Below are 72089 nucleotides of genomic sequence, written 5' to 3' on the forward strand. Positions count from 1 at the left end.
AATTTTATTAAGTTTCCAAGGAAAAGGAGTCTACAATGCTGTTGCAGCCTCTCCCTGACAGGAAAAAGATAGGGAGAAAGATTTGATGTGAATTTTATGAAGTGAGTATGGTCTTGATACATATCAGTAGTGCCTAGTGGTTAAGCAAATAGATTCCAGCTACACTTTAAACCAGTCACTAAACTTTTGAGTCAGTCAGCTTCCACCAAAATCCAGTTTTCCTTTCCCTAGACTATAGTTGTGGCCACAATATGATTCCTACTTAATAATTTTATCAGCCCCCTTTTAGCTAGTCTAGTTCTCAACCATGGAATGTGACTAGAAGTGATATTTCCCATTTCAGGGCCATTTTAAGCAGATGTACCCCCCTTGTGGAAGGCAGAAGAATGTCCCCTCAAAGATCCTAATCCCTGGAATCTGTAATGTTACATGGTAAAGGGAAATTAAATTGCTAATCGTTGGACCTTAAGATAATCTTTGATAACCTAAACAGCAGACAGGCCCTTTGTAATCACTGGGTCCTTAATATTGGAAGAGGGGGACAGAAGAGTCAGTGTAAGTGATGTGATGTGAGGAAAACTCAACTAGCCATTGCTGGCTTTAAAGATAGAAGGGAGTCATGAGCCAAGAATTGAGGGTAAACTCTCTTGGAAGTTGGAAAAGGCAAGGAAACAGATTCTCCCCTAAACCCTCCAAAAGGAAGGGAGCCCTGCCACCACCCTGATTTTAGCCCAATGAGATCCATTTCAGACCTTGGCCCCAGAATTGTAAGAGTTTAAATTTGTGTTGGTTTAAGCCACTAAGTTTGTGGCAATTTATTACAGCAGCTGTAGGAAGTTAAAACTTTCTACCACTCTCTTTGTCCTTTTGCCAGCATGATGAAGTTGCTAATGAAACCATAGGTGATGGTTGAACCACAAGATGGAAGGATCCTGGGCCTCTGAATCACCAGGTAAAATGAAGTCATCTGCTGATTGAAAATACACACTTTTGACTCTTACATGAGAAATAAACCTCTGTTGTATTTGAATGATGATATCTGTTACAACTGTTTTGTCTCATCCCAATGAGCACAACTCTCTGTGCCTCAGTTTTCTTATTTTAGAAAAAAGTGAGGATAACTCAAATTGTTACTGTGAAGATTAAATAAGTTACTATATCTAAAGTATTTAGAATGACTCCTGACACACAGTGTGGTATAAATGTTATCATTAAGATCGTATGTGATCATATGCGTACACACATGTACACACAAAATGTATCTGTTTTGACCATCAGTGCAAAAATATTCTAAATAAAAGAGTGGCTAATTGGTGGATAAATTCAGCAATACACTGAAAGAATAATAGTATGGCCCAAGAGTGGTTTATTCAAAATACAAAAGTTCAATATTAGGAAGTGTGTTAACATCATTCACAGTGAGCAGTGAATGGAAACTGGCTTCTTTCTGGCTCATAAGTTAGGAATCATTTTTATATCTCTTCTTTTTGGGGAGAGGTGAGAATTCTTCTAATAGTCCAACAACACTGAAAAACTGTAGATTGCAGAAAGTAGCTCAGATGTTAAAACTCAGATGTTTGTTTATTGTTGTTGTTGTTTATTTTCTATTAGAGTTTGGGGTAGGTGTTGAATTAAAACTGCCTAATTCTGATTATGGATGATTTTTCTAGTATCAGAGCCTAATGCTTACATACTAATATTAATAGTGCAAGACTAGTGCAAAATGTAGTATGTAAATAAACATACTTCTTTTTACACATAGCATTAAATTAATTATAAATAGAAATGTTGTCTCCATTAATTTTTATTTAGTAGCATTATAACAGGTGCTTTGAAATTTACATGTGCCACAAAATAGAGGAGCTATTGATTCCTCCATTCTAAAAAGATTTTTTAATAATTTGATGTTGCAACAAAGTGAAATATCTCATATTTGTGAAAGAATTAGCTCAGTCTAGAATTTCTACCTTTGGTGTGTTACAGGATAAAATGCTCTTTGGGGAGAGAGACTGTATCCTTGTTGTATATTCCTTGCTGACATTGCTTTCGTTGACATGCTCTCCTGAGTTTTAGGCCTGGGAGGAGACTTTGGTTTGCTGAAATATTCTGCAACTGGTATTTTCATTTCATTTCTTCTCATAAACAATGGAGGGTTGTGCTCAGCCTCTGAAATAGAAAAAGTCTTAGTAAGACCATAGTTGAGACATCAAATATAGTAGCTCCTGCCATGTTTTAGCAGCAAATGACATACAGATAAGTCTATGAAGTTTAGGTGAATCAGATGCACCAAAAATTTGTAAAATAATTTATTCTCATCTTTCTATCTGCTCATCTCTAATGAGTTATTTATTCTATAACATGCAGGATATACTCTTTTAGTCTTAGAATGAAGTATAATTTTGGAAGGAATGATTTAGAACTGGTGGTGGACAAAGGTGGTGGGTCATTCAGAGAAAGGAGAAGGACCTATGGTCCTGATACATAAAAAAGAAAGTAGACAAGAGGTTAAAACAGTTGTACTCATAAGACCTTGCCAAGCCCTGCATGGTTACACCCAAGCAGAAATAAGGATTTGGGGTGATGCGGATACAACACTGGAGACAAAGGGGTATGGTTTGGGGATTTTTATACAAATATCTAGGCTGGATAAAATATATCTGAGGCCTATGGGTAAGACATAAACTTGAGTAATAGAAGCAATCACTGTCATGATTTTGTGGCCTGAGGGTGAAGCGTTTGTTAGGAGACGTCAGATACAATAGACCATGCTTGGGGTGTCAGAGTAAGGGAGTATTTTCTAACTCCTTAACTGTACTTATTTCAGAGCTAGAGATAGGCAGATAGAGGCTCTTTCAGGTTTGGTTAACCCCAGCGGAAACTGCTGGGGTCTAGAGTGACCTCAAGGACCTCTGACTGATTGCTGTATCTATCATTCCTGGTATAAGGGGAACCTGCAGAAATGGTAAGAGAGACTTCCGTTCGAGGCTTGTAGGCATACTTCATAGTTGTTGCACTGTAGCCATTGTTGCTGTGTTTGTTTTAAAGTAAGGAGCTGCCAAACCCACGGGTGTTTCAGTTGGACTATTCTGGACCAAACTAGGACTTGCCACAATTCTTGATGTTTCTTGGTCCAAATTGCAGCTGGGGCTGGACTTCTGATGGGGACACAAACTGCCATTTACTCTGTTGTATCTCAGCTGTGTCACGAGCATCTGCTTATAGATGATTATCAAAATTTTACTGGTTTTTTTTCTGGTTGACTTTGTTGCAAGTGAAAATCATTTAGCTTAATGACAGTTAAGTTGCAAAGAACCAAAACTCTGAAATCACTGTCCTTCTGTTAAGTCCATGGAGGGCTTCCCCTGTCACTGGATTGGCATGACCAAAGCTAGGGCTCCTGCTGTCCTGCTGTCTTGCCCTCAAAGGGAGGAATGAGACGCTTCGCCTTTCAGAACAAAGTCAGGTACTGGGCAGGTTTATCTCTGTGAGAAACTCGGCAGATGCTGTCCCTTAAGGGTAGCTGGAAATTAGTGTAATACATATACCGCCTTTAAAACCATAGATCCTTAACCTCTGTATCTCTGACAGTTAGATACTTACTGATTTCCTTATACCAACTCAGTAATTATCACAAACTGTACTTAACCTTTTGGTATTTCCTTATTTCCTTCAGATCCTTGGCTTGCCACTCTAAATCAATTGGAGAAAGAGAAAATGAAATTCACAGATACAAACAAGTATTTTCTATAGACTGCACTCATCAATAAGCTAAGTGTGTATATATACATATATATATATATATATATATATATATATATATGTATCTTAAACAAGTATCCCAATTCTTTTTTATTTTTTGATGCAGACAGTATTAAATGTACTTTTCAGTGAAAAATTCTTCTGACTTTGAGTAAATATTGGAACAGTACCTCAAATGTTACTCACTAAGGTAGAGAAACTGACCCTATCTCCCAGTTTCCAATTTTATGGAAACTTCAAGGGAGAGACAGATTGCAATGTAAAATTCTCCCCTGTCTTAATGCTTTTTACAGTGACATGTTATGTGTTTGTGAATATTTATTTTTTCTGTTTTTAAGATTTACCCAACTTTTAATTTTAAAGCAACAAGATTTTCTCTCCCAGCTTAAATAACATCTTACCACATTCTTTGACCATGATGTTATACATAAATATGTATTTTCTTCTGTCATTGAAATTACAAGGCTTAAGAAAAATTTCTACTGAAATAATTTCCAATTTCCTTAATAGTTGTTTTTTCCTCTGGCAGCCCCCAGGCATATGTCAGAGAAAATTAAGTGAAGCAGTATATTTTAATCTTGGATTGTTCTAGACAAAAAATGTGATACCCTTGTGATAAGCATTTAACAATATACAATAGCAGTGCAACTTTGGTTTCCTTTATTGCTTCTGTTTTTAAATAACTAAAAACCACTATAGTTGCTTAGATTTCTGGGTGACTACGCTTGCTTTGCCCTGAGTAGAAAGGGAAGTTTTCTCAAAAAGATAGGTTGTTGGGTAAGGAAAACATAGCCTCTGCCAAAACGCTCTGAACAATAGGATTTAGAATGGGTTCTCATATTACATTTATGAAAATGAAAGAAAACAAATACACATTCCTGTCATTTACTGAATAAAGAAGATACTTAAAAATCTCAGCCATTTTCGTGTTTTGAAAGATAACCAGAAAGGAATTCAAAGTTTTTATGAACCCCATGCCCCACAGGTTGGCCCATTAGGCCTCATTACCTGCTCAGTTGATGTCTTTCCGTAGATCTGGGTAGCACTTTTGATCTTGCTGGTGAATTTGGGGGCGATTTGACTTTCTGTGGCCTCCCAGTCTCTGCTGCTGGTTCTGCTGAGGTGCTTCTTCTGAGGTGAGTTAACAAGTTTATCTGAGCCAGCTCAGCATGAATCAAAGCTGAGACCCACTCCTTTTCTGATTTAAAAAAAAAGAAGGGGCCATGAAGGTTATAATTATCACATTAGCAGGAAACACAGGATTAGTTCTTTGACCCAGCTCTCCAGCGTTGAAAGGTGGTCTGTTTCGGGGGTAGGCCCCTATGTGTGAGTCAGAGGTTCACATCAACCTAGTTTTTGTTGACCTGTGATACTGTAGAGTGCTCAGAGTAGTCAGCTCACTGGGGTCCTTGTCCCTGAACGGCAGTGGAACAGAGTTTAAATACTGAGTACAAAACCCAGCCTTACAGGCCACTGCCAAATTTAAAAAAATAATAATAATGATGTCTATATAAAATATTAAGTATAATATCTCATTAAAATAAAAACTAATAGTTAAATAACATTTATAAGCATCTCTACAAAGATATATATACCAAAGTATTACTAAAATGATGTCTGTAATAATTTTATTATTTTTCCTCTTTTTTTTTTTTCTGGTTCATCTGTTTTTCATCCAACAATAAGCACTCAATACTTGTGTAAATTTTTAAAAGTTGCATTCTTAAAAAGTGGGGAAAAAAAGAATAACTAAAAACTCCTGACCCCCAAATACTTCTCAATTGCCTGCCAAGTAATCTTGAATTCTTGAGGTAAGGTGCTATCTCCAAAATGCTCCCCATTTCAAAACATTAGTCTGTCCCTAACACATTGGTATTTCCTAACTTTGATTCGTGCAGCGATTTTCAAAGAGAGGTCCCCAAACCAGCCCTTCCAACGTCACCTGGGAACTTGTTAGAAATGCCAGCTCTCAGGCCCCGTCCACCTCAGAAGCCTGTCTCAGTCTGAGACCAGCTGGATTTGAGGATAGCTGCTCTGTGCTATTTATGGTTATCCTACTTGGGACTGGAATATGTCCTCATGGAAACGCAGGCACCAGGAAGGGCCTAAAGGAGGCTGGGAGATGACTGACTTGGCGGTTTTGGTGAGGAATTGGCAGAGCTGTTAGAGTCTGGAACTTGGAAGGCTGTGCTACTGCCATCCACACCAAAGGAGGGCAACAGGCTGTGTTCAGGGTTCAGAGCAGGCCAGGAGACATGCTCAGGGAGGGCCTGGGCGTGTGGACTCAGGAAGAGACGCGCAAACCAGGTCTGGACACAAGTGTTCCACATCGCCCAAAGAAGTTCAGCATGGAGCATACCAAAGTTTGGGTCACTGCAAGACCAGCTTGCGTACAGCTGGATACATAGGACTCTGATACTGAAACACTAGGGAAGTAATATTGCAACACTATCTTTGCAAATCCAAGATAAAAAGCTTCAGATACTGGTACATTCCTAGTTTCTGACAAAAAAAAAAAAAAGAAAAGAAAAGAAAAAACTGAGCTCAGTGCTTACAAATGCTTAATCTCACCTTTGGAACTTGCATGAAGCAGCCACTGTAGAACTTCTGCCAGAGAATCAGTCTGTAAAATGTTACAGAGCTTTTCCAGAATCTAACAGAGAATATTAGAGTTACACAGTAATCAAGGTTTATAAGGTTTGCTTTACTTTCTCCACAGTCTCATCTTCCCAACTGTCACTGTACACAATGCTCAAGTCAATTGGGGTTTTAGCTCAGGAGCCAGATTTCAATTAGGGAAAAAACATCTTCAATACAAGTACAGTTGACCCTTGAGAAGGCCAGGGTTAGGGGTGCCAACCCTCTAAGAAGTTAAAAATCCAAGTATAACTTATAGTCAGCCCTCTGCATAGGTGGTTGGTCCCTCTGTACTCACAGTTCCACATCCATAGATTCACCAGCCATGGATCGGGCGGTATCGTAGTATTTACTATTGAAAAATGCACGTGTAAGTGGACCTGCACAGTTCAAACTCGTCTTGTTCCAGGGTCAACTGCAATAATTTAGGTTAGGCGATGCCGTTTTCTCTTATTTTGTCTGTTCAGTTCCGACATCTTCTAGAGGAGCAATTCACTTTTTTTTTCTCTTTTGTCTATTTGTATAGTTGTTTACAGTTGGAGGCTAAGTCTTGAACCTAATCTATCATTTTGGAAGCAGAATACCTTGCCTGCAATTCTGTTTCCCCTTCCCAAATGAACTCTGTATTGGATCTAGAGTGATTTTTCCAAAGTACAACTCTGACCATGTGTTCTTGTACTTATAAAGTAATTCAGCCCTTGGGATGAAATCTGAACACCTCAATACAGCTTATAAAGTACTTTACTATCTGGTCTCTGCTTAAGTCTTCAGCCCCATCTTTGGCAGATTTCTCCCGGCACCCTCTGCATCAGCCATATTAATTGCTTTTGTTCCTTGAATAACCAGTGCTCTCACCTCTTTCTTAGCCTTTAGATACGAAGGTCTCTTGCCTGAGAATGACCTCTTCCATACTTTTCTTCACTTTCTAATTGTATCTTAAACATTTTTTTAGATTCCTTGCTCCTTGAAGACTCTCTTAGCTCCAAATCGACTTCTATATGTTCTTACAAAGTTTGTACAGTCCCTCTCACAAGCTATGTAAATGAAGGAACCCACTGTATTCCCAAACTCCAGTATTTTGTCATTTGACACTAAATATTTATAGAATCAATGAATGTGTTTGGCAGACTCTTGGTGTCAATAGTAAAGAGACTATTATTTCTATAAATTGAAGATCTTTGGGAGGAAGGCCAAAACAAAATGCTAACAGACGCAGAATTCTGTTTTTCTTTTCCTTTAAAGTAGTAACTCCTTCTTACACACCTACCCCTACACCAACATTTCTTGATCTCACAACCCATAAAGAGTTACCAGCCTAGATAGTAGGAAATTGGAAAGTATTTTAGATTTTTTTTGTAGGAGGCATGAGAGGATGAAGTACTACCACCAAAATGAGTACTATTTTTAGGACCCATGTATACAAGCCAAAAAATCTTGATATGACCTGTTTTCTCACCTTGTTCCCTCTCCTTTCATTTATTTAACAACTATTTGATGAAATGCCATGTTGTGCAGGCCAGTTAATATTTTTCAAGCAAAGTGATGAATGCTGAGGAATTAGTTGTGAACAAGGCAGATAAGATCCCTTCCTTCAAAAAGTTTACATTTTAGTGGATTTTATATCAATTGATGGCCAGTTTAGTCAATACCTGTAAGGTGGAAGATACTTTTGAGAGGAAAGCTTCTCAACAGAAGCCTACAAGGCCAGTTCTGTGGGATCATGCTGGTCTATTGGTGTGCTCAAGGAAGCAAGACAGCCTTACTAAAACTGCACTCAGCCTGTTACGTAGCTAAGAGTCTATGTGGATAGCTGATTTTCTAAAGTTCTACTTTGATCTTGGTAGCACTTTTCTATTTATTTATTCAACATTCAATAAACACTTATTTAAAAATTACTAATTGTCTAGCACTTATCTAGGCATGAAAGATAAAGCAGTAACCAAGACAGACAAGTATATAAGTTTATAACCCCAAGCAGAAAAATTTTGAGAAAACAGTTGTCTACAGTTAAGAAGGAGAGACGAGTGTTAATTGATGGAATCTCTGCCTTAAAACATGTGAAGGAGATGTACAGATAATGGAAAGAAGTTGGGGGTAAGGCCGTTCAAGCATTAGGAAGGCATAAGAAGACATAAGGCCGAGTTTGTTTGGCAAACACTGAGCTTTCCATTATGTCTAAACCAAAGACTGTGTTTCTGTAAGAATGACAGGATTCCGGGGAGAATCTGCAAGTGAAAAATAGAAGCAGACCTTGGATTTCAGGCTAAGTAGTTTTAAATCAATTCAGTTGTCAGTGGGAACCATTAGAGAGTTTTAAGGATACTAGTGATGTGGTTTTTTGTGTATGCATGCTGTTCCCAAGTTACGGATTTAATAAACCTGCCTCTTACTTTGATTTCCTGATCCAGATAGTTTGGTATGCAGACAGTGCTCTCTTTGACATCAGTCTTGGCACTTATCACCTCTGAAGAACAAGAGCCAGCAGAAGAGCATGCCTTTGGTGGTGACGGTGAGTTTTTTACCTTAATTTCTTCCTAAATCAAAGGTCAAAGGTATAATACAATCAATATGTACTTGCATCCATTTATATTTTCTATGAAAATTGAATGTAAAGTGAATGAGAAAGTTCATAGCTAATTGAGAGACATACATGAAAATAAAAAGAGGTTAGTTTTAATCCTCCATTAAAAATCTAATTATCAAATATTTGCATTTAGAGACATAACAAATAGTGATACATTATTTACTTTTTATGAAACCATTTTAAACTCTTGGTTAAACATTCAGGTAATAATTTTTTAATATTTAATGTGAAACCATTATTTATCTTGCTGCTCCTGATAGCAACCAACTCATGATACATGGGATTTTCTGTTGAGTTGGGGAGATTTCTGTTTTATGGCTGGGAAAAGTCAGCTGAGAAGTTTCATGCTATCTGTGAAGAGACTACATGGTGTGAACTGCAGCTTCCTGACTCTGCTCAATGCCAGCTGAGAGCTGGAGAATTGGAGCAGTAAACTAAATTACTTCCCTTGACTAGCTGGAAAAGGAAATAGGCCATTTTCTTGTTCTGGGAGGTAAATATACTTTTTGCAATTAAAAAAAAAAATCTGTGTCTATTCCAAGAAAGGCTTTTTAATTTTCATAAGTGAGTGATATTTTAAGATACATAAGCTGATGGCTGAATGTGTCAACAACCGGGACTGTGGTGATTAGAACTGATAGAACAAAAAGTTGAAAATAAAGCTATCTTGTACATAGATGCACTCCTCTGTTAAGGTTTATTATGTAGAATTCTTGTTTTGGGGAATAGCTATTATATATATACACACACACAGTCACACATACATATGTGTAAATGGTATATATATACACACGTATTTACTTACATGCATACATATATGTGTGTATATTTACATATATATTCCATATGTAACATAGGAATTAATAGATCAAAAAGTGAAGCGGAAATGAAACACTTGAGGTTATAGGATGTATAGTAGCCAGTTTTGCCCTGAGATCACTGTCTTACCCTAGAGAATGAAAACTTTCCTTTTTACAGCCTTAAAGTTTCTGAAAGACAGGACTCAAGGCTCAGGACCCAAATAAAGGCCAACAAAGGGCTACATCCCTCAAGGTGAAGGTGACCTAGAAGTCCAAAATCCTTGAAGAAATATAGCCTGAGATCAAAGTTTGAACTTGGGTAAGTTGATCTAGGTTGGCAGGGCCTCTGGGTTCCTACAGAAACAAGCACCAGTTATCTGGAAGAAAATCCATTTATCATGAGCTTCAGATTCCTATAAATGATTTTTCATACATAATGTCCAGGAATTAAGTCATGAATCAAACAAAAAATTATAATGTGAATTAGAAAAAAGATTGACTTAATCCTAATAAAAATGTTACATAGCAAAAATTATGAAAGCAGCTAAAGCAATCCTCAGAGGGGGGTTTGTAGCTTTAAATATATATGTTACAAAGATAAAAGAAGTTAGAAAAAGAACAATAAAATACAAAGTGTGAATGGAAAGAGAAAAAAGATAAATAAATCAACAAAATAGAAACATGCAACACAGAGGATCAAAAAAACCCCACAAAAATTAGTTATTTGATATACTAATAAAATTGAAACTGATCAGACACAAGCTAACAAAACTGATACGTAAAAGGGTACATCTTACAGATTCTGTGGATATTATGTATAATATGATCCATAAGTTTTAATATTTAAACAAAATGAATAATTTTTAGAAAAAGAATATATTACCAAAATCATTTCAGGAAGAAATAGACACCTAACAGGCAGGATAACAGAACAGGAGGCTGTGGAACTCATCTCCCCCTACAAACACATCAGAAATACAATCTACATGTGGAACAATCCTCACTGAAAACTAACTGGAAACTGACAGAAAGACTCCTGTCTAATCAAGGCTGTGAGAAAGATCCACGGGGTTAATGGGGGAGGGTATAGCTCAGTGGTAGAGCGCGTGCTTAGCATGCACGAGGTCCTGGGTTCAACCCCTCAGTGCCTCCAAATAAATAAATAAATGAAACAAACCTAATTACCTACCCCCTCCCCCACCAAAAAATAGAAAGCTCCACAGAGAATAGGGTAGGAAGGGAAGAGAAGTGACCTGTGCCGCAGGGAGGGACTCAGAAGTAAAGGGAGAATCCACAGGGTGAGATTCACCCTGAGGAGTAAGTGGTTCAATGCACTTGCTGAGCATCCTGGCCCTCAGGTCCTGCACGGGGAAGATGAGCCCCCTTGGTGGGGTGGAGGACCGCTGGACCTAGCAGGAGGGCTACAGAAAGCCTTGACTCTGCCCTGAACTCTGGACTCTGCTCGTGAGGAGCCCACATATACTGGCTTGTCCCTGAGGCAGCTCAGTGAGGAAGGATTAAAGACTGCCCCAGTGGCTGCCCGGTTCCTGCCACAACCCCAACGTGTGCCGCAGCCTGAGCCAAGTGAACGTTTCAGCCCTGCTTACTTCACCTTCACGGATCCCCACTGGAGCGAGGGCTGCCACAGCTGGGGAGATAGCTTGACTGTGAAACGCAGAGGTGACTCAGATCTGGGGTAGCTTCTGGGTGGGGTGGGGGGGGTGGCCGTTATTGGTGCTACTCAGGCAGTGCATCAGAAGCAGCCTGGAACTCTGATAGCAGCCAGTCCATCACAGCCTGCTCCTGATACATACTGAGAGCCCACACGGGCCCCACCTGCCCTGCACTGTGGCTGCACACAGGGTCAGGGCAGTAGAGGCTGGGAGGAGTGATCGGCTGTGACGGACAAAGAGGACTTGAACTCTGGGCTGCATCTGAGCAGGGTGAGGGCAACAACTACTGTTGCCCACACAGGTGGCACATCAGAGCCAGTTTGGATTCTGTCTGTGGCTAACCTGCCACAGCCCATGCCCCATCATGAGCCTGCAAGTCCCCCTCTTCCTTCAGCACAGCTTCCCTCTGGGGCAAGGGTCCCAGTGCTGGGAGAAGGGGAAGCACACTTAAAGGGAATAGCCACCTCAGACCTGACCCTCAGAGCTGCTGCTCCAGCAGCTTTGGGATCCGACCCCACCACCATTAGGGTGGTGATGGCCGCTGAGCAGAGAGGAGCCCCACCTCACATGTGGCTCAAACCTTAGCCCCTCCATCTCCATCCCCATCTCCTACCAAGGTGACAGCTGCCAGTACCTTCTGAGGAAAGACGTGACTTATATCCACATCAAATCTAGCCCTTCAACAACAAAAAAATCTAGCTCTTCAACCAAAGGCACTGGGCATAAGCAGTCTGTATAGAGGTGTTCCTGCATATGGACACCCCTTCAAGACTGCAGTTGGTAACTGTTTCACCTTAATTTATAGAGACAGAGAAAATTAAATAAAATGAAAGGCAGAAGACCTACTCTCATTGAAAGAGCAAGAGAAAACCCCCGAAAAAATAATGACACAGAGATAGTCTATCAAACAATGAGTTCAAAAAGTTGGTAATAAAAATGCCTTTAGAATCACTAGAGTAGCAGATACCTGATGCCCTGTAGAGGGAACTGGTCTTTCTTGGGCCCAAGGCTCCATTACCTAATTCTGCTGTATACTCAAAGAAGTTAATGAAACTCCCACCAAGATTGTCATAACCTCCTTCACTGCTGGATTGAATTTCACATTTCCCTGGCTAACTTTAAATCATTTAATCTTGTCCCATTTGACTCTGAAACCACTACTATGTATAAAACAGATAAGCAACAAGGATATATTGTACAGCACAGGGATTATAGCCATTATTTCATAATAACTTCCAATAGAGTTTAATTTATAAAAATACTGAATCACTAAGCTGTACCCCTGAAACTAATATAATATTGTAAATCAACTATACTTTAATTTAAAAAAGAAAAATAGAAAACCTGAACAGTTCTATTGATGAAACAGATTTCAAAGCAAAGAATGTTATCAGGGTTGAAGATAGTAAATTTATGATGATAATAGGGTCATTTCATCAAGAGGACAAAGCAAATAGGTATTCTAATAAAAGAGCTTCAAAACATGATTAAAACCTGATAGAAATGAAAAGAGAAATATAGAAATCCACAATTATAGTCAGATTTCAACCCCTTTCTCTCAATAACTGATAGAAAAAGTAGGCAGCAAATTAGTAAGGCTATAGAAGACTTGAATAACAGTATTAACCAACTTGACCTAATTGATATTTAGATTATTCTCCCCAGAAAACCAGAGTGAACATTCTTTTACAGACACATGGAGAATTTAATAAGGTCAGCGATATTCTGGGCCATGTAACAAGTCACAATAAATTTTGAAAGTCTCAGAGTAAACAAAGTATGTTTTCTGACCACAATGGAGTTAAATTGGAAATCAGTCACATAAAGATAGCATTAAAATCCTCAAATATTTGGAAATTATATAACATAATTTTAAGTAACCCATGTGGTCAAAGAAGAAATTTTAAATGAAATTAGGAAATATTTTGAACAGAATGAAAAGGAAAACTCAACATAGTAAAATTTGGGGGATGCAGCCTAAACAGTGTTTATACAAAACTTATGATAAATGCTTATATGAGAAGGGAAAAATGTCTCAAGTCAGTGACCTAAGTTTTCATCTTATATAAAGTCATGAACCAAAGTCAGTGAAATGGACGCAGAAAATCAAAACAATAAAGATCATTGATGAAATGAAAAGCTGATTCTTTAAGAATCAATGAAACTAATAAACCTCTAGCTAGACACATCAGGGAAAAAAACAGGCATAAATTACCAATGTCAGGAATGAGAGACAGAACATCTCTACAGGTCATGTAATCATTTAAAGGATATTTTATGAATGACTTTATATCGGCAAATTCAATGACAGATGAATGGACAAATTTTTTGAAAAACAAACTACCAAACTCACTAAAGAAGAAACAGATAACCTATAGCCTATATCTGTGAAAATAAGAAACTGAATTTGCAGTTAAAAACCTTGATTCAAAGAAAACACCAGATTCAGATGGCTTCACTAAAGAATTCTACTAAACTTTTAAATAAGAAACAATACCAATTGTACATAAAATTTCCCAGAATATTAAAAAGAAGTTCCCAACTTATTTTATGAAGCAAGTATTTTACTGATACCAAAACCAGGAAAGACATTGCAAATAAACTACAAATATTTCTTATGAACATAGACACAAAAATGCTAAACAATGTTTTATGAAATTAAATTAAATATAGAAAAAGAAAACATATGACCAGGTGGAGTTTTTTCCCAGCACTGCAAAATTAGTTTAACCTTTGGAAGTTAACCAATACAATTCACTGTATTAACAGACTAAAAAGGAAAAATAATATGATCACTTCAAACAGATGCAAAAAAGCATATGGCAAAATCCTACCCCCATTTCAGATAAAAATTCTCAGAACACTAGGAGTAGAAAGGAACTTCCTCAGCCATATAAAGAGCATCTGTGAATAACATAACATAACATCATAATGGTGAAAGTCTGAACGCATTCCCCCTATGATTAGGCACAAGGCAAGGATGTCTGCCATCATGACTTTTATTCACCATTGTGCTAGAGGTTAGCCATTGCAGTAAGGCACAATAGAGAGAAACAGCATGTGAATTTGAAACTATAATAGAAAATTTTTTAATTTGGGCTTCATCAAAATTACAAATTTTGGTTCTTCAAAAGACACTATTACAAAAAATAATAATAATAAGCCTCAAGCTGGAAGAAAACATTTGCAAAATGTGTATGTGACAAAAGGATTATATGTAGAATACGTAAATAACCTCTCAACTTAATAATAAAAAGACCAACAACCTAATTTTAATATTTGAACTTACGCTTTTCATAACAAGATATATAGATGGCAAGTAAGAACATGAAAAGATGTCACTGGTCATTGGGGAAATGCAAATTAAAACCACAATGTGATACCAATACATAACCACTAGATTAGCTAAAATTTAAAATGCTGACCAGACTTAAGTTTGGCAAGAGATGCAGAAGAGTAAACTCTCATACATGGCAGGTGGGAATGTAAAATCGTACAGCCATTTTGGAAAACTCTGGCAGTTTCTTAACAACTTAAACAAACACCTATTACAAGACCCAGTCATGCCACTCCAGCATATTCACCCAAGAGAAAAGAAAACATATACCCATACAAACACTTGTACACAAATGTTCATATCAGCTTTGTTCAAAATTGGAAACAAGCTAAATGTCTATCAATAGATGAACATGTAAATAAATTGTGGGATACCAATAAAATTAAATACTATCAGCAATAAAAAAGGAGTGAAGTAATGATACACATAACAACATGGATGAATATTAAAATCATTATGCTGAGCTAAAGGAACCAGGTTTTAAAAAAGAGAGTTCACTATAAGTTTCGTTTACATAAAATCCTAAAAATTGCTTGCTAATCTTTGGTGACAGCAGATAAATGTTTGCGTGTGGGAGGACCAGGGTCATGAGAAAAATTCAGGGAGTAATAGGCATGTTCATTCTCTTGATTTCAGTCGTGGCTTCCCTGGTGTGGATGTACATTTGTCAAAAACGCATCAAACTGTACACTTTAAATATATGCATTTTATAGCATATTAAGTTATACTTAAATAAAGCTGTAAAAAATAATTGTGAAAGGTGCCTTTCCAGGAAGATATGTGAAGAAAAGGAGAGGAAATGACAGAAGTCAAAACTAACTAGGTAGCTGTAAATAGTTGTTTCTTTACCTTCCAAAGTCCTAAGGGATTCTCACTGGAAGTTCTGAAGCACTCTTTGATTTTTCGACAGGGCTCTGAAATGAGAGTGAGGAAAAACATACTTATATCAAACTGAAGAAAAACTTCTTTCACATGACATATACATCATATGCTGAGATAGATGAGAGTTTATCTGAATTTCATTTAAGGTCAACTCGGGCATACATTTATAAATATTAGAAAACTGGCAGGTAGAATTGTCCTATGATAACATGATAAAAGCATATTTATATTACAAAACTATTTCTATGCCCAGGAAGGTGATTAAAAGAAACACTATAAGAGCTTCCTTGATCTGGGTAAACTGATTTTTTTAAGTGCATATTTCAGTTTAAGAGGAGATATGGGCTGAGTTAAAATTACATCCTTTATTTTACTTATTTCATCTGTCTTTCAATCCTACCCATTTCACACAGTCATCATACTAAATCCCCTGAATTACCCTAAACTACCTGAATATTTGCTTAACTTTCCTTTGCATTAATTTAAAGATATAGTCTGTGTAAGCGATGCTGTATTGTTGTTTTTTTACTGAAGCCATAGTTAACACAACAATTTGTTAAAAGATGAAAAGATTTTATATGTATCCCCAGTAGTAACTGAGTTCATTAGTTTTAGCTGAAGAAAGATTTTTTTTTAAATTTGGAAAGCTAGCTCTCTCCAAGTAGTGAGAAGAAAGTTATGAATGCTGAGTCTACTCAGTGTTCATCTGTGGCAAACGGAAACCACTCTAGCTATTTTAAGCAAAAATGTCAATAATGCAGGGAATTAGGTGTTTGTAATATCATTGGAAGGACTGGAGCAATGAACTCTGGTCTTGACCTTCACAAATCACTTCAAGAACAACACCGTGCACCTGTCCCACCAAGAGGGGCACAGCCTTTATCCCAGCTCAGGAGGCATGGCTATGTCAACTGCTGTCACAAAATCCATGAGGCTAAATCTTAGGCCCTGGACCACTGCTGCAGTCAGAAAGCCACCACATCTGCTGACTTGCCTTTTGACATCTGTAAATCCAGAATCTGAACCCTGGGATGTTGCATTAGGAAACCCCTGTCTCCAGTCATGCTTGGTAGCGGACAGCAACCAAAAAGATGCCTTCAGCCCCGCCCACATCTGCAATACAAATCTTACCAGGTGGCACCATCTAATTCTCATCAAGGGACCCCTGCAAATGTAATTTTTAAAGTTTCTAGGTTTTACAGTATAAGAAGGGACAGCAGAAAGAAGGTGAACAGGTGGGCTTTAGTTCTTCATGGCTAGTGGAAAGGAGGGAAGAGGGTGAAGGAAGTGAACAAGTGTGGAGACTTTAGGATGGAATTACATAGTAAGTACTCTATGAATGATCCCTTTTATCATTATTTTTTGGGAAATATATATATACTTTACCACATTATACCAAAATAATTTTCATGTGCCCTGAAACTTAGTAAGAGTTTATAATTATATAAGGCAGGAGAAAGAGAACTAGACACAATTTCTACCAATCAGAATTACTTTTATTGTACTGTGCCTTTTAGATTTTGCCGTACTGTGCTTTTTTCTTACTAGTTTAAGTTGTACAACATAATGATATGTATGTGATCACATGTATATTGCAAAATGATTATCACAGTTTACTTCGCATTCATCACCACACATCGTTGCCCTTTTTTACTTGATGTGAAATTTTAAGATCTACTCTCATAACTTTCAAATATATAATACAGTATTATTAACTACAGTCATCATGCTGTACATTTGGTTAATCCCTTTTAATTTAATTTAATAAATATTAATTAATTGAATTGAATTGTTTGCTAAAGACCAAGCATTGGGCTGGGACCCGAGGAGATACCAAAAGTTGCAAAAATACACAAAGTAGTAACACTGGGCCCTGACCTTAAGGAGGTGACCATCCCATGGGGAAGAGGTAAACATGCAATTCCATCCTTATTACGTTTCCCTGACTCACTTTGTGTCTGCAGTAGTTTCTCCACCACTATTGGCTAATACTCATTTTTGGTACCCGTTAGCTACTTTGTAGAGATTAGAGACTAGAACCATAACAAATTTGTCTTGGGCACAATTAACAATAACAATGATAATTTTAAGTAATATTTATTAACATTATTGAACTACTGGATTGAGATTAGATGAATAAAAAAATTTTATAATGAATAACCTGTTTCACAGTGAGGAAATTTCATGACTGTTTAAAAATGACTGCAGCTATATGAACAAGATTTTTTTTCCCTTCTGATAATTTGCAGGAGGCCTCAGGAAAGATTTCGTGAGTGGAGAGGGACTCACCAGAATGAGGCCGTGGGGGCTCTCTGAGCCTGTTTGGGGCTGGTGAGGCTCCTCTAACGGGGCTGTCCAGGGCTGCGGTGCTGGGTGGGTAACTGCATTTGGCATACTGTATCTCGTCCTTCTCTGAGTGGTTGAACTGGCCGGCACTCCACAATGTTCTGAATGAGTCCTCATCATCATTCACGGTACAGATTGGAATGTTATTCAAACCTAGGTGAATAAGATCAAAAGAACAAACGACCAGGTTAGATTTTGGCAGGTTTACTTTGAATGATCAGCAATTTCTCAACCAGATATTATGAAATGTACATAAGATGTCAGGCTTCAAATTGTTATGAACCAGTGCTAGGTGGACATTCTTTGAAAGTCAGTGTAGCAAATGATGTTTGCAACATACTCTTCCTTACAATGTCCTCCCATCTTGTTAGCTTTGGGAAGCAGGCCCACATCTTTGATCTTGGTCTGGGAGTCCAGCGGAGTAGATGTGCTTCTCTCCCAGACAGACCTTTCGTTTCCCAAGTCTTGACGATGACAAAGAGGGATTACAGTAGCCCTCTTCACGAATACCAGATTTAGACTTCTGAAAGCACCCAGAATGTCCCAGTGTAACAAATCCTAAAAGACGTATACTGGCTCTTCTTTTGTCCTGACAGAAGGCAAAAAGCTGTTGGCGCTAAGGATAGGAGGCAGGATAAGGGAGATTGTGTGGGAAGGAAGGAAGGAAAACGTGGTATAAAGGAACTCCCTTCCTCACGTCAGAGCTTTCTGGGTTCATTCACTCTCCTATAATAGCTGTTTGCTTTTGGCTCAAATACTGAATTACAGACAGGCCCTCTTTTCAGTATCAACGTTGTGTCACGTCGAATCAGACAGCTTAGGAAATGGGCACGTGCAGGGCCCTGCTCTGTTAATCAGTGAATTATGAGAGGTAGTAATAGATGGCTACTTTGTCTCCCAAGAAGTCGCACAGGAAGCGTCTGGAGTGTTTTGCATATTTGCTCATTCTTCCAAATCTCCTCCTAGTACTGTCAGTTCACCCCCTTCTTATCCATCTGCTTAAATGACATCAAAAATGTCTTTGCTGACAACCCTGCCTGCAAAGCATCCCATCAGGCTCTGTCCCCTGTGCTCTTGTACTCTGCCCACAGCATCTGCTTGCACACTGCTGGGCTGAGCAGCGCTAGAATGTCAGCTTCACGAAAGCACGGAGCTGTCTCTTGTTTGCTGCTCTATTCCCAGTGTCTAGAAGAGTCCCTGGCACAAAGTTGGTGCTCTGTGGTTCTTTGTTAAATAGATGAATAACACAGCCAAATATAAATCTTTAATTTAGTCTAATACTTAGAACTTTACTGATAGTAACTGGTACCAAATAGAAATGAGGAAAAAAAATTGAAGACTGCATCACGTCTTATCATTTTATGTTAAGCACCTGGGTGAGTGATTGGCCCATGCACATAGTGAAAAGTTGCCTACCAAATATAATAAATAAAATATCAACCCAGAGACAAACCAATGGAAAAGTCCTATTTTCTCTGCTACTTCCTTTAATTAGTAAAAATGTGTGTTATGTATGTGCGCGTGTGTGTGTGTGTCTGTGTGGGTGGGAGGGCTTTTATTCCCCTTCATTTCTACTTTTGTTTTCAGCTTTGTTTTACTCATCCACATATTTCCTTTTCCAGTGGAAAAATATATTTAACAACATATACATGTAAATATATCATATTGGACATAAGTAATAAAGAATTCATATTCCATCTATACAAGAGTTAGGAAAGAACTCTATAAAAATATGCCAAGGGTCAAATGAAATGGCATTAAAGTGGTTTCAGAGTCAAATGGGACAACATTAAATGATTTAAAGTTAGCCAGGGAAATGGGACATTCAGTCCAGCAGTGAAGGAGGTTAGAGACAATCTTGGCGAGAGTTTCATTAACTTCTTTGAATATGCAGGAACCTTGGGCCCCAGAAAGACCAGCTCCCTCTACAGGGCATCAGGTATCTGTTACTCTAGTGATTCTAAAGGACCCACCTTGTGGGCGAGGGTCAGGTGAAGATGAAAATCTCACATCCTTGCTAATTCTCTGATAGGCAACCTCAGTTTGATGAGAAAGTAACTTTATTACTAATGTTACTAAGTTGGTAAACAGTAAGAAAGTGTTTTAAATGATGTGGTTTCTATGTTTATAAATTTGATTTATTTAATCTACAGTAGTTATCTACAGTTTGGCAAAAATTTGCTTGTTAAGGATGTGAAATATTTCAAAGGAAATTAGATATATTCAATGAGTAGTTGACATTTAAAGCTTTTAAAGGGTATTTATTAACTAAGCTTGTAACGGGGAAAATGACCAAGGACTTCGCTGTGAAGGGATTTGAACATTTACTGCAGAATCATTGGGGAAAAAATGCTGTAAAGGAGAAGCCATGGGGATAGGAAAAAATATAGTACTATATGGTGTGACAGAAACTAAATTTTAAAATGTGAAAGACAGCAAGGTAAGAGAGAAGGAAAGAAGGAGGGAGAGATGAAAGCAGGAAGGAAGGAAGGGAGGGAGAGAGAAAGGGAGGGGAGAAAGAAAGGATTGAGAGAAAAAAATGCATAAAATATGTGCTTCTCCAGGGCTGTTATTTAGCATGGAGATGCTAGCATGACTGTATAGTTTGTTAAAAATTGAAATAACTTTCCCTCCACTTGGTCAGCTGCTGCCCTGAGCTTCCTGAGTGGCCCCTTTGGCACCTCTCCAGGTCCCCTTCCTATCACTCAAGTAAACCAAGGCTTAAGGCTGGCACAGAGGGTGTCTGCAGGCCTCTGCTCTAGCTCCAGTGCTGGTCCCCGTAGTCAGTGCCTGGGCCTCACCAGCGGTTAAATATTTTGAATAATAACCCTGTGTTTATCCACCATAAGCATCAGGTAGCCCAAATATATAGGAGAGAGAGACATCCTAGAACCCTGAGTCACCTTACCTTTGATGTGGCAGACCCTTCTGGGATGAGGGGTGTGCCTGACTAGAAAACAGCTTCCATTTCTCGCTGAAATATGGCTACCTTTGCTCTCAAACTGAGGAGCAGACACCGGGGACTTCAGGCTCATGTTCATGGAGTGCTGGTTCCCCCCTCCACTGTTGCCACAAAAGGCCTTGGAGTCTCCCTTATTAACCTCACTTCCGGGCGTGCTCAGACCCTGAAATCACAGAAGGACAGTAGTGCTGACAAGGGGTTCTAGGCATTTTCTCACACATCTAACACTTCTCCACCTTCTTTGCACGGAGTTGTCACTCATGTCAAAGCAGTGTGAGGCTCTTATTTTAAGACCAAATATTTTGAGAACATTGAAATCAAAATAAGCATGAGGGGGAAAGAAAAAAGTTTTCCCTGGAAAAATCAAAGCATTTGTGAGAAACTTAAAATACATTCTACACTTAATTACATTAAAGTCACTGTTGGCTTACCAACATAAAAATATATAACATGGTTATCAATTTTGATAAAGGAAGTTAAAGTAACAGCTTTAAAATGCAGCACCTACAAACATGCTTTACATTAATTTAACTGTAAATAAGGACCTTTCATACTGTACTAAAAAATTTAAGAAAACCAACATCTTAAATTTGTATCTTCTAAGAGGATGGTAAAACCTGAAGGAGAAGAAAAATCCAGTAGCAAAAGAATGATACTACATCTATAGATGATAAACTGGAGAACCTCTGGCATGTTGTTATTTATAACATTCAGTAACATTTAATGATTTTCTCTCAATCACTCAGCAATCATTTATTAGACACCTACAGTGTCATAGGCCTAAAGGATAAAAGATAAAGTTATGTCCCTTAGGGAATTCTCAATCATGTGGAAAAGAAAATATATGGATTAGGAACATAGGAAAGAGTTTAATTTTCTTGAAGGTGATACACTAGTCTTGAAATTTTAGAAGCTTGTTGTATATATTCTATCTTACACGGAAGTCTTATGTATCATAGTATTAGAAAATACACATTTTATTTCTATAGCAAAGAGTTTTTCTGGTTAGAATAATTTGCAGTGTCAAAATACATCCATATTTCTAGAAATCGATCTCAAGATTTTCTTGAGGCCAATATTTTTAGTTCATTGACTTTTTTAAGAGAATCTGTGTTCAAGTTTTTCTTGGTATACAGTGAGTATATGGCATATAAATTACCAGCTATAAATTAGGTTGCCACAAAACATCTGAGTTTTGTAAATTCTAAAATTATTCTAGGCTGAATAAAATACGTTCAAATATTTTAAATTCAGAAAATACTATTATCTAACAATAAAAAAGTACGTTTTCTTATTGCCCCTTATACATAGTGAGGAGTTAGTTCCAGCTTCTTTGTGTAACTCAAACCTTAGACTTACTCATTCTACTTTCTGAGTAGGGCCTTTTGTAAGTTCAAGTCAGTAAATTCATTTTTTACCTGTGCTGGGGCAAAAGGGTACAGTAGACAATTTAGGAGGTGGAAAGGACACTGAACTGGAATTTTAAAATGGAATTTATGGCCCTAGCTTTGCCATTAATGAGCAAAGTGACCACAGATGGATTGTTTTATTTTCCTAGATTTTTATTTACTCGTCTGAATGAAACCTGATGGAATTGACTTAGATGTAGCTGGGATACTCAGCTATTCTACTCTGTGGTCTTCTCCACACCAATTCTCTTAGGTTAATTCCCTAATTTTTTTAGGGAATTTGAAAATACCTTAAATTCTGGTATAAAAGGTCAAAAAGCAAACAATGCAGAGAATTCTTCTTCCCTCTGTGAAAATCGCAGTGCCTCCAGGAAGTCAGAAACTCATCTTGCTCTTGTATTTTAAAAGGGGCTATAGTGCTTACTCTTGGATTATAGAAAATTTAATAATCTGATGTTACGGCTTTTATGTTACTGTTGGAAGTTCCGATGCTAAAAGAATAAAGCCAATATATAAATATTTTATCCACATCTTTCATTAACAATTCTATCAGATCTAAAATATACTTTATGTACTATTAAGAATCTGATCTAGACTTAAATTTTCAGAAATGAAGTAAATGAATGACTCAGGACAAAGTTGTGCTTTGAATTGTTCCAGCAAGTGATCTAATGACAAAAATAAAATTATCTCTAACCTGCAGAAAAGCAAAACTATGTTTTGCTCTGTTAAAGACACTATTAAAAAAGTGAAGAGACAGGCTACCAACTGGGAGGAAATATTTGCAAAACACATATCTGATAAAACACTTGTATCCAAAATATACAAAGAACAAATTGAAACTCAACAGTAAGAAAACAAACAGCCCAATTAAAAACTGGGCGAAAGATCTGAATGCCTCATCAAAGATGATTATCAGATAACAAATAAGCATGCACATGAAAAGATACTCAACATCATTTGTCATTAGGGAATTGTATATTGAAATAATGCAATACTGCTACACACCTATTAGAAAGGCTAAAATCCAAAACATTGACAACACCACACGCTGGCAAGAATATGGAGCAACAGGACCTCTCATTCCTTGCTGGTGGGAATGCAAAATGGTACAGCCATTGTGGAAGACAGTTTGGCAGTTTCTTACAGAGCTAGATATATTCTTACCGTATGATCCAGCAGTAACACTCCAGGTGCCCACCCAAAAGAGCTGAAAGCTTACGTCCACACAGAAACCTACAAATGAATGTTTATTCATAATTGCCAAAAATTGGAAGTAAAGTATCCTTTAATAGGAATGGATAAATAAACTGTAGTGCATCCATATAATGGAATACTACACAGTGCCAAAAAGAAATGGGCATTCAAACCATGAAAAGACATGGAGGAAACTTAAATACATGTTACTAAGTGAGAGGGGTCACTCTTTCATTTGAAAAGGCTACATACTGTCTAATTCCAAATATATGACATTCTAGAAAAAAGCCAAACTATGGAGATAGTAAAAAAAAAAAAAAAGATCAGCGGTTGCCAAGGGTTCCAGAGGGGAAGTCAGGGAGGAATGAGAGTGAAGCTAACCTATGCTATACTGGTGTATACTGTCATAATAGATTCATGGCATTATGCATTTCATCAAAACCCATCGAACTGTATAATGCAGAGTGAACTCTGATGTAAACTATGGTCTTTAGTTAATAATAATGTACAATATTGGTTTATCAATTGTAACAAGTGTATCACACTAATGCAAAATGTTAATAATAGGTGAAACTGGGCAGAGGGGATATGGAACTCCCTGCACTTTCTGATCAGTTCTACTGTAAGCTCAAAAACCACTCTAAAAAAATAATCTACTCATTTGAAAAATTCTCCCTCTTGCCTATTTTGACTTTGACACGCTTTAATTGACTAATAATTCATTGCCTGATGATATTAATGGATAGCTTTCCAAAGTTTATGCATTGATTCGGAATAATATTTCTCTATTAAGATTTCTCTTTATAATAAGCATTGATTTTGGACTGTAACTTTTTAAGACATAAACTCAGAAGAAATGAAAAGAATCATTCATTCTCATGCAAAAAGGTGGATTTTTTTCTACAAAAGACAGGAGAAATATGAGAAGAACATATTATTAAAATAAGGAATTAATAGAAGTGGAGACCCAGGAAATATGTAACTTACTTATTGATGAATAAATACTATCTTTGTTAAAGAACGAGAAATCTCATTGATTTTGTAATGAAGTGACTAAAAATTTTCCTAAACCAGTATTGGGGAAATCCATCAATGCAAAACTTGTCAAATATATATGATGGATTTTGTAGACTAAATCAGTTATAGTTACTTCTACAAATTTGCCAATGGATTATTTACTAAGGACTGAATATGGTCTTGTGATAAACAGTAGGCCTATTTTAAAAACAAACAAAAATCTAAAACAGCATAAGGAAAACGCAGAATACACACTTATTTCCAGTATTTTAGCTTAATAGGTATTTGCTAAAGAATAGGGAGCAGCAGTTCACAGCCTGTTTTCCCCATCATGATGCACATAACAGACGATGTTCATGTGGAAGACGCATTCCCAGCACATGTTCAGATCTTAAAGACTGAATCCCAAAATTGTGGGGAAGCAAAGTACCAAAAAAAAGTTTCAATCACCGTTAACTACAGTGTGTCGGTAACAGCTGTATAAACGGGTTCTAACTCCAGTCTTTCCGATCAGGTAAGCACATGGCATTACAACAAAATGCCAGTGATAGTGTTAGAGAACTCACAATCTTTGTATTAATTCTTTTTAAAAAACTAAACAGTTGGCAAATATGAACATTGTAGTTATTATTAGTAAATATCCTGGGTCTTGCCTCACTGCCTGTTTGTTGCAAAACCTAGACTGAGACCTGACTTAGAGGATACACCCAAAAGATTTGCTGAATGAAAGTAGCCACATTCTGTTTATAATTCTACTTTAATTGTGATGCTAACACTGTGCTTTCACCCTGAGGAGAAAGAGAAAAACCTGCGTAGAGTTAACTCTGTGGGAAAAGCCAATTAAAATTATCATTCACCTTTCAGAGAATTGTGTAAGTACTTCTGAGAACAGTATTTCCTTTTCTAAATCCTCTTGCATCTATTGATTTATTAGTAAATTGTTGAACTTTATTTAGACCACGTGACAAAAAAATCCTCAAAATCAGCGGTTTTAAAAACATTATTAATCGATCTAGTCCTGGCCACTGTTACTTAGAATATACCATGGAAATCTGTATTAAATATTAATATTCTTAGTCCAAAACAACACATGTGCCAAATGTCTGCCTACAGAAGGAGAACACAGTGTGTGATCAATGAGCCGCTGACAGTCACTATGAATTCCTAGGGATGTAAAGACCATTATTTAGGTGAGGACTGCTGGACCGCTCTGCATTTGCAGAGCCCCTAGCCTAGGGTACGTACCACTCAGGTCTGCCCGTGGCTCCCTCCCTCACTTCATTCATTGCTCTGTCCAAACAAGACTTTCTCCAAAAGACTCCCTTACCCTTCTCCAAGGTAATTTCCACCATCACTCCCAGCCTCGTTCACTGTCCCTCAAACCCCCTTAAGCTGTCTTCTTGTCTTCATAACACATAATGTGTGTCACTCTTCGACATTTTTTTTTACATTTCTGTATTTATTTTCTGCTTCTCTTCAACAGGACATAATAATCAAGCAGGCAGTGATCTAGTCCAGTTTTCCACCTGTGTACTCCCAGTACCTGTCACAGTTTATGCTCTATAAGTATTTATTAAATGAAGGTAAATATTTCCACAAATTAAATGTCTTTATCCCACAAACTCAGCACATTTTATTTGTATGATCTCCTCAAAGATAGGTGGTTTACTTTAGAAGATAATGCCCATTTCCTCAAAACCAATTAATTGGCTTTTACATGAACTTGACTGAGGTCCATTAACTATCATATTTAAAATTTTAGAAAATTACTTTAATGATGAATTTAAAATTATACCTGAGGACAGTTTTAAAAGGTGATCTGGTTGACAGGAACTCAAGGCTGTTGATACCCTACAAGCCTTATAAGGGGTCTGTCATTGATCTCCTTAAATCTTTGCACTGGAGCTGGGAATTTTTAATTGGCACAGACAGTCTACTGTTTAATGCTTCCAAAAGAATGTAACTTGTCTCCCTCCAGTTTCTCCTACTCTGGCTCGAAGGAGCCTGTGTGGCTCCCTGGTTGTTAAGATACACTACACAGCCTAGCAACATGGTAACATTCCTTAGGGAAATCTGTGTTCCAGAACCTCTCCACCTGCCATTCTTCTCAGAGCTTCACTTACCCACAGCTTGACAAAACCACGTGGCCGCCGTGACTTTTCTCAGTTTGGAATGTAAACTAGAGCTGAATCAAATATAAAAGAAAAAGAAGAGAGAGATAAAAAGAGGAATTTCAATCATATTGATAAGCCTCTGCAAAATTTTGTTCAAAGATTACACACACCATGTAGATGTAATCAAATCAGGATGTCCACACTGATGATTCGTTCCACAACCTTGAAAAAAATTGAAATTTTAATTAAAAGTCATAAAGAAACATTAAGTAATACAGTTAAAGAAATAAAATTTTGTGTGAAACGTGAAAATGGACTCTCATACATAGTAATTCCATATGTGCACACACACACATGTGCGTGTACATATATGTTGCTGTCAACCATCAGGATTATATATGCTAGTGCTTCCCAATAATTTTCTTTTCAGACCACACATGACTTAATTTCTGAATTACAGTCTCTCTGTGCTAATTTCTGAAAAACAAATACTAATTTAAAACAATTCAAGGTTAGAATCTAATCTATTTTCTTGACTGGCCTCAAGAATTAAAGGCTCACCATCTCCCCATGTCTATAACTCATTCAAACTTATGAATTTTATAGGAGATTTAAAGGATTTTCTAATGTAATTTTTGCATTTTGGGATTTTCATCCTATACTTTGTATCAGTTAGGAGTTGGCTTTCTACAGCCAATAGAAAGATTATTTCTCCCTCACATGAAAGGATTCAGCAGTCCAGGGTTGGTGTAGAAGTTCCGTAGTGTCATGGACTCAGGCTTGTTCCACATTTTAGGTCCATCTTCCTTGATGTGTGGCTTCTCTTCTGGAGATTAACTCTTACCCAAGATGGTTCCTGAAGTTCCAGCCACCCAAATGGCTACTGGCATCAAATCAATAGTCCAGGCAGAAAACAAGAGGAAAGAGGGTAAGAGCAAACAAGGACACATGCTAGCCACATGCTTCCTGTGTCTACCAGGTCTTTCCATGGGTCCCAGGCAATAATCTGGATGCACCGATCACTTGTAGCTGCACAGAAAATGTAGCTTCTTCACAGAGCACATTTCCACCCCTTTCTAAAATAGGGGCTCAGAAAACATTTATTAGGTTATAAGCAGATGTCTCTACCACGGATCCTGACATTCATACCTGACTCCTATGGAGAGGTGTCTACACTCTGGGGGTTGTACCTCTCCTTGGAGGGACCAGGAGTCTGTCAGAGGGAGCTATGCCCCTTGCTATATACTGTGGTTCTGTTATTTTCCTTTTATGAGGACTTGTGGGGACCTTTCTTGTCTCATTACTAGGGAAAATGATACAACTGGTTGGTCTGGGCAGTTTGCAGTAATTCTGTCAGAACCAAGGGATAGAGATGGCTCTGTGGCACTGCTCAGGGCAGCACACGTACCTTGTTGCCTTGGTAACAAACAGACTCCCAATCCAAGACATTCTATTATTTTCAGCAAACAAGAAAAGATATGGAGAGATTTCTTGGCATAAACACAAGAATCTATGTGTGGTGATTAGTAATTTTTAAAACACTGGCAATCATAAGCAGGAAACTGCACAGGTTGTTCACTGTCCTTAGACGTTTTGAGTCTTGTTATGGACAGGATGGCGTCTCCCAAAATTCGTATGCTGAAGCACTAACCCCCCCCCACGACTGTATTTGGAGATAAGACCTCGGAGGAGGTAGTTAAGGTTAGGTGAGGTCGTAAGAGTGGGGCCTACACTGCTAGGACTGGTGTCCTTATAAGAAGAGGAAGAGACACCAGAGCGCTCTCTGTCTCCATGCACACACAGAAGGAAGGTCGTGTGGGGACACAGAGGCGTCCAGCTCCTAGTCAGGAAGAGAGGCTGTACCAGAAACCAGCCCTGCCAGCAACTGATCTTAGACTTCCAGCCTGCAGAGCTGTGAAAAAATTAATGTCTGTCATTCAAGCCCCCCAGCCTGTGGCGTTACGCTGTGGCAGCCCTGCAGGCGCACTCAGGTGTGAACAGGCAGGACACGCTGTGAGGCCCGCTCTCTCCACGTGCAAGCAGCGTGGCCGTGTCAGAGCTGCGGACAGATCAGGCCTGTTCCATCTGTATCCTCATTTCACATTTACTGTAAAAATGCCACCGGTGTCTGATGAGCATATAAGAAGGTAATGTAAATAATTTATGAAAGGCAAAAGTGCTCATTTAAAACAATGCAAAAAATAAAACTTAATTTCATCTGTCTTACACATGCTCTGTTCTGTCAATTTTAGGAGCACACGATTCAGTCCTGAATTTGCGACAGATCCAGCGACCACAGAAGACAGTACTTCGTGATCTCCAAAGTGCGACAAAAGTACTGATGTAAATGTAGTAGGAAGAATTCTTAACTGGCCCCCTAGTCTCCCTCCCCCTTGTACACACCCTGTATTCTCTCCTTCCCTTGATTGTGGGAGCACCCGTGATTATGGTGGTTGTCACTCCTGTGATTACATGCTATGGCACAGATGAAGAGATTTTTGCAGATATAATTAAAATCTCAGATTAGAATTACTTTGAGTTCATCAAACTGTTCATCAAATCGTTTGGGGTGGGCCTAGCCTAATCAGGCAAGCCCTTTAAAAGAGATTGAAGCCTTCCCTAAGAACAGACAAGCTCCCCTGCTGCCCTTAAAGACGCAGGCATTCGTGAAGCTGCCAACAACCCTGAGAGCTTGAAAGAGGACCCCAAGCCACAGATGAGAGCCGGGCCCCAGCTGGCACCTGGATTGCTGCCTTATGAGACCCTGATCCAGGGACCTAGCTCGAGTTAAACCATACCCACAGCCCTCACCCATGGAAGCTGTGGGGCAACAGCAAAGGTGTTAAGCCAAGATTTATCAAATTCTGAATCCAGTGACTAGTGGACCCTGAGCTTCTGCCAGGCCCAGGGGTCTGGACTCCACTCAGGCAGTAAGAATCACCAGCATAAGTTTTCAGGATCCCAGAATGTATTTGCTAGCACTCAAACTTGCCACTTGCTAACTTACCATCTTTTGGTCTAAAATTAGGATTCAGCTGTGTCTTAACCATGTGCAGTCTACCCATTGTTGACTTACTGGAGTTTTCCTTACTGAAAGGATGTAAGAAAAATAAGGGTTGAGTAATTCTGCTCTTTTTAACTGCTTTTTTCCTCTATTTTTGTTGAAGACATAGCATTAAAACACTAAAAGCTTTGTTATTTGCCCTTAGCTCTTATTTTTAAAAAAATAAGCCTCACGTTACTCCTCTTCCTTTTTAGCTTTGAGACAAAATTCTTGTAAGTCCCCAGACTCTCTTTTATGAACCTTGATTATAGGGCTGAGCTTTCACTGGTTGCTCCAGCAGCAGTGTTTACAGCAGGACGAGTGTAATAGCCAGAACTGGAAACTACCCGAATTCCCAGCAGAAGCAGAACGAATGCATTAGTTGGAGTAGAGTCACACAGCGGAATGCCACAGAGCAGTGAGAAGGACTCACCTGTGACTGCACAGAACGATGGGGATGAAGCTCCCGGACATAACGTGAGTGAGGGAAGTCTGAATCGCAATGAGGATAAATTGTACAGTCCCCCATTCTCATGAAATACAGCAACAGACAAAACCAGTCTACAGCGTCAGGGGGAGCACAATGCTCATGGCTGCGCGGGGAGAGTGAGGGGAGGGACAGAGGGAGGAAGGCTCTGAGGACAGGGAAGATTCTGTGTCCTGAACTGGGTGCTAGTTCCACGTGTGGGTTCAGTTTGTGAAAATCACTGAGCTACACACCACTGATGTGGGCACTCCCCTGTTTGAATATGATGCCTCAATTAGAAGTTTCTTAAAAGGTCGTTTCCTGAGCGCTCCACCCCTCAAACTGACTGAGTCTGAAATTCTGGGGGCTTTGGGCAGATGTGGGCATAGCTCAGTGGTAGAGTGTGTGCTCAGCATGCATGAGGTTCTGAGTTTAATCCCCAGTATGCCCATTAAAAAAAAAAAATTCTGGGAACAGAGCCTGGAAGTCTGCATTTTAAGCAGGATTCTCCAGCCCCTGGAGATTTTAATGCCTAGCATCATCTGAAAGCCATTTGTCTGGGAACCTTGAAAACAAAGGTAGAAATGTAATTTGAATTTTTTTTTAATATAAGTAAATATTTATAAAATTAAAAGCATCTTCTTAATCACTTCATTAGGAACTAGTCTTCCTGGTAATGTAAAAATGTGACCCAACACAAACTCCCATCTTTTGGCACACGTTTTACTTTGTTTTTGTTTATTTTAGCTTTCAGGGGCAAAGATGGTAACCTTAAACTTCTGTCTGATTTTATGGCCAAAAAGATTCATACCTCATGTGTTGCACACAGAACAAAGTCAAGAAAGAATTGCATCATTCAGGAGAGAGGTGTGTATTAATATAATACTCTCCATTTAAAAAAAAAAGAAGAGGAAGGGGCTTCAATTTGAACTGCAACTGACGTAACAATATACATCAGTGTTGTTCCCTTAGGCTTAGGTGCCTCTACGCCTACATTTCTAACCTATAGGGAGTCTATTAAAGTATCACAATAGTTTTTGTTTTGTTTCCACTTTGAATTCTGAATAAAGTATTCTGCTATTTCCTCTAGATTTATGTATTCCTAATACACAATGTGCGAACGAGGGGATCCCGGCCTAGTAAGTCTTCAGGTGGATGTGTCTGTATTTCCACATGCACCATGAAACTATATAAGCAATACTCTTCTAACCACTCACTTCCTTAGTGCCTTGAGATGTTCCCTTTGTGTTTCTCCTATCACCTAGGAAAAAAAAAGGGGGGTACTTAAATCTAGAATGCAGAGAAGTGTTCATTTCCAGGCAAATTTTCCTGAACCATAGCTCCAAAAATTTTTAATCTGCATTAAAACTTAACGACACCCATTTTGAAAATTCCCATAGCTGATGTGATGCACAGGAAAGCCTTCAAAACTCTGAGTGACAAGTGCTTGGCGAAGGGAAGCCTCAGAAATGGGAGTCAGTCCCCATTTTAGTTCTTAGAAGGTAGGAACTATTGTTTTTGCAATTACTGTAGCAGTCTTATCGGCCAAAAAAAGGTAGTGTAAAAATAAGATATGACAGATCTCTTTCTACCTTGGAATTCTGCTTTCTGTGATGTTGGCTGCACTGACATGGGCAGGTCCGTGTGCAGTGAAGACAGACAGGCACATGCTGGATACATACCTAACTGCGAAAACTGAAGGGTTATGCAGTACTCATGTCCCGCAGCCGCAGGCCACCTCATCTCTGAACTGAGGCGACTCACAGGAGTAACGTGGTCAGGGGAAGCCAGAATTTCCCTTTGGTTCTGCTCGGGTACACAAAGAGTGGTCAGTTGTATGTGCCGGGGAGTGAGGCTATAAGTGTATGTCTATGTATATATATGGCCCATAGAAATATAAACACAACCTTTTATAAATGCTGTGAAAAAATGAAAAGGAAAAATCACCAAGAATAGTAAATGTTGGGTTTTATAATTTTATAAGCATCTAAAAGTTATTTTAATCTAGAAAGTACTTGATAGGACTGCATAGAGAAAAAGAAAAAGGTCTTGGATTCAGGGAACCTTGGATTCAAATCTCAGGTTCAAATTCCAACTGCATCACCTACTGTGGTATAGGCTGCTTTCCTGACCTCCCTGAACCTCAGTTTCCTCATCTGTAAAATGAGAATAATACTATTTAGTACACTGGGATGTTTTTGAGATTAGCTGGTCTATTTTAAAAGCATCTACAAAGAGGCCTGGAAAATAATACAGCCTTACTTTGTCCATATCGTAATACAATACTACCTAAATATTGTTCCAGAAGCCTAATGCACTGCTGTCTCCTTTTTTACATTTCAGTGGTAAAAACTGTATTCCTGCTTTCAAAACTTTGATGACGAGGAGCATGAAGTCTTTCAAGAAAAAGATCTGGAATGTTTGATTCATCGAGGATGTTTGAATCGTTGAGGCACTGTTTGCCATCGCAACTAAATTTTTCCCCTACTCCTCCGTGTAAACTGAATCTGAACTTTCCCCCCTAGATCATTAGCCCCATCCCGACTACAAACTTTCTACTCAACCCAAGCCCTCCGTTGGCCACGTCTCTTAAGGCCATACTTACCACATCCGGCAGTTCTTCCCAGAAGCGGGCAGCCTCAGATCCCAATGTGGCTTCTCCACATTCGGTCATCCCTAGATTTTTTTTTTTCAGTATGCCCTCTCTAACTGGTAGTTACCTCTGAAAAGTGATATATTTTAATAGAGTTCACTAAAAAAAAAAAGTGATTTGTCGTCTTACATCATGCTGTTACTCTCTGTAATTGTAATGACGTTACACATTTCTTTATGGCATTCAGAAAATGATAAAAATGAAAATTTGTGAAGGGAGGAAAGATGGAAAAAAGAAGTGCATCTCACAGAGTAAGCATATTCATTTTGGTTGTTTATATTTGTTATCTACATAGCTTCTAATCGGACCCTTGTCTTAAGAGTAAAGTTCTTTAAGTTATTAAGAAAGAATTCTAAAATCTGAAGATGTAAAATCATTAATATGCAGCTAAAGTTTTCAGGCATGCCACACTGCAAGATATACCATTATAAAATAATGATTCATTAATTCAACAAACATTCATTGGGTGTCTGTGATACCTCCTCTGCACCAAGTCACTTATTCCTTGTCAGATGGCACACGGGGACAGCACATTCTTAGTTTAGAAGCAAGTGGTTTCCCATGAAAGATGATTTCTTAGGTGCTTATTTATGCAGCAGAGGGATGGTAAAACACAGTGAGTAAGAGTATGGGCTTTAATGTTCATAGCAGCACTACTTACGATAGTCAAAACATGGAAGCAACCTAAATGTCCATCAACAGGTGACTGGATAAAGAAGCTGTGGTATTTATATACAAAGGAGTACTACTCAGCCATAAAAAAGAATGAAATAATGCCATTTGCAGCAACATAGATGGACCTAGAGATTATCATACTAAGTGAAGTAAGTCAGAGAAAGACAAGTACCATGTGATATGACTTATTTGTGGAATCTTTCAAAAAATTGCACAAATAAAATTATTTACAAAATAGAAAGAGACTCAGAGACATAGAAAACAAACTTATGGTTACCAAAGGGGGATGTGGGGGAGAGGGGGGATAAATTGGGAGTTCGAGGTTTGCAAATACAAATTACTATATACAGTAATATATATACAGAACAGGTAAACAAGGTCCTGCTGTAGAGCACAGGGAACTATATTCAATGCCTTGTAATAACCTATAATGAGAAAGAATATATATATAGATGTATAACTGAATCACTATACTGTACACCAGAAACTAACCCAATATTGTAAATCAACAATTCTTCCATTAAGAAATAAAAGAGCGTGGGCTTTGCAGCCAGGCAGAGGGATTTGTATTCCAGTTCCAAAACTACCTGTGTGATTGGGAGTCAATTTACTTCACTGCTGAGGCTTCAGTCTCGTTATCTGTTAACTGTACATAATAAAACTATTAACCTCAGATATCCTTCAGATTTAATGTGATAATGCACAATGTCTGGAGCGTAATGAATATGCTAATTTTTTTATGAAAAAAGATGGAAGAGTACTTTTACTACGGAAGCACCTGAGCGCACATGCTGTCGGTGCCAGCAGGGGCTGGGGGAGAACTGAGCCCTGCAACTCCAGTGCCCCTTCCCCTGCCTCCAGCGCCCAGCCGTCTCAAACGGCTTAAAAAAGAATCTGCAAAAAAAATTACAGTAATAAATTTTTTAAAAAATCTGCAACAGCATGGATGGACCTGGAAGTATTATACTTAACTGACATCAGAAAGAGAAAGACAAATGTATCAGTTATATGTGGACTCTAAAAAAAAAAAAACCAAAATTTAAAAATAATAATCAAATAAAAAAAAAACAGTTTAAGGATCTCACCAATGATTTTGTTCTGGATTCCAAACTTTCCATCTCTCCCCCAACACAATTACCTGCGAAATAAATCATTTCTTCATCTCATAACTTCCATTAAAAACAACAAATTCAGCAAACCCGGCCTTATACCCACCCATCCCCAACAACAGGTCTAATTCCCTACTGAAACCCTGTATACTTTTGAATCCCTGCATCGTCCAATAAAATAAATAACACTTTCGATGTGCATAGTTCTCTGCGACCTTCCGTGTACTGCAACGTATCACAGGTTACCAAGCTCCTAAAACACGCAAAATATTTGTTCAGTTAAAGGCTTGTCTCTATCTTTTGAGACAGCTCACTAAACTACAAATTAAACATGTCATTTTTCATTAACCTACAGAGGTGTATGTTCCTAAATCTTTTTAAACTTGGCCTCCTTCTCAACAACAAACTCACACAGGGTCCACGTTTGCTCTTGGGAAGAGACGCAGACTTGCCACATTCCTGCACGCCGTCCACCTGCCCAGAGTGAAGATGAGGCTGCCAGGTGCGGCAGGGAGGTGGCGTGTACAGCACAGAAGCTGAAGTGGCAGCCAGGCCTGGGCTCATCACCATCGGTCAAGCCTAATTCCAGGCATTACCCAGGTGTCCAGGAAATTTAGGAGGAGGAAGTGGTGTCCAATACAGACGAAGATCATATCCAAGCAAATCAATCACAGAATGGCTGTAAAAATCCAAAATAATGCCCAGTATTTAGCCTACAGATATTCATAACAGTGTTGGTTTTTATAGTAAACACACAAATGAAATAAAACAGGGCGCCAATTAGATGCTTGTCGGTAAAGCTACAGAACAGCACGCAATAGCATGGCAGACGCTCGCTACTGTTATGTGAAAAGAACAGCTTATAGAACAGTGAGAACAGTGGAGCCCTGTACATTTTTTTTAATAAATATTTATGAAACAGATATCCAAAAATTCCCTGAACTTCAGGGTCACCAACTGAACTAACAATAGTTGAAATTTCCATTCCATTAGGTTGTCAACAAGTCTAGATGTTTTTTTCCAGTTTCCCTTTCATCTGAGGGGTCACTAAGTAATTCTAAAAGTATTTCACAGAAGATACCTGTTTTCCCTTGTCCCTTTGGCAAGCCCCTCCCCTCACCACAGGCTGCTAGCCTGGGCTCCTCTCGGGTCACTTCCTGCCATTTCCTGACCAGCTTCTCCAGGCTGCACCCAATCTCCCAGGGCTCTGGCCCCAAGTGTAACAGACACTCCCAGTACTAATTAAAAAGCAAACTTTATCACACTTTCTATGCCCCAATTACTATCCTAAGCACTTTATATTTCTCCTTCACAAAGCCCTACAAGGATGCTATTACTAACACTGATTTACAGACGAGGAAACTGAGGCACCAAAGACTTTCAGAACTTGGCCACACAGCTGGAAAATAGCTGAGTCAGGATTCACAGCCCAGGGTTCTGGCTCAAAGGCTCTGCTCTTATCTGAGAAGCTACCATGTCCGCACTGATTCCCCAGTGCATGGAACTGGGTGGTGATCGTCAATAAAATGTGACCGAGGGTGAGAAAGAACAGGAGGGAGTTGAACTGAAGGAAACATAAAACTGAATTTTGCATCTCATGGCACCTTAATGGCCAGTATAATCTTCACCCCACAGTCATGATCTACCCCAGGGCCTGGCCCACATCTCCCCACCCCTACAAACACACACACACACAGACACACACAGTCCCCAGAGGGCATCGTGTGGACCGTATTTCCAGTAACCTCAGTCCAGGTCCAACCTCCCGTCTGTGAGGCCAGACAGAGGGTGGCTCTTACCCTGATACTTGGGATTGGCCTCCCAGTCAACGTAAGGATAAAGAAGGTTCTAGAGAAGGATCTTTCTTTGCTGCTTTCAATTTTTGGTGGCTCCAGGCATTCCTTAACTGCAACTGCTTGACTCCAATCTCTGCCTCTGTTTTCACAGGACCTTCTCCATCTCTCTGTGTATCTCCTCTGTGAGTCACTTATGAGTTGTCATTGGATTTAGGACCTACCTGAATAATCCAGGATGATTTTATCATGAGATCCTTAGCTTAATTACACCTGTAAAGACCCTTTTCCCAAATAAGGTCACATTCATAGGTTCCAAGGGATTAGGATACAGACACATCTTTCATTGAATGGGGCCACCATTCAACCCAGTACGAGGTGATTGTAGCAGCATGGAGCTTTTAAACAGGATACTGTGGCAAGAGAATCAGTGTGTGAGCGTGTGTGTGTATGTGCATAAGAGTTAAAGTAATCTAGGAGTTTATTTCTAGTGTTTGCAGCTGAAACTCAGCTAACATAAGCAAGTTATCCAGAGTTACACAGAAAGCTGGTGGCAGAACTGGTCCCATATTTGGAAGAACCAAGAGGAATGCTACGTCATCAGCCTGGGGAAGCTGAGAGCTTCGCAAAATTCAGGCTTTCATGAATAAGCTATTTGTTTCTCATGCTCCTAGTCCCTCATCTGAATAAAAGGGGAAAAAACAATGCAAATGCTTTTTCAGTTTCTTGGGGAAATTTAGGATGGATGAGCTTACTTCAGATCACCAGCCAACAACACAGAAAAGGGGAGATAATACATTTACTTTTTCCAGCTTTGGGATCTGATTACTTTCAGTTCCTATCAGGTGTTCTCCCTAAATATTCATCACTGTGAGAACTCAAAATGGACTGCCTCTCAACTATTCTCCTGGATGTGAGAAGAAATACTCCATTCATTAGAAGAGGCGCTATACATTTGATGTTTAAGTGTTTATAAAAAAAAAAACGAAAGAGCATTCTCTGTCATTTGCATACCCACATTGTATATTTCACAGATAAGGAGAGGTTACGGTGATAGTTTGTTTCTGACTTGTTGTAGTTAAGGAAAAGTTGTTACAGGTTATAAAAAGGGAGGAAAGGAGTATTGGTGTGTCCATTTTAAAAATAGCTAATTATACATATTTCATTTATAGTGGTTGGTATCTGCAAATTCGGAACTCCCATTTTATCCCTTCCCACCCACTTCTCCACCTGGTAATAACCATGAGTTTGTTTTCTGTGTCTGTGAGTTTGTTTCTGTTTTGTAAATAAGTTCATTTGTGTCCTTTCTTTTTAGATTCCACATATAAGCGATATCCTATGGAACTGTATAGCATAGGCAGCTATATTCACTATCTTGTTGTAACCTATAATGAAAAGGAATATATATGTGTATATGTATGACTGAAACATGTCGTACACCAGAAGTTGACACAGCATTGTAAACTGACTATAATTCAATTATTTTTAAGTTAAAACTATTTTTAAAAACCCAGCCAATTATATACTATCTAAACTTGTCAAAAGGATATTTCAGGTGATTTTGTTTTTGTTTTTGTTTTTGTTTTTGTTTTTGTTTTGGATTCAAGATTGTTTTCAAACTAATGTTGCTAATCCAACTCTACCAATTCCTCTGGAAGAGATTTTTATTCCCGTCACAAGGTTAAAGTGCCATGTTTACCACTAGGTGGCGCCAACATGCTATAGAGAGACTTGGCCCAGGTCCGCTTGGGCGAAAGGAGCCTGAGTGGAAGCCTTCAGTAAGAGGCAGGAACTGCAGCAGTCATTCAGTTTCCTAAACTAATAAACCCTTTAGAAGGAAAAACTCAACGAAGACTTAGGTATAATCCTTTCAGTAAGAGACTCTTGATAAACTGGAACATCTGCAGTAGATTGCTTTCACTAGTGGACCTGACATTCTCCATCTCTGCACAGCCATTTACTAGCAGTGACCTTCAGTTTCCTCTTCATTAAAGGTGAACTATAAATGCTTATAATATTATATCCCAGGATAAGCAGAATGAACAATAAAAATAATATTTCTACAAAAATGCCTTAAAAACTCAAAGTGCTAGAGAACCATGGCTACCATTGACTCTTCAGTTATTTCAGGATGACAACATGGACAAACATGATTCTCAGTCCCAGGTATACCAAAGAATTACTTGGGGATTTTTTTTTTTCCTGGAAAGCTTTCCAGATATATGGCTAGAATCCACCCTTTATGCTAGCTCAATAAATATTTACTGTATGCACATGAATACATGAAAGAACAAATACATAGAACAAGTATGGAGGTGATGAGAAAAAAGGGTCTGCCCAGAGACAGACTCTTCTGCCTGGATTGGGCACTGGCCCCAAGAAAGCACAGGCAAGCTCCCAGCAGTGACAGCCACTGTGCTTCCAGAAAAGTGGCAGTCTGGGTAGCTGCAGTAACTCTAAAGGACCTGGATACGAATAGACCATGTGCAGAGGTCAGTAGATTGAGAGTTTCCCCAGAGAATGCTGAGTTTATTAATATCTGGCACCAGGATTCTATACCCAAGTTGAAAACACAGCGTCTACTTCTAATCTATGGCTGGTAATCCTAGGGGAAATGCTAGCATCCTAGACCTAGGATTTCCTAAGTATTTGCTTCCTTTGAAGGCTGGTAAGATTGGTCTCTGTGTGGCTAGGGACCAGAGGAGGGCCACAGGGTGACCTCTGCCCAAGACAGCACAGGTGCCCCTTGGGCAGCTTCATTCCTGCCAAGCGCTGACACACAGCCAGCTCTACCATATGTGGAATAACCATGAAGGTCCAGAGAGCTAGACACTCTGGCCCAGCCCAGCCAAAGCAAAATAAAAGTCTAGCTCTTATTTTTAAGAGATGATCTCAGCATTCATAAGGAAAACTAAAAATTTACAGAATTCCTTTAATTAACAATGGCATCACTGACCACATGATCTAAATTTGTTTCCTGTGTGAATGTACTGGGGGGAATTTACCTTTGCCGTACGGTGCACATTTACCTGTGTGTAAAGCCACACTCTATTTTACTACCCGTGGCAGTAAAATAGAGCAGGTATCTGAACTCTCTCATACCCAGTTTTTTTAATGCCTTCCTCAAAGGGTCATTATAAGTTTTCAATGAAAAAAGTCCACGTAAATTGATCATATATTAGAATCTGGAAGGTAGTAGGGGTACTCTTGCCCCCATCTCCAGGGCCATCTCCCTAATATGTCCTGAAATGGCAAACCCATTGGCATCATTATAATGGATTGTGGGTCCATTCTGATTAATTGGTGCCCATGCCTTTCAGATTTGGTAAGTATTTTGAATATTACATCTGTCCATCATGTTCCTTGTGCAGAATCTGTTCAAAGTCACAATGCCAAGCATCATAAACTAATTAATTATAAAATTATAAATGGGTATATAGTTTACTAATTCTTCATGGGTGTGATTCAAGCGAATCAGCCTTCAGAATCTGATCAAATGAATACTAATAACATAAAATCAAGTTCTTAAACTTGCAAAGCTGAGAAGTTTCTAGACCCAAGGTAACCTCATCATACTAGAGTCCCATGGAGATGCGATTCAACATTATCCTGGATCTACTCTCCAACCATCTTAAAGATAATTTAAAACACAAGGAGTGGCTGTGTGGAGCAGCAGACCGGGAAATAGCTGCTTCACTGTGACAGCGGCATTCCCATTGTGCCCGGAAGGCCCAGACAGCCATGAAGCTGTTACTGGTTCCATAAGATGGAAGAAAAGAGTTGAAGAGTTGATTAATGTTGTGACTTTTATATAATTAAGATTGTACTTCTTCTTCCTTTCTTTCACCTTCCTCACCCATCCCTGCAAAAACTCCCACATTTTAAGGTTAATGTCATATGATGATTTGAGAAGACTTAGACCCCCAACATACTGAGATATGTGGATCCAAGCTTGGCTTCCCATTTCCAGCAGCCAGTAACAGCAGTTCACTGGAGTGGATGAAGGAAATCACAGTGATGTCTGCAGGCTCCAGCCTAGGTGTCTATGTCTTACGATCCCTTGCATTTTCAATGACCAGTTCTTACGCTTCTGTCCCTGATGATACTAAGGTTAGCCTGACGTTTCCAACAATGCAGGAGTTTGCTTGGTATTACTAGCCAGATGACTCTGCCCTTTTAGTGATAAGCAGCTCAAAAATTTTGTTAACCAATTTCATGTTGAAATTTTTCCTTTTTCTGAGACCAAAATAGTCTTAAGAGTTGCATGCATGTTTCTACTTTTATGCTTTAGAAAACACAGGCAGTTCTTTCTCCCTCCCACAAAAGCCCAGAGGAATCTCCTCTTCTTCCCCAACTTCCAGTATAAACAGGTCAAAGAAAAACCACAGGAGTTGAGGTGGGAGCCCACTGGGACCTACCGCATTGCTGCAGCCCAGGGTTCTTCTGAGAGTTCCCTCTGAACACGGAGTGGTCTTGGGCAATGGAGAAGTGGTCTGCGACTACATCTGGTGCTAACATTCCAGAATCCTACACCATGTTTTACCAAGATAAGCCCTGAGGGGAACTGTGGGAACAGATGCAAAGGGAGAACAAATCAATGAACTTGACTTAATGACAGCAAGGCCTCCCAGAGCCACCTTGGCTTTCTTTCCAAGGCCATGATCCTGCCTTCCAGCAGGATCCTCGGGCAGCTCCCTTCCAGTTGCTGTGATGGTTTGTGGCCTGTCCTCTGCAAGAAGCAACCCATAGGCTCGTGTCTGTACTGAAGAACTGCTGGGTCTTGGTGCCTTGGAGTTATTTTTAGCTTGTCCTAAGCAAGATACACACCAAAACCGATTTCACTGTGTGTGTGTGTGTGTGTGTGTGTGTGTGTGTGTATGTATGTTTAAAGGGTAGCTTAAAGGGAACAAAACAACTTGGGTTTATACTTTTTCCACAATTCCTGACCTTGAACGGAAATTCTCCTCAACCAGCACAGTTGGTTGGTGAGCTAAGTACAGTGGAGAGTGTATGTGGAACAGATGTGAAGCCCTTGCCTTATGAAAAATCTGCCTTGGAGTCTTTTCTTAGCCAGGGTGTGCATGCAGAAGAAAATTTTCTGAAAATGCTAAATATAATCTCAGACAGCAATTCTGAAAGCTGGCACAACGCGCCTGAAAAAGGATTAGCTGAATCTCCACCTGCCAGGGCAGAGCTCCCAAAACCCCATCTCAACCCTGCTTTTCCAGCAGGGCCCCTCCTCCTGCGGCCAGGCAGAGCGAGGGATTAAAGGGTGGGTCGCAGCTGGTTGTTGGACTTACCACCTGAGTTTGTAGTGTTTGAAGGTCAGAATAAAACTCCACCCTTAAAGATTGGTTTGCTAAGGCAGAACAAAAGCCAGCACTGCCCGTTGTGATGCTGGTGACCGGAGGCTGTGTGCTGCTGGATCCTGCAAGTGCAGAACTATTTCTGCTATTAATGACTTAGCAATAAACTGAGCTCCATCTCCCTGGGCACACAAGGGCCCTTTTCTTACTTTCTCAACCTGAGGGCTATCACTTACTGTCATTTTCTTCCTTCTTTTTTTAAAAATTGAAGTGTCGTTGATTTACCGTGTTCGTTTCAGTGTCCAGCAAAGCGATTCAGTTATACACACACATACACATATCCAGTTCACTGTCGTTTCCACGTACTGAGCACTTGGCAGTTTGACAGGCATTTCCACATGCGGTGCCTCGCTTCAGCTTCACAGGCCCCGCGGTCGGTGTAATTCCCTCTCATTGTGAAGTTCAGAGCATTCAGCATCTTGTCACGAGCACTTACCAGTCACTGCTAGAGGTGACAGTCAAACCTGGTTCTCCTGACCCCGGTGACTGTACTCACTCCCCTGCTGTCATTATGAGGCTGGCTGATCAGAGTCCTGGTAGGGGTCTGTGACAGAAGGCTGCTCCTGAGGATGAGGGTCCGGGACATGAGAGAGGAGGGCTGACAGCCTGAAGCACCCATGCCCCTGTGCACCCCACACACTCACAGACGGTGCAGTGAGGCAGGGAGTGCAGAGGGTGACCCACCTAGCTGCCTCTGCCAGGGACTCTCCTGGGTTTAGTGTGGGGTTCGAGGACAAGTAAGAGGCCCCACAGAGAGCCAAAGAGGGCTCCAGGCACAGGAGGTCTGCCCACACCCTCATCACTCACGTCGTGAAGACATAAACCAGAAAACACAAAGAACATTCCTCTCCCAACATGTAATTGTTTTAGCCCAGCTAACAACCCTGAGTTGTGACCTAACAAACCCCTCCCCCCCCGGAAGTTCCTCAAGCCCGCCAGATGACCCACCTCGTCCTAAAGGGAAACTGTGCCTTCCCCAGGCATGACAAGCACAAGCCCTTAGATGGTGATCAGCTGACGTCTGGAAACCTCCAACATGACCCTCTTCCTTAAAGCACATAGATGGGCAGGCCCTTCCTTATAAAGACCCTAAGAATCTGCCCTCGGAGCATACAGCCTCTGCTCATCGGTCAGTCTGCTGTTGCCTGTAGCAGTGTACCTAATAAACTTTTCTTTCACTTCTCTTTGTTTCTGGTAAAATCTTTTACCACCTGCAGTACCGGCCTACCTCATCCCACAGCATTTACCCCTGAAAATCTGGCCTCCCAGAATCCCCCTCAATCCTGGGCACACTGGGAGGGTTGGCCACTCCCCAGATAGATCATATTCTGTCTCCCTGAATCCCTGGTAGGTCCCTCTAGGTTCAGAAGATCCTTGGTCCCAAACTCTTGGGAAATTTTAAAGGCTTCTGGGACCCCACAGTTGACCTCTGCAAGACATTTACTGAACCTGGACTTGGGTCATTTTATTCCAAGTGGTTACAATTTAAATATTTTTAAAATCTAAGCCCTTGGTTACCAATGGGAACCAGGTTAACAATATTTGCAACTGATTCTGAACGAGGCAGAACAGGAAGTGTTTTCAGTCCTCACCATTAATCCTCAAGACATAATTTGGTGATTATTACTCCCATTTTACAGATGTGGTATTGAGGTCATACATATTCAAGCCAGGCTCCAGGCCCTGAACCAGCTGTTTCTCACTCCAAAGCCCATACTCCTGCAGTACATTTCTCAAAGTTCTTCCAGATCCCAAGCATCCTGTCCCAAGCAAATTGGAGCTCAGTGGGTGCTTCGAGATCAGCACCTTTCTTTAGAAGCTCTTGGAAACTCTGGAGTAGAATCAGGTTCACAGCACTTAGGAGATTAACTTTTCTGAGAGGTCTGGCCCCAGAATTTCATAGAAACAGTGTAAAAGAGTTTACAAGACAGATTCAGTTGGTAACTTTTCCAAACCAAAAATTAGGACCGATGGATGACATGTACCATGCAACATGACCATGAATTTTTTTAGCTCTTTTTTTTCGAATAGGTTACCTTGCAAGTTTCAGCTTTTGTCATTTTAACACCCAATCAATTCTCCTACAGGAGGGATTAGGACTGTAAAGATTTATATAGATATTAAACCTCACTCGACTTACTATGTTCTTACAAAGCTTTGTGTTCCAGATTAAGTCCTATAAGATTTTGTCAAGGCCTTTAAGAGGGAGTTTACCAAATGAGCATTTGTGCATTTGTGCTGGCACCACCCACGCTGGTACTATTCTGCCTTTGTTCATAAGAAAACATTTTTTTTAATAAGGAAACAATTTTTTGTGGCTGAGATAAATTAGAATTACTATTTTAACTGCTAATTCTGAATAAGGCATATAGATTTTAAATTGAACCTACAACACTTTTGCATTGAGACAGATATCTGTGGCAAAGTTTACCCCAGTTTTTTAAAAGAAAGTTTTGTCCATTTTTGTTGTCTGAAAAATATTTCATGATCGGGACAGTTTTGAAGACTTAGGAAACCTGCCTCACTGACTGACTCCACAAGAGTAAAATCTCTTTTGTGTAGAATGAATGAATGTCCTTGGAGGTGAATGTGCTAGTGTACCCCCAAAAACTGTAAAAAATAAAATCAATCCTAGACACTCGATCAATATAGACAGTCGATTCAGGAGATTCTAGCATCATCGCATCTGATTTTAAGAAATCGTGGCTTGAAGGAGTTAAAGTTACTTCAGAAGAGTGGAGCACTTGCCCAAGTAAAGGAAAGCCCTTTGGCATTTGAGAGCCGGTATACAGGCTGGACTTCAGTTCCCTGTCTGCCCTGCACTGTGTGCGTTTGTGTCATGTACAACCTGTACAACCATATGGGACAGCTCTGTGTATAATGGTGATTTGGGTTCAGGTCACAATTTGTCTACATGCAGAGGCCACAAGTTTTACTTATTTTTTTCCCCCAAATGTCTAGAAACCATAGCTGTCCGTATCTATGTTCTATATACCCCCAACTCCACTCTCCCAATATTTACCTTCTATTCAATTTGTTTACATTTCCTTGACCTTATTTTCACTTATGTTTAATTATATGTTTTCCACAAACTACATCAATTCTTTGTAGCATGAAGTAGAGCATAAATATACAGGCATACATATCCCCAAAATCAGCTGTGCCCAGCAGAACAGCGAAAGAAGGTTTTAATCAGTTGTGTTGACTGAACTAAACTGACCTGCTTTTCCATCCCCAGATAAAAAGCAGTTAAGAAAGCTCTCAGGCATTTTCAGTGGGTTTTATTATTCTGTCTTTGTTAGATCTCTACCCATGGTTTGATCATTAAAAGTTACTGTATTTCTTTTCACAACTTGATCTGTTTAGGGTGGGGCTCATGGATGACTGTAGAGTCTTGAAGGCTTTGAGTCATATTGCTGAAGGCAGAAGGCACAAAATATTTTTAATTACAGCAGACTGAGCTGGACATCAGTCAGAAAAAGTCTTTGTTTACTGAAATACAGAATGAAGAGAGAGACAGGATGGGCACTACTGGAAAAGTATGCAGAACATTTCTGTATCCTTGTTATTATTCTAATAAGGGGGGGTTGGTTGTTAGAACTTGAGATACCTTCATGTAATTAAATAGGTAGGGCTATTTCTTGAGGAATTAAATGTCTGTTGAGCAAGCAAACACTGGGGGTGGGTTGGGGGAGGGAAGCTCTGGGTGGGGTTTCAGAAAATGCCAATAGGAACAGGTTAAAGCAACATATGGAAGGTTTTTCACTGAGACATTGAGGAGGGGTGGAGAAATACGGTTTCTACTGATGTTAGTAACTTAATTTTGGGATAGCTGGGCATTTGCACTGGTGAGCAAAATGTTTCCATAAGGAGACTTTCAACAGCACGTGTTGTATTCACTACTGTAGTTCAATGGGAGACCAAGGTCTCATTCTCAGCTGTCAGAAAAGATTTTCCTGCTGTTGACAATGGAAAGATGCTAAATCTGGAATGCAAAGTATCATGCATTTTCTTAAGGATGCAGTTTTCATCAGAATATAAGTTTTAAAATCTTTGAAAACAAGAATACACTGTAGGTAAAATGTGTTCATTCTTTAAAAACAGAGTTGGCATTAACTTTAGAAATAGCTTTGGCATTTTTTCCATTTGCAAGTTGGTTAGTATAGTTCCTTGCTTTAAGTGGATACACAATTGTTTATAGTATTAGGTGTTTTTGTTTTGGTTTTATTTAAACAATTTTGCATTAAGCCTACCTTAAGGTTTTAGAAAAAATGAAGATGACATTCGAAGTCTGGGTAGTATGACAAGTGAGGAGGACTTCTGATGTTAGAATTTGAAATAATTGTTCCTGGAATTGAATAAAACAGAATAAAAGCATTTTAGCTTGGGTGAAGTCCCAGCAAAACTAGATTAATTGTGGAATTAATTTTGGACTATGCAGGCTAGCAACTCTACCCACAGAAATTAATGAATCTTAGGGTTGGAAGAAATCTTAAAAATGTGCAACTCCATCCAACCAACTGGTGCTTGACTTTAATTATGCTACCTCTATAAAGTGGTTATCTAGCCATTGTTAGAACATTTCCAGTGACTCAGTAGCCTCAAGGCAGCACTTTCCAATTATAATTAATGATGCAATATGTAACTTAAGATACAGCATAAAAGCTATAGAAATAGGCGTGCAGTAGAGTGGTTTGCGTACGGGTCCTGTATTTCCCAAGTTGCCTTAGGGTTTCAGTGCGGCTCAGGAAAGGAGAACGTCTCTTTACATTTGGGATTACTTGTTTCTTTTTTTGTAATAAATGTTTTTTAACTAAAAAGTTAATAGATGATTAGTTAGCTAGGGCGGCCGTGACGAAGTTCCACAGAATGGGTGGCTTAAACAACAGAAATTTATTTTCTCACAGTTCCGGAATCTGGAAGTCTGAGATCAAGGTGTCAGCAGGGCTGGTTTCCCCTGAGGCCTCCCTCCTTAGATTGTGGATGGAGACAAGACACCTTCTGTCTGTGTTTTCACACGGTCTTTTCTCTGAACGTGTGTGTGACCTAATCTCTGCTTATAAAGACACGAGTCGGACTGGATTAGGACTCACCCAAATGACCTCATTTTAACTTAGTTACCCCTTAAAAGACCCTATCTCCAAATACAGAGACATTCTGAGGTACTGGGGATCCAGATTTCAACATATGAATTTGAGGGGAACACAATCCAGCCCATTACAATAATCATTCTAGAAAATCTGGATAATCAGAAAATATGAGGAGAAAAAAATCAACTATAGTCTTACATCCTAAAGACTCACCACTGATTTCATTTTTGTTTTTATCTCCTTCCTTACATTTTTCCATCCATATTTTATGTAGTTGCACTCACACAATGTATAAATATTCTGTCGTTTTTCCAACTTAATAGAAGCATTCTCAAAATTTATAACAATTTACAAATCTTTTTAAAATGTCTAACTCTAATTTCTAGATTTATAATTTATTTCATCACTTCTCTACTATTATCTATGTATTTGTTTACACATATTGTTTATATATCTCTTCTTATAAATAGTGCTTGATGACCTATAATATATATTAATATTTTTCTGAATTTACCACTTCTTTAAGTTAGATTTTCTAAAAGGGATTATTGGGCAAAAGAGTCAAAGTATTCTTAAGTAGGGTACAAAGTTTGGGTTATACAAGATGAATGAGTTCTGGAGATTAATGTAGGCATAATGATGACTGTTAACAATATTGTATTGTATACTTGAAATTTGCTAAGGGGGATAAATCTTAAATCTTCCAACACACATGAACACACAATAGGAGCTAAATAGAGTAACTAAGTAAAGTAACAATTAGTAACTAAGTAGAGGTGATGGATAAGTTACTTGGCTCGATGATGGTGATCTTTTCACAATGTGTACATATATCAAAACATCAAGTTATATTCCTTAAACATCTACAATCTTTATATGCCAAAGATAGCTCAGTAAAGTTGCTAAATAGAATGTGACCATCTACAAGAAAAAAGAAACCATTCTAGTATCCTGATGCACACCACAAATTATTTTCCAAAGGTGTTCACACAAATGACATTGCCCATTTCACCACCCCTTTGACAATACTGTGTATTGTAAGTAAAAAGTCATTACCGACTTAATGCAGAATTATATCTTATTATTTTTATTTAAGAAAACTTTTTATAACTGAGGAAAACAATTTGCCTTTTTCTCTTCCTGTTCTTTGCACGTGTCTCTAGGTATAACATGTGGGAGGGCAGAAGTAGCAAGAGTGGAGTTTTAATAATTCCCTTACAAATTTGGTTAAGCATTGCATACATGAAAAATGTTAACTCTTGTCACTTTTGCTTTAAGTTCTTTTTCCCTCAGACTACTTGCTTAAATTACTTACATTTGGAAGATTTATTTACTGTTTCTCAACATTTAACATGTTCATTCTTAGAAGTTTCCTTTACAACTTTTTTCTATCATTCTTAAGTGTAAAATTTCCCCCATGCTCCATAGATTTGATATTTATGTCTTTACTTATTGATAAAATAGTGGGACTTTAAAACTAAATCTCAGCTATTAATCCAGCAGGATTTTTGGTGTGAGATTTCTAACTTCAGGATTGGGCCACATTACACTGTGACCCATAATATTTGCCTTTGAGATGCAGAAGATGAATGTTAAAGTCAGTAATGGCTTTTGGCCACCCATCTGTTTCCGGCATATCCTTTCTCACATTTAATCTCTTTGCAAAAGAGCCAAGTAGCCATCCATCTAAAGGAGATCCTTAGTTATTAGTAAACAAGTAAGATGAGTGATAACTCATCATTTTTCACCTGAACAAATTAATTAAAATATGTTGTATGATTCCTAGACAGATTTGGGGATGGAAAAGCAAGAAAATATCTCTCCTGCTCCTCTCTCCTCACTGATTTCAATAATGTCAGCAAAATTATTTAACTGAATAATTATGCCAAAACCAGCTGAACAGCTGGAGGCTACTTGCTGAGCTCTCCACTCCTTATTTCCACTCCTGTAAGATGAGAGGTTTTACCTTGCCTATCTGGACCCGCGAGATGCAAGAACTGGGCTAGATGCAAAAAGGGATTCAGAGATGCCAAGACACAGACTGAGTCATCCAGGAACTCACAGTCTATATACTTCATGACATGCATGTTTCCCTTCTTTTCTAACCAAGCGAATTTTCTAATTTTGTCACCACTGCTACATGATTTATAGCAATTAAATACTGGCTTAGATTCTTGCAGATAAATCAGCAGCATTTTCTGTTTTATAAATTTGCTCTTGTGAGTAAGTGATACACAGGTGACATTTTGTTACTTTGTAGCAGAAGGACTTAGTTTAGTGAAATATTTATGTGACCACAGGCAGAAAAAGCAAAGGGCTGGAAATTGTGTACCTCAGATCTAGTCCAGCCCTGCCTCTCATGTGCTATGTGACCATGGATCAATTATGTTGTGTCTCTGGGCTGCATTTCTCATGTATCAAATATGTGTGTACCTAAGATGATCTCTAGGGATTACAATGTGATCTTCTGTCCAGATTCGTATTATTTGGAGTCTGTATTTGTAAAGACATAAATGGGACCTATTATCACTTTCACCAACTTCTTAAGTTATTAAATGTAAAGCAGCTGTGCTATGGGAACATAAGAAACCCTTTTCCACTGAGGAAATAGAAGTTGCCCCATCAAAGGCTAAAGAAGTTCATATTAAGGTAATGAGCCCCTAGAGTGCATACACCTAAAATATTATCACACCTGTATTGAGTATGTCATTGTTGTGAGGTTGGATTCTTAAACAAGGAGATGTTTCCCAAATTTTGGATATTAATTCTCATACTGGTTTCTGTTTATTGTTAAGGATCTGGTCATATTGGATATAAAATCAATGACAATTATCAATTAAAAAACACTGCTAATCTGCTCTATTACAATTTTTATCTGTTGAATCTTTATTGACCCAAGGTCTGATAAAAATGGCTAATAATCCTGCCAAATGATTACTTTAAAAATCTTCTGGGTATCAGTTAGCATTGAGATTATTTTTCACAAAGAATGAGGAACTCATTTGCGCCTGGAGTGTTTCCCACGTTCCTTTGGACAGAGCCTAACCGTTAGGCTGGACCCTGGGTTGTTGAGTAGACATTGCTACCAATCTTTCTTTGAACTTCTCCTGACCTGAGCACTGTGGTAACAGTACCCTTTGCTTACTTATCTTCTTGCAATCATTTTACCTTTCATTAAGAGAGTCCTAGGAGTACCTTGCTGTAAAAATCTACTCACATGCTGGTCACAAGGTTACATCTACATTCTAGTTCCCACACAAGAGCATCAACTTGCTTCAAAAATTTGCAGATACTAACAAATACATATACAAAATAGATAAACAACAAGTTTATACTGTATAGCACAGGGAGCCATATTCAACAACTTGTAGTAACTTATGGTGACGAAGAATATGAGAACGAATGTATGCATGCTCCTATGTGACTGAAGCACTGTGCTGTACACCAGAAATTGACAACATTGTAAACTGACTGTACTTCAATAAAAATATATTTTTTTAAAAAGGCACTGAGATTCAAAGTAAGGCCAAAGGCAGCAATACTGTAAATTCTTTAAGGAGAGGCTTCTGATCTGATGATTGATAGTCAGCTCAGTATCTCCTAAGAGTCAAGACTATTATAGTAGGCAATCATACTGGATAAGCAATTATAATCTTTTCAAGAGACAGTTAAATATCCTCTCAACTGTAAAGTGACTAACTTGCTGCTGGGCGTAATATTGTTGTCTCTGAACACAGATTTTGGCCACAGGAATCTGCCAAACAGATGACGATGTGATAAAAGGAGCAATGGTGTCTAAGTTTCCAGCGATTGTGGGACATGAAGTAACTGGGGTTGTGGTGAGCACTGGAGAAGGAGTCACTACGGTGAAACCAGGTGTGCAAAGGTCAAATCACAAGTCTGGGATAAGTAGGGTTGACTAGCCTATCAAAGGGAATAGTACAACTAGGAATTATGCAAGGAGGATACAAGAATACAAGGAGAATGGATCATACAGTGAAGTTTAATTTGGCAAAATCTCAACCTTTAGCGAGCAAACTTGATGGTGCTTATAAGCTTTAGAATACAGGCATACCTTGTTTTATTGCACTTTATTGTGCTTCACAGATATTGCATTTTTTATATATTGAAGGTTTGCGGCAATCCTGAGTCAAGTGAGTCTATCGGTGCCATTTCTCCAATAGCATTATTTTAAAATTAAGGTATATACATTGTTTTTTAGATACAACAGTACTGCACATTTATTAGACTATACTATAGCATAAACATAACTTTTATATGCATTGTGAAATTAAAAAAATGTATGGCTCACTTTTTGCAGTGGTCTGAAACCAAACCCATAATGTCCCCCAGATATGCCTGTATATTCTTAAGAAATTCTTGCACATGGCATGGGCTAAATGTACATTAACTTGTTTCATACTTTAATGTTAATGACCAACACCTTTTATCACGATGTTTTCGCTCTAGATGGCAAAGTCATCCCCCTCTTTCTGCCTCAGTATAGAGAATGCCATGCTTATCGCCACCTAGACGGCAACCTTTGTATCAGGTGCCAGTAGGTTTCAGTCATTTTTGTCTAGTGCCATTTAAGTTGTTCCTGTGCTAAGTTTTGAACTGAAATAACACGTATTTGATGTATCAAATAGCGTTACTAGTTGTGGAGTCCTGGGTGATGGCACCACCAGGGTTACATGCAACGGCAAACTGGTCTACCACGTCGTGAACACCAGTGTGTTTACTGTGTGGACAGTGGTGGGCAAAACGTCTGTTGCTAAGGCTGATGATGCAGCTCCTCCTGAGAAAGCCTGTTTAACTGGATGTGGATTTTCCACTAGATATGGGGCTGCTGTTAAGGTAAGGTAAGAAGCGGTGTGGGCTGGTTCCTTCTTTTTAAAATTTTTTAAATGCTTTTTTTTTTCTTTTGAAAACTGAAGATTTGGGGGGAAAAAACTCTTAAAACATATCTCATATGCAGGCTGTTTCTATACAATGCCAAGTCAACTGGAAGAAAAATGAAAACTTAGATTAGAAATTTTATTTCTAAATAACTAGAAGTGAAATGTCTAGGTTTAATTTTGCTTTCCTCCGTGTTTCCCTCAGGTTCATTTCTAAAACTGGGATTCATACCTAAAATTAATATTTTTTTCTCTCACAAAATAAATATCCCTGCTGGTGTGTTAGTTTGCTGCAGCCTTTGTAGCAGCATACCACAGATCTTGTGGTTTAAACCACAGGAATTTATTTCTCACACTCTGGAAACTAGAAGCCCCGAGTCAAGGTGTCGGCAGGGTTCGTTCCTTCTGAGGGTGGGGAGTAAAGGATCTCTTCTAGGCCTCTCTTTGGCTGTCTTCTCCCTCTGTTTCTTCATATCACCCTCCCTCTGTGTCAGTCTTTTTGTCCAAATTTCCCCTTTCTATAAGGACACTAATTATATTGGATTAGGGTCCACCTAATGGCCTTATTTTAACTTATTACCTCTGCAAAGACCCTATCTCCAAATAAGATCACACTGTGAGGTACTGGGGGCTAAGACTTCAACATATGAATCTGGAGGGGGTGAGGTGGGGACACAATTCAACCTCTAATAGCTGGCATGAAATAGTATGAAAACTATAGTATGAAACAGCATGAAGAGTATGAAAACATGAATGCATTTTGAAGGGCGATTATTTGGACTCAGTTTATGTTACTCCTAATGAGTTGAAGAAGTAAGCAGAGTAGCACGCAATTCATACACAGTAAAATTATTCCCACAAGCAATCCAGGCAATCCCCACACTGTGGTGGTCCCATCCAATTCCTAAGTCTTGAAAATGATCTACATGTTAGTTGATTCCAAATTTGTATCTCAGTCTCTCTCTGGACTCCAAATTCTCTTATCCAGCTCCTTACCTGACATCTCCATTTGAAGGTCTCAAAGGTATCTCAAACTGAATAGGTATAAAACTGAATCCTTAATTTTTCTCCTCCCTGCCCCTCCAAACATTTTTAAGCTCAGACCTCTTCTCTTTATTTACATTTACTTCCAAGGTGATCTCCCCTGGCCTCGAGGCTTTTACTACATTCTACTTACAACATTTGAGTTTATATCTCCAGCCTAGACTTACACCTGAGCTACAGACTCATATATCCAATTGCCTGACATCTCCTCTTGGATTTTTGATAGACATGTAAACTAAGCCTGCCTAAACCACTCCTGACTCCACCATCTCCCACCCGGCCCCCAACCTGCTCCTCCCACAGTCAGCCCATCTCAGTAAATGATGACTCCATCATTCCTGTTGATCAGGCTCCAGACCTCGGGTTACATTCTTTCTGTCAGGCAATGAGTATTTCAGCAAATCCTGTTAAGGTCCTGTTAAAGCAACTTTTCAAAATATACCCAAGATCTGACCATTTCTCACCAGCACCATCACTTGTCCAAGCCACCATCCTCTCCTTCCTGTCTTACAGTGATGTCTTAAATGGTCTCCCTGCTTTTCCAATTTGCCCCCATATGGAATATTCCCCACAGAGCAGCCAGAGTGAGACTGTTAAATGGAAGTCAGATCAGGTCACACTTCTCTTAAAACCCTCTGTCTTCCTTTCTCACTCAGAATAAAATCTCAAAACTTACAACCACCAAAAGGCCCCACATGACCTGGCCCTCTGACCCCAGCTGCTCCTACTCCGTTCTCACTCTGCTCCGCCACACTGGCCTCCTCGCTGCTCTCGCTGGTCAACACTCAACTTCAACACCTTTATAATTACTCTGCCCTCTCCCTGAAGTGCTCTTTCCCAAGATTCCTGGACAGTTCATTTCCTTTGTTTTGGCTCTGATGTCACTTTATCAGACTGGCCTTCCCTAAGCTTTATAAAATAGCATCCCCCAACCCAGCCTATCGCCCCTACTCTATTTTTCCCTCTGTCCTTGTCATTGGATGATGTGCTCTGCATTATTTGTTTATTGTCAGTCTCTCTACACTAAAGTGAGAGGATTCTCATGCTTCCTGAGAGCAGGGACTTGGCATGTTTTTCTCTGCCATATTCCCAGCCCCTGAAATGGTGCCTGATACTTAGCATATACGCAAAGGATGGTTAGTGAATAACTGAATTTACTTCTAACTCCTGAATAATCTATAATCTCCTCACATCACACAAATAGTCAAAGTGAGAGCTCAACTTAAATCTCTTAGTGTTTATTTCTCATGTCAAATCTTATTTCCTCGAAGGACCTCTCTCTAAAGAATTTCATCTGTACCAACCAGCCTCTCATTTTTGTGTCCCAGGTACAAAGCTTTGGCCTCACGTTGACCATTGTCTGTGTCACTGGGGACCTTGACAAAAGCTGTAACAGCCAAATGCTGAGAGGGCTCAAGAGATAATGGGAGAAAAGACAGTAGAACTGGAAACAGTGAACTGGAGACGATCCTTCTGTAAAGAAGTTTTTCTATAAAAAGAGCAGAAATGGGACAGCTAGAAGATGTGGAGGCAAGAGCAGGTTTTTGCCTTCATTTCTTACAATGAGAGAAATACAGTCATTTAAAGTGTTGTTGATAATAGTCTCATGGGGAAAAGGTAATAATGCAGGAGAGAAAACTGTATATTTTTATACAATATAAAGAACACTTAGTAAAGTCTAAAGAGAATATGTGTACTTGTTTACAGGTTGGAAAAGCAGAGATGATGTTCCAAAACTAGTGACCGATTTCCTGGCAAAGAAATTTGACCTGGACCAATTGATAACCTATGTTTTATCTATTGAAAAAAATCAGTGAAGGATTTGAACTGCTGTATTCAGGGCAAAGTTATCTTTTTTATGGTGACCCTGTCTCCTCCCCATAAGCTACTTTTAAAATGTAATATTTATAAGAGCATGTTTCCTTTATATATTTTTCTGATTATTTAATGTAGCAAGATTGATGTAGTGGGTTACTTCTTTTCCATGGACTTCTTATGTCATTGTCCTATATTAAACAATTTTTTTAAAAACTCTGAAATTTCTTTTAATACAAGATGGATTTCATCGTGGCTATTTTTATTTTATCGCAAAGCTGCTCACTTCAAGTAATGCCACAGTATTTCCTTACTTTACAGTTTACAAAGTGCTTTTTTAAATGTTTTCTTCTGATAGCTGAAGGTCAGACTTTGTTTGCTTGTTTTTACTTTTTCACTCCCTTTACTAGTTTCTCCCACCCCGTAGCCTTGCTTCTAGCAACCACCAGTCTATTCTCTGTATCTATGAGGTTTTTGTTGTTGCTTCAGATTCCACGTAGAAGTGAGATCATAGAGTATCTGTCTTTCTCTGTCTGACTTATTTCACTTAGCATAATGCCCTTGAGGTCCATTCATGTTGTTGCAAATGGCAAGACTGCATTCTTCTTTATGGCTGAATAATATTTTATGACTGAGTTATCCATCCATCCTTCCATGAACATTGAGGTTATTTCCATTTCTTGGCTATTGTAAATAGTGCTGTAATGAACATAGATGTGCCTGTATCTTTTCAAGTTAGTATTTTTGTTTTGTTCAAATAAATACTCAGAAGTGGAATTGCTGGGTCCTATGGTAGTTCTATTTTTAGTTTTTTGAGAAGCCTCCATACTGTTTTCCATAGTGACTGTACCAATTTACATTCCCACCTGCTTGGGGGTTCCCTTTTCTCCACATCTTTGTTATTTCTTATCTTTTTGATGATAGCCAATCTAGCATGTGTAAGGTGTATTTCATTGTGGTTTTGATTTGCATTTCCCTGATGATTAATGATGTTGAGTACCTTTTCATGTGTCTCTGGCCATTTGAATATTTTCTTTGGAAAAATATCTGTTCAGATCCTCTGCCCATTTTTTCAGTCAGGCTGGTTTTGGGGTTGTTTTTGTTTTGTTTTGTTTGCTATTGAGTTTTATGTTCTTTATATATTTTGGGTATTAACCCCTTACTGGATTGATTATGATTTGCAAATATTTTCTCCCATTTAGTAGGTTGCCTTTTTATTTTGTTGATTACTTCCTTTGGGGTGTAGAAGCTTTTTATTTGGATGTAGTCTCTGTTTATTTCTTCTTTTAATGCTTTTACCTTTGGTGTCAGATTTTTAAAAACATCTCCAACACTTATTTCAAGAAGTTTACCACCTATATATTCTTCTAGAGGTTTCATCATTTCAGATCTTAGGTATAAACCTTTAATCCATTTTGAGTTAATTTTTGTGTATGGTACAAGATAGTGGGCGAGCTTTCCCAACACAATTTATTGAAGAGACTGTCCTTTCCCCATTGTATGTTCTTGGCTTCTTCGTCATAAATTAATTGACCATATATGTATCAGTCTACTCCTGGGCTCTCTGTTTAGTCCCATTGAACTATGAATCTGTTTTTATGCCAATAGAACAATTACTACTGTTATTATTACCATTTTCAGTTGAAGAACCTAAGGTTGTGAGAGGCAAATAAATAACTTGCCAGCCCTTGTAGGGTTGCAAGCTCAATGCAAAGCTTGCGCTCCCCAAACTCTTCTGATAGAGCTGGAAGCTCCCACTAACATGGGCATTCTTGTCACTACTCTTGTTACTTCTGAGTGTTGGGCAAGTGCAGAGGTGGAGAACAGAGAATTTGCACAAACTTCAACAATGGTGTCTCCCTCATGGATGCCTGGAACAGCAATCCAGAGAGTTTGTCTATAAGATAAAATGGAATTTCATTCATTGAGTCTATAAAAACTTATTGGGTATCCACTATGTGCAAGGATTTGGGTTTCATTTGCAAAAGGAACTGGACATTAATCTGAGATCCACATTCTCAGTCATTTCCCCTTAAGCACTTTTTCAATGTTGTGTCTGGTCTCTACAACAGGTCTAACTAAGTGATCACTGCATTGTGAACATACATTCAAACTCTTTTTAATTTGAAGACAATGGGTTTAACTGTCTGAACTACCCATACATGTTTACTCAATTAACCAAAACCAATAGCTTAATGTGGTCAGTTTGAAAAATAGTTATAGCTGTTGTCCAAAGAAACATAAATTCCACTCTTAGGAATTTTGCTTCAAATATCACCTTAATGCAGTGACTTCTAAATTGACATTTATAAACCTAAGCTCTTCAATTTCCATCAACTTCCACACAGCTCCACTTGAACGTCCCACTTGCATCAACTTCACCCAAAATAATTCTTCCACCAGTACATCTTACCTCAGCAAATAATGCCACTTTTTCTGCTTTTACAGGTTAGAAGCCATAGCAACACATTTGACTTTTTCTTCACTCTTGCCTACCGCATGCAAACTGATGCGAAGCCCGATGAGTGAGGTCCAGTTTCTCCTCCACCATCCTCCCTCTCATTGCCCGTGATTGTTACCTTAGTGTGGCCCAGTCATCTCTCACCTGGACATGTTAACACAATAGCGTGATAACAGGTCTCCTGTCTTCTGTATTTTACCATAGTAGCCAGACCTTCACTAAGCTACTAAACCTCAAGTTGCCTCCAAATATCAACACTTTAGCATGGTTTTGAAAGCCTTTACTTTAGGAACAAAACCTACTTTCATTTATTAATATAATATATCCAGTCATTCAACAACTAAGAATTTGGCACACACTCTAGCACAGCCTCTGTGCTGGGCCCTGGGAATAAAATGTGGGAGTAGGTCTCCTCCACTTTTCTCCTGGGCACCCAGAAGTCTAAGCGCACTGGACTACCCTTCCTGTTCTCACCTTCATAGCCTTATTCACGCTTTCCCTTCAGCCAAGAAACCTCTTTCCTCTTGTCAGCCTGTTGTAATCGTACTGATGCTTCAAGAATCAGTTCAGATACCCATACCAGAGACCCACCAGAAACAAAATGAATTGGTGGGGACCTCAGGCCCAGAAGGATTTCCAACAACAGAATTTACCTGAAGTTGCCTAAAAACAGGCAGGAAGGACAATTACATAAAATGTTCTTGTTTGGAAAGTAAGGAAATAAATCACTCAAAACTATCATTTTACATTTCAGCATTCGAACTGGACAGTTCTAATGGACAGACTCTAAGTGACAGAAGATCTGTGTTGTGTGACGGTGGGGACCTAGAGCTTCCTCTGCTGTGACCGTGAATCTGTTTCATAAATACAAGATCTGATGAAGATACCTAATCCTTATGAAATAAATATTTAGAGGCTTATGTGTACCTGGGAATTAGCAGGGGACTTCAGTAAACAACATTAAAATTTTTCATTTTAAAGTTCTAAAGCTATAAATATACATTAGTTCTAAAGCTATACACACACACACACACACACACACACACATACACACACACTTGGATTTTTATGTTGAAATAGAGATTTTTTTTTAAAAAAGGTTTACTCAGCTGCCACCACTTAGAGCAGATTTAGCATATAAAGACATGGGATATATATTTCCTACAGTAATATTAATTTTATAGGTGGTCTTTAACACATTGTAACCATTCTTTTTTTTTTTTTTTTTACTTTTTTAGGGGAGGTAATTAGGTTTATTTATTTATTTGATTTTGATGGAGGTCCTGGGGGTTGAACCCAGGGCCTCATGCACGCTAGGCATGTGCTTCCCCTGTAACCATTCTTTTTTGGATTCAAATGTAAATTTTTTAAAGCACTTGTTACAAAATCAGTTTAAGATTTTGAAATCAGTTCATTTCCTGGTACAAGTTAATTAGTTTAGAAAAGAACTAGTGAACTGTAAGGGAAGAGCCCATTTTTAAATGATTAACTTTAAGAATCATCATTATATAACTAGATGAAACTGGAAAACATATTATAATGGGACATGAGGCTACTTGCCAGCATGCATTAATATTTCAGAAATATGTCTCTTTACAGTACTAAATAAAATAATAAAAATAAATATAAGTGCAGCTAGAATCACACTGTAAAGTGTATCCTAACGTTCAGTTCCATAAAGTAGAATTGTAAGTCCCTAAGTCCCTGTTTACTTAGCAATGACTCCATTTAACAACAAAAACAACAACAACAAAATAGGTTTTTCAGTTTGGTATAACTGCACTGGCATTTCTATCTATATGTCCATATATAATATACTTAAAATTCTTAATAAATAAAATTTAATTATTTTCTAAAATGTTTTATGGTGATATATTTTGTTTGAAGAGGGCAATTTTATTTGTTATTAAGCTTGTATTGACTATAGGTAAAGTATTAAAGCACCTGAAAAAATATGGGAAATACTTTATAAGAAAAATAAGTAAGGTGGGCATAGCAGAAATTGAAGGGTTCAATATAAGGTCATAATATAGCTTAGACAGTATTGCCTGGGTAGAATTGCAAAAGATCCAGGTAATTATGAGCCATTTTCACATAGTGAGTATTTCCCAATATAGTAGCTTGAATTCAAGGAGTAAAAGTTCTCTTTCCTTTACCAGTTTGTGGATCTAGACTTAATCTACCTTTAGAAAACAACAAAATAAAACCAAAAAACTGCTGAAATACCTAAAAAGTATATGAAGTAGCTTCATTAGCTATTTAGCAATGACAATTCTCATAAGCACTTATAAACAGTCATAGTTTATTAATATCTACTTGTATACACACACACACACACAAAATCTCCCCCTAAAAATCATTCAGAGACATTTCCCTCACCCATTAGCAGGTGAGGACCCTAGGACCTAATTAATGAAGGAAAAACTGACCCCCCAAAAGCATTTGTAACCAGAAACATATGTAAAATGGATTAATGTTTATGTCTCATCTCAAATTTCGAACAACTTATTACATAAGGATATCTAAAGTTATATACAAATAAAGTTACATCAAAAGAAATAAATCAAAAAAGGAATAAACATTTATATTCTCAGATCAGTTTTTGAAATGAACTACACTTTGTGCCTAGAGTTTCTTATAAGTTACATTTTATGAAATGTTACATATGTATGTCACAATTTTATATTTTTATATTTATTATGAACCTCCATGGAATCATTTCTCACTCCTGAGCTTGTCACAGCCAAATAGTGAATAGAAAGACTTTCTGCTATCTTTCCAGGGAAATCTGCCCATGAACAGTTTTTCATATCATCAGAAAATGTTGGTCCTCAGGAGAGATCAGGAAATTGATAGTTCTTGTGTATTTTTCATTTCTAGTCAATGAAGCCATGAAACAATGTCAAACTGAGTTCTTGTACATGAAATCAGAGGATAAATGAGCAAGAAATAGCTAGAAGAACATTAAACGAAATATCCAGTTTCCTGTTTAAAGAATGACCTAGAATTTTAGTCATAGTTAAATCATGTGTGAAAGGTATTAATTTGTTGGGCAATTTTTTTCACTTCAACCACATATGAAGCACTGAGTTAGGTAAACACCTCACTCACAGTGGTGAGTAAAACAGACATGGCCTCTGCCCTCCTACAGCATATGGTGTAGCAAGAGACTCATTGAATAAGAAAGTAAATAAACATACAAATGGATCACTTAAATTTGGGATGTGTTAAATAGGGCAACAACCAAAGTACTGCGTTAGAGGAAAAAAAAAAAAGGAAGGAATTTTTCAACTTTCTATAAGGTGTCTTGGAAATTTGATTTAAGCTCACGTCTGAAGGATGAGCTGGAACAGGCCCCATGAAGAGAGGGGCAAAATTCCCAGTTGAAGGAACCACATGCCCGAAGGCCAGTAATTTGGAAAAGTTGACCATCTCCTACGAGGCACAAAGAGCTGGCCAGAATGGCTGGTACCTGCCTCAAAACATTAACAATATTGTCTAGGTTCATGAAGGTGGAAAATGCTAATTCCTTATGGACATTTTTTATATGTTTATTTATCTCAATAGTCAGCTTCCTATATGCACTTGTCCAGAAAAGAACATGCTTTAGTTATTACCAAATTGATATGAAATGATTTGTATTTAAAGGAAGAGGAAGACTATACACGGCAGCTTTCCCAGGAATACTCCCCCCCATGACCCCAACTCCCACCTGCAAAAGTTCCTTCCATCAGCATTTTCTTCCTTGTTTCTCACCCCTCTTTATATCTAACTTTTTTTTCCCTATTCTTCTGTAATAATTAGCTAATTGAATCCTCTTAAACTGGTTTGTAGTGTTTACCTTCCTCATGCATATCTATTTGTCCATCTTTTTGTTTCTCATTCCTTCATAGAGTGGGATTCTCTTCACCAAGGAAAGTGAAAATCCCTGTTACCCCAGGCAATCAGCCTCAGGTTCCTATCTTTCCACCACTCTTATGACATTGCCAGTCACCCCACAAGCTAAAGAGATGTGACTTACGCCTTCCATTTGAGTTCAACCCATAGTATACGTGAAGTGTTGAAAGATAGGGACTACGCTTCAAGTTCTTTCTTCAAACAGTACCTAGTAGAACATTCTGTGCCCAGTGGAAACTATGCAAATATTCTTGACTGATTCAATAATTGAATTGAGAGGGTGATAAATATCCGGCTGTGTCAAGTGTCTAACTTACTAAATATATTATCACAGTAGCCAAAAAATTGACTTTAAAAAAAACGACATATTATAATAATTTTTTTATTATAATAGCGAGATGTGCTCTTGGCAACTGCTTTTTCAAGTAATCAAATATTTAATTTCAAATCTGGATTTATTTTTCTGTACCATAAATAAATAAGACTCTCACTTAAAATTCATGTCAAATATCTTAATTAGAAATGTTTATTTGAATTTGCAATTGCAGATTTGGGAAAAAACAATATTTGAACTTTGTCAGCATTTTATAAATTTCAACGCCAGTTCTGGCAAAGAACCAAATACTTACATAACGATCTGGCATGCCTCAAATGTGGTACTATTTATTCAGCGTAGCCTTGGGTAAAACAAACTTTCCTACAAAAAACCCATGCAGTAGAAATACTGTACTCTGATTGTGGATTACAAGCTTAGTCAAAAGCATGATGTGGTTGCCTGACTCAAAAAATGCGGGTTTAAAATTCTCAGCACCTGTTTCCTAAGTTCTCCCCTAGCTCTTTCAAAAGCTCTAAATAGAATGAGGGCTCTTGATTTCTCTTCACTTTGGAAAATAAAATTGAGGAAGGTCTCCCTAGGAATAAAAGGTCCTAAAGCACTTTCAATTTATTTTGCAAAATAGGGGACCCATGGTAGTGAGTTAGTTGTGGTGAAGGAGAATCAGAGAAATAAGCTTTCCCCAGGAAGCCACCAAAGGTTCTGGGAAGCACTTGGCTGAATTTGAAAGAAACTCTCAAGCTGATCAAGGACCAAATGACTCAGAGAAAAAGGACTGAGTTCTTTCATCAGGACTTCAGCCCTGGCACCATCAGGGGGCCGTTTCATCCCCACTTGCTTCTAAGATGCTTGATATTGCAGAATTCTAAATTAATCTGTGGTCCCTTTGCAAATTAAAAAAAATTATTATAATATGTCTTTTTTTTAAAGTCGATTTCTCCATATTCTGAGGTTTGTCTTGTATGAAGAATATCAAGTCCCATCTTTTCCCCCTGGTTACTTTAAATATCACGTGGTATCCAAATTATTCCCGCTAATTTGGGGTAAAATGAAGAAACGGGGCTACTTCCCCACATGGATGTATATTTCAGAGGCGCCATCAGCCCCTGGCCGCCAGACTAAGAACGTTCACAGAGGAGATCGGCATGTTCCTTAGGGGTTGGTGCTCTAGGCAATGTTTGTCAAAACAGCAAGGGGCCCTAAATGGGGAAACACCTACTCATCCCCTGAAGTCAGCCCACTTCACTTAGGAGACCTCTAAGAGAAGGTCTCTCTCCCTTTAACCAAAAATATTTTTCTCCTTTTCAACATTTACACAATAGAAATACCCCTGAGAGTTCATGCCCCACCACTTTACCTTAAGAATAGCTTGGCGTTTTGACCTTACCCATGTAGAATCTCTCTCCAACTACAGGAATAACACCTGGATGCTTCACAGGTAACAAACCAACGTGACCACAACTAAACCCTTTATTTCCTCCAAAGGTGTTCTACCTCCTAGTTTCTCACCTAGTTTGTGGCCCTACATCCACTCGAGCTGGAAAGCTGGGCATCTTGCTGGATTCCTCCCTCTGCACCAGTCTCCACATCTCATGAATCATCAAGACCTCTAGATTTTACCTCCTAAATACATATCAGTGAATTCCCTCACCCTTGTCCCTGCTAGCAAGTTTCCCTGTTTTTTTCAGGGTTTTTTTCCCCTATCTCTTGCCTAAATTCCTGCAATAACTGTCCAACACATGCCCTTGCCAACTGCAGGATGGTTTTGGCCTCATTCTTCCAAATCCTCCAAACCCATCCACAGGAATGCCCAAACTGAACCCTCTCTTTTTCTGTTACTTTAAAATACCCAAAAGCTTTTTGAGAGCAAAGAAGGTAGTGGCACCAAAGAAGGTAGTGGTGCCACATTCTCTCACCTCAAGCCTCAGAGCAGAATAATCACGGTCCCACGAGGACAGGAGGTGTGGGGAGGAGAGCAAAGTCCTGCCCACCGTGACCCAGCTCTGCTTGGGCCCTGGCTGGTTCCTGTTCAGGTGAGAGTGAGAGGAGCAGGCCATCACCTGAAAAGGATGGAGAGAATGTCAAGCACAGGTGTACTTTGAGACCAGGGCTCAGATCTTGTTGATGCAAGATCTTTCCATCAGAGCAAGAACTCTTTCTTATTGCTCCCTTTCCTTTAAGAAGGGGATTTATCTTTCACTGGTTTATTTCCCCTATTATCTTTCGCTAAGGTAATTACAAAGACAGCTTTGGGAAATCCCATCCACCCTGCCTCTGGCCTTATTCCCCTCAGAATCATCTTCCCCACAGTCTCCAGAGAGAGACAGACAAAAGGCAATCTGACCATGTCACTTCTTGACTTAAAAATTGTTCAGAGGCTCCACTTTGCCTCCAGATACAAATATCAATCAGAGGCCCTCGGTGCTGGCCCTGCCACCCATCCCCTGACCCCTGAGTGCTTGAATTTCTCCTGTACCCACCATGCTTGGCTGTCTTTTCCTTGCTTTCTCTTTTGCTGTTCTTCTTCCTAGAATATTCTCGCATTCTGCCCCCTTGTCTTAGCAAATTCCGGTTTATCCTTTAGAACTCAGTTTAGTCTTCACTCAAGAACATCTCCTCTGATCTCAGTGACTCTCTGCTCTCTCCATAACCTCGCTGGCATTCTGTCATTGTGTGGGCCATGTTATAGTGTAGTATTCTGTTTATGTGTTTGTTCCTTCACAAATCTCTTCATTTGTCTCCTGCTGCTGTCAGAAAGGCTAACTAGAATAGATGTACCAGTAGATAAGCAACAGGGATATATTGTACAGCATAGGAAATTACAGCATTATCCTGTAATAACTTTTAATGGAGTATAACCTGTAAAAATCCTGAATCACTATGCTGTACTGAAACTAATATAACATTGTAAATCAACTGTACTTCAATTAAAATCAATTTTAAAGAAAAGAATAGATGTACAACAGTGTTTTTTAAATAAATGCATAAATGAAAGTGTCTTGATTCAATGTGGACTGGTATTCTCTGCAGGATTTAGGAAGAGGCTTGGAAGCAACTACCTGGGCTGAAGAGTTATGAGCACATTCATAGTTAAAATAGGAGGGGAAACCAGAAATTGCTGCTCCCTTTTGCACATGCCTTGGGACAATTTTCCAGCTGCCTTCTTCATTTCTCTCTTCCAGTAGAGTTGAGGAAAATGAAGCAACAGCTGAAAATTTTGTGCTTGATTAAGACACCAAAATGAAATGCTGGATCAGCTGTGCAATTTGCACAAAGCACAGTCTCCCACATTTATCGTGCCCAACCTAGGGATTGCTCCAGGAATGAGAGAAAACGTACAGAATATGATCTGTTGTTAGTCAGCACATAATTAATTTCCTAGCTTACAAATAATTTCAGTAACTGAGGAAAGTTACTGGGGAAAGTGCTTATATCCTCACTCTGTCTCTTAGTCTTTCTTTTATACTTTATTTATATATATCAGTTTTTAATCCCACTGAGTTCGTCCCATTTTCCCATGTTTTGTTCTTCAATTCCTTCCCTCCCCACACAAGTCCTTACCTATAAAAGGTTCTAAATAAATAAAGACAGGTTGAAATAATGGCTTAGTTCAGTGATCTCTAAGAGTTTACAACGGCGGTTGCTATAATTTTCATTTTCTATTCTTCTGTTTGTTCCGTATGTTGGTGAACTTCTAACCGAGTAAGCCAGAAACTAGAATTTCATTTCATGACAGTCATGTTCATACTGAAGAGTCACTGCTTATTGACTTGTCTGGTGAACAACTCGAGAGCAGGACCTATATCAGTCAGGATCCTAGCAGAAGCGGGAGATAATCAAATTAGAGTTTAACTGAAGAATGTTTAAGAGGGGTTTTTTTCAGAGGGGTAGAGAAAGTGAGTCAGTCCAACAAGGGGTGATGAGTTCTTATTACGGGGGAAACCATCATCACTTCCAGGCCCAAAGGGCAGGAAAGAGTCACCAGAGTCCCGCAGGAGCTGGAGCCATAGCAGATGGTCTGCCTGAAGGAGCAGTGGCCATAAGCAGAGGAAATAGTCTCTGCCAAGCCAGGGCAGGAATGATAATCACCCCAATTGCTCTCTCCTCCTGCCCCTGCTTTTCTGCTGGTGACCTGACCCCGCCAGAATCCAGAGGCCAGGGAGGCCTGTTGTTCCTGCTGTGGGGATCGGCCTCCTGAGGGCACAGAGCAGGACAGAGAACAATCTGAAGGTCAGGCAGAGCATCACAAGCACAGGAATAGGCCTCACTCCTCTCTTTTCTCCAGTACTAGCACAGTACTTGTCACCTAGGTCCCAACAAAGTTTTAGTAAATAAATGACTGCCTTGGAAGTATTTAGAGACAGCCTAGGTTAATTCACAAGGGACTGAGACTTGCTGGTGGTATTATTGACCAGCCAAAGACTGGTCGACCTGACCATCTATCAGATCATCCCGACCTCCCATCACTAGCATTTCTTTAATGATTCACAATTCATTCTCCTTTCATTATATCTCCCTCATAGACTTTAGGTTTTGAGACAGTTTGTCTAGCATTCATAATTTTAAAGCAATTATTATTAATTAAAACCACACATTGTTCATGCAGCTTCTGATCAGCATAAGATATCTAAGGTTATTACACAGACTTTATATAGCCCAACCAAAAGAAAAGCAATTTGGCTTCTTAGTAAGATGGTGCAGTCTTATCAAGAAAAGAAACATGCTCATTTAATATCCAGATTAGCTCTTTGCCCCCGTTACTCCCTTCTCAAAGCTTCAGGACCCTCTAAGATCAAGAACCAATGGAGTAAGTCTTGAAACTTGATAAGCTGGTATTCTGTGGAGGAATTAAAGCCAGCATGAAATTTGCAAATGACTTTGTGACCACCACCCTCCCCTTTTATAATATGAATTTGTTATGCACTTATATATGAATTTATTTATTTTTTCTATAGAGCTATAGAATAATGCACTATTAAAAGGAGATTTGTATCTTGACGAAGCAAAGTATGGGGACAAAAAGATACATTTCTCTACCATGTTAACCCACTAATCTATGAAACACACTTGGGTCTCTAAACAAGGCATCTGATGCCACAGTTTCTCTAATCACCCTCCACCATTTGTTGTGTGGCTGGATCTGTCTTCTATAACAGTTTCTTTCCCTATAAAATAGGAATAAAATCTTGCTCTTTGAGAACCATGGTTGGAATTCTATGTATTTTTATGGCACTACTTTTAGCATCAGTCTCAGGACAATTCTTTTACATAAGCCATTTTTCAGATCCTGGAAGATATAAAGACCACATGCAGCTATCATCCTACACAGCTATTACAGGCCTGAGGCGAGGGACCCTAGTGAGTTTGCAGTCTGTTTCAGAGCTCACATAGGCTGGTTTCTCTCTCTCTTTTTTTTTTTTTTTTTTTTTCTTTCGCTTCTTTCTTTTCCTTTTTCTTTTTTGGCTGGTTTCTCTCTTGAACTTTGCATCCATGATCCAGTTTCAGGGAGAATCAAGGATATAATTATTGTCATCATTAACAATGAACTTTTAATGGTTAATCCTGTGTATAATTAGCTCACCTTTCATTTATTCAAAGTTGAGAAACATAGTAGAAATCATCAGGATGAACTTTGTTCAGTTTTAACAAGCATTTCCAAACTGAGGATCAAAGCCTGCAGCCAGAGAAAGGCCAGCAGAAGGAAGGGGCTTCCCTCTTGACTGGGTACTCCCGAGGCAGGATGTGGGATTCAAGAAACTGTGTGGGCAGCCTTCCTTTCACAGGAGTCATGTGAAAGTTCAGGAATAGTGAAAGAAGTGTTGGAGGAGTAATTACAATGATCTTGATTGACATGGCGCCGTCTCAGGAGACCCAGAGGGGTCCCCTTGCCCTAGTCATGGTGGAAGAGTGATACCTGCTCATTGTCTGTGGACACGGGTGCCTCCGGTCCTTTTTGGCTTCAGCTGCTTACCACACAGCAATAAAGGGACTGTGATAAAAATCTAAATTGGCCTCTTTTTTGGTATAGACTTGTGCATAGCAAAAGATCTGGCCTTCTCCTGGCTGGGGACATGGGTTCGGCTAAGTAAAGAGGAGTTTCTTGGGATTGGGAAAGTTGGGAGTGGGGAAGGCAATGCCCTCTGAGAACACAGGGACATCAGGAGACATGCATGCAACTCTGTGCCAGGTCTTTCCATTGGCCTTTGAGCTTTTGGATGCTTCTGTCTTTGATGCCCCATACAAGCAATGGGGAGAGAGAGGGAGACGGCCACCTGGGGCATCATAGTATTTCTTCATTATCATGTGAATGGGGTGAGGGCTGATCAATGCAGCCCTGGGGGCTGAGGCAGGAAAAGGTAGGAGAACCTGGCACTCTCGGTCTCCAATGAACTAAAGTGAAATGAGTCTTTCTGCCTTTAGTGGGTAGGTCCTGATGCAATACATTGGCCACTCTGGCTTATTTCTTCCCATCCCTGCCTGCCAGATGTCCAGGTACTACACAGATAGTCATGTTGGGTCCAGTTCTAAATGTCACATAACTGTCTTGTATATTCCCATGCTTAGGAGCACTCAGCCCTAAAGAGGCCCTTTTGAGTGAGTAAATATTTCAAAGAGTCCCTTCCCCAGTTCTACCTGTGAAGTATTCCTAGTTCCATCCCACATGTCTTAACCTACATGGCCATGAGAATATACACCAAAAGGACAAAGCCTTTAGCCTTGGTAGGGCATCTCCTTTTGGAAGGATTTACAACGCTCCAAAGCACAGAAATTCATAGTAGGAGACCTCCTAATACCCAGCCAGCAGCTGCCAGGCTCCTGGGGCCACCCAGCACCCCCTCACTTGGGATTTTGGAGGGTCCCTGATGAAAGGCCTGAGAAGACAGAGTGGGAGACTGCTGCTCCACCTCAGTACAGCTCCCGTCTCACCTGCCAGTACAAGCCCTCAGGACTTGCCTACAACCTCCTAGGATCCTTTCATAGGTGATGGTCCAGAATGCAGTCTCTCTATCTGAAATCCTATCAGCTCAGAGCTAAGCTCTGCCATTAGCACCTCTGAGGCTTCTGTGCACACAGAACATGAGGGGTGGGCAGGAAAGGGCAGTAGACATATTTGGAGGTTCCAAGAAGTAAAAGGGAAAGATCTGAGTGATCGTCTTCCTTAAGGAAGTTTGCTGTCTGTAAAATGGGTGTAACTCTGTGCCCCATCTCCTTGCTGGGCAAATGGTGGGATGCAGCAAAATGAGGCAGGTAATCAGACATCAGTTGCATCAGTGAATGTGACTTATGGTTAGAGCCGGGCAGTAGTCCCACTGAGAAGATAAAGGAGAAGGCAGAGACATCGTGGGGAGGCTGAGAGAAGGGAGACTTTGGGATGGACAAAGCTTCCTTCTTGTCTCCTCACCTACCCTGTGGATTTCACAGCCTCTCCAGTAATAGTGCAGCCCCAGTGGGATCACAGGTTTAACTTCAGGTTGAGTCAGTAGATGGTGAAATCATTCTCGTACACAACCTTTGACCTTAATTAAAGCCTCCACAGGTGCTGTGTGAGGAGAGGGAAACGTGAAATCAATGATGTTGATGTGAATGTTTTTCACTTTCATTGAGGCCGTCCTCACTATTGGTTTACACATGACAACTCTCTTTGTGAACTCAATTTATGTTAGGGGAAACATCTCTTTGTCACTGTTATCCTCTCATTATTACAGCCCCTGACATTCCCAAGTCACATGCCCCTAGCCCTGAGCATCCACTATGGCATCTTTTACATGCAAAATGTTGAACTATCCAACTTTCATACACCAAGGCTCAGAGAGTTTCCAAATTCAATCTGAAAATAAACCAAACCCAGCAAAACCAAAACGCACAGATTTTTATGGGAAAGAAAACTGCACTGGTAATATGTGGTGAGCAAAAGGCAGATACTGTTTAAAAATGATAGAATTATAGACTATGAAAGCTAGAAATGGCCTTAAATTTCTTCCAATTCAAACCCCTTACTTTACAGGTGAGGAGAGTGGAGAGTAAAGTTGCGTGGCTGATTGGTTCAAAGACAGGAACAAAGCTAGGAACCCACGATCTCTTCTTAGTGTGGTTTCAGCTCCTTTCAGTACAGCATCCTGCTTTTCAGCAGCAGATGTGTCTTCTCACGATTAAGCTTTAGAACAGAAGGAACTGTTCTTTGGGGCTTGCAGTGAAAAGGTCAGGAAACAGAATGTGTCCACCAAGAGCCAAGAGATTCGAACCTCCAATTTGAAAGAGTTTTAGAAATTATCTGGGACACCCCCGACCTGGTGCTGGGTTTTTCCCCACTGCGATCTGCCAAAAGGTTGTGTATTGCCAGAGGTTATGTAATCTCTGCTAGGACAGCTCCAGGTCTGTCCAGAGTCTGCTCTACTGCTTGACAGCCAGCCGGGGAAGTTGTCATCAAGCCACGTTGACCTGCCTCTTACTAACTCCTCGTTGTGCCCTGGCCCTGCCCCAGGGCCCTGGAAAACAGGTCTGACCTTTCTTCAGGTGGTTGAAGACGGCTGTACATCATCTTCCCCACTCTATCCCAAGCCTCCTCCTCTACAGAGTAAACAACCAAATTCCATCAATGACTTCTTGACTCTAACCAGGCCGAACAGGGTGCAAAGACGGCAAAACATCCCAGCATGGACTGTGGAGACCTAGCAAACACTCTGCCCTGTCACAAATGGAAACCACATTTAGAAAGAGCAGAATATTAAAGATTTTGAACTTACAGGATTTATTGTAGGTTTGAAAAATTAGAGCATGAAGCATAGTAATGATTTTCTACCTACAAGGGAAATGAAAAGGTCCCTACGTTTTCTATTTTTTTCAATAACTATTCAAATTTACTGAATTTGAATTCCCTCATCTATGACATGGTGGTAATACTAGCTTTGTGGGGCTATCAGAGATTTTGCTTGCCAAGCGCCACAGAGAGGCACCCCATGTGTGGCAGAGATGATCACAACCTGTCAAAATATTACTTGTGCTCCCTTCACCTCTCCTGACTCCTCTGCCTCCTCCCTCTTCTCTCCACAGAGCCAGAGTTCACTGTTTCCTCACAGCCCCTCCAGGTGCTTCTCTCTGAAGAGTCCAGCTAACGCTGGTCTCTCCTTTCTCTGAGTTCCCATCACAAACTTAGCATCAGAATTGTCACAGTCTCCAGCTCTTTCATGGGTTTTATGTTTCCTGACTCATTTCATGCACCATTCTTGCCTGCCCCTCTCACCCACCTCAACACACATGCAGTCTATTCTCAACCAAAAGACAGAAAAATATCTCAGATCAAGTCATGCCTCTGCTCAAAACCCTCCTGTGGATGTCTATCTAAATGAAAAAAAAAAAGCTGAAATCTTCATGGCCTCAACACTCACATGGTGTCGCCCCCATTGCTTCTCTGACCTCCCCCACCTCACTCCTCCTGTTACTCCCTGTGCCCCATCCACACGGGCCCCTCACGAACCCTCGGGCAGACTCCCATCTCTACTGGACCTTTTGCCTGGAATGATCTTTCCTCAGATAATTCCATGTCTGTCTCCCTCGCAGTCTATATGAAAATGGAATATTTCAAGGAGGACTTCTCTAACCACCCTCTTTGAAACTGTATACATATCCTCTCCCAGGAAACTATGTTCCTTCCCAGCTTTATTTTTCTTCTCAGCATGTATCACTAACCTCCTATGTAACTGACTTATTCTGTTTCTTCCCTGTAAGTCCTCACTAGAGTGCAAGTCATGTGGTAACAGGGATTTCTTCTTAGAACAGAGCCTGATTTGTATTATGCATCCTATTTGTTCATCTAGAATGAACCTGTTGTGGGAAGCAAGGTGGTATGATGCGAAACTGTGGGTGTGAAGTTCAAACTCCCATTCTGCCACTAACTGCTTGACCTTTGGAACACTTACTTAAGCTCTCTTAGCTTCCATTTCTTCATGCATGAAAGAAGAGTATATTAGTAACTGTCTTATAGCATCTATTAAGGTGGTGAGGTCTTTCCAGTTGCAAGTGACAGAAACCCACTCTCAGTTCTATTTACAACACTCCATCTGGGGCTGTCATTTCCTCCTACTGCAGGCATATTTTCCCAGTGCAGTGTGGGTGATTAGGATACAGACAGTTCAGGACTCAAGTCATCCCAGCACAGCAGTCCCAGAAGAAAGAAAAATTCCCCCTCTAAGGATCTTTGCTTAAAAACACCAAAGAAGAGCTCAAATAAGTGTGGCTGGGGTCCTGTGCCCATCCCAGGGCCACCATCTTTGGCCAGAAGGATGTGATACTGTGATTAGCACCCCCAGCGTTTTGCTGAGGCAGCTTCACTGGAAAAACATGGAGTCAAGGAAGGGTAGTTCCCAAAGGAAGGGGATTTCATTTCCAAAAAAGAAATAATGGTATGCTCCAGATTAAATAAAACAGATGTCCATGACAAACGGAGAACGTGTTAACTTGTGGAATCCAAAGGATAAACAATCAAACAATGAACTGGATAGGAAGGCAATTGGACCTCAGCAATAATGGGACCGAGGAATGGAATTGGGCCTCAACCCAAACTTCCTTTTTATTATTTGAACTGCTTCTTTGCGTGAGTATAGCAACTGCTCAAAAAATTAAAAATAAGACTACCATATGATCCAGCAGTCTCGCTTCTGGGTATATATCCAAAAGAATTGAAAGCAAGGCCTCAAAGAAATATTTGCACACCCATGTTCATAGAAGCAT

The 72089-nt window shown here is 39.4% G+C and overlaps 1 protein-coding gene across 3 annotated transcripts; it reads right to left on the minus strand.

The window, feature by feature from the left end:
• Positions 1-1786: 1786 nt before the first annotated feature.
• Positions 1787-27569, minus strand: C2H4orf17 (chromosome 2 C4orf17 homolog). Of its 3 annotated transcripts, XM_072940060.1 has the most exons (11): positions 27438-27569; positions 26888-26939; positions 26727-26788; positions 20927-21143; positions 17962-18171; positions 15640-15704; positions 8787-8930; positions 6331-6412; positions 4768-4957; positions 3647-3690; positions 1787-2166 (listed from the first exon to the last, which is right to left on the minus strand). In XM_072940060.1, exons 4-11 carry the CDS (start codon positions 21057-21059, stop codon positions 1964-1966), a joined length of 1071 nt encoding a protein of 356 aa, XP_072796161.1. In that variant the 5' UTR covers positions 21060-21143; positions 26727-26788; positions 26888-26939; positions 27438-27569; the 3' UTR covers positions 1787-1963. The 3 variants fall into 3 exon arrangements, with proteins under 3 accessions (XP_072796161.1, XP_072796171.1, XP_072796166.1); XM_072940070.1 differs by lacking the exons at positions 26727-26788; positions 26888-26939; positions 27438-27569 and adding an exon at positions 26399-26628; XM_072940065.1 differs by lacking the exons at positions 26727-26788; positions 26888-26939; positions 27438-27569 and adding an exon at positions 23557-23610.
• Positions 27570-72089: the final 44520 nt, after the last annotated feature.

This window comes from Vicugna pacos, chromosome 2, assembly GCF_048564905.1.
Source record: "Vicugna pacos chromosome 2, VicPac4, whole genome shotgun sequence".
Lineage (NCBI taxonomy): Eukaryota > Metazoa > Chordata > Mammalia > Artiodactyla > Camelidae > Vicugna > Vicugna pacos.

What these genes read in the sequence shown, in the direction of transcription:
- C2H4orf17 (XM_072940060.1), bottom strand. Translation starts at nt 21,059, where the DNA reads ATGAACATGAGCCTGAAGTCCCCGGTGTCTGCTCCTCAGTTTGAGAGC. An exon ending in AAGGGTCTGCCACATCAAAG is followed by an intron (nt 18,172 to 20,926) that starts GTAAGGTGACTC and finishes TTATTCACCTAG; the next exon opens with GTTTGAATAACATTCCAATC. An exon ending in ATCCCTTAGGACTTTGGAAG is followed by an intron (nt 8,931 to 15,639) that starts GTAAAGAAACAA and finishes CCTTTGATTTAG; the next exon opens with GAAGAAATTAAGGTAAAAAA.